Source organism: Haematobia irritans, chromosome 4 (assembly GCF_050003625.1).
Source record: "Haematobia irritans isolate KBUSLIRL chromosome 4, ASM5000362v1, whole genome shotgun sequence".
Classification (NCBI taxonomy): Eukaryota; Metazoa; Arthropoda; class Insecta; order Diptera; family Muscidae; genus Haematobia; species Haematobia irritans.
This window is the reverse complement of record NC_134400.1, coordinates 35,890,748-35,953,517: the sequence shown is the minus strand read 5'-3', so window position 1 is coordinate 35,953,517 and position 62,770 is coordinate 35,890,748. Positions and strand designations below refer to the sequence as shown.

The window sequence follows — 62,770 nt, the reverse complement described above, 5'->3', positions numbered from 1 at the left end:
ATATATATATATATATATATATATATATATATATATATATATATATATATATATATATATATATATATATATATATATATATATATATATATATATATACCTTATGGGATCTGAGATCAATATTTCGATGTGTTACAAACGGAATGACAAAGTAAGTAAACTTACGGAATGACAAAGTAAGTAAAACCAAATTTTCCAAATTTTTCCAAATGTATCAAAAACCAACCAATTGGCCTTTAAAGTTTTTCCGATTTGTTCCTTATTCGGCACCATAATTCCACTATGATATTTTTAACTTATGTTGAATAGATAAAGTGTTGCTCTAACGCCATCATAAGAAAAAATCATTAATGAAGCACTACACTTCCATTTTTTATGGGTCTCTTATACTTAAAAAGTAACATCAAGAAACCAAAATTTAATAACCCCACATCAACTAAGTACTTAAGATTATTGCATACTTGCAATCAAAATGACAATGACAATATGGTTGTTCTGAAAAGAATAAAAAAATGTTTAGTTATTAGTGTAACCATAAAAATTGTTAAATATTATGAGAATATGCAACAAAAGAAGGCAATTGAAGAGACACATTGTAGCTGAATACTCGTAATAGCAATTGCATACTGTAACTGGAAGATGATAATATTGAATTGAATTTTGGTAATACACTAATACAAACAAGTATATACGGGCGTAAGTTCGGCCAGGCCGAAGCTTATGTACCCTCCACCATGGATTGCGTAGAAATTTCTACTGAAGACTGTCATCCACAATCGAATTACTTGGGTTGCGGTAACTTTTGCCGATGACAAGGTATCTTAAAACTTCTTAATATTCTTAATACCGTAATATATACCACGTAGTCCATACGTGGTATATATTAAACTTAAAATGGACGATTAAATACGTATATAATTAAGTTTGACAAAATTTTCTATAGAAATAAAATTTCGACAAAATAACATTTTGACAACATTTTTTATAGAAGTAAAATTTGGACAAAATTTTCTATAGAAATAAAATTTTAACAACATTCTCTATAGAATTAAAATTTTGACAACATTTTCTACAGAAATAAAATTTTGCCAAAATTTTCTATAGAAATAAAATTTGACAAAATTTTCTATAGGAATAAAATTTTGACAAAATTTTCTATAGAAATAAAATTTTGCTAGATTATTTTTGCTCGAGTGGCAAGCATAATTATGAACCGATATGGACCAATTTTGGTGTGATTGGGGATCGGTTATATATAACTAAAGACCGATATGGACCAATTTTGGTATGGTTATTACCGACCATATATTAACACCACGTTGCAAATTTCAACCGGATCGGATGAATTTTGCTCGTCCAAGTGGCTCCGGAGTTCAAATCTGGGGATCGCTTTATATAGGGGCTATATATAATTATGGACTGATATGGACCAATTTTTGAATGGTTCTTAGAGACTATATACTAATACCATGTACCAAATTTCAGCCGGATCGGATGAAATTTGCTTCTCTTAGAGGATCCGCAAACCAAATCTGGGAATCGGTTTATATGGGGGCTATATATAGTTATGGACCGATATGGACCAATTTTTGCATGGTGATGTTAGAGACCATATACTAACACCACGTACCAAATTTCAACCGGATCGGATGAATTTTGCTCCTGTAAAAGGCTACGGAGTTCAAATCTGGGGATCGGTTTATATGGGGCCTATATATAATTATGGACCGATTTCGACCAATTTTTGCATGGGTGTTTCAGGCCATATATTAACACCACGTACCAAATTTCAACTGAATCAGATGAATTTTGGTTTTCCAAGAGGCTTCGGAGGTCAAATCTGGTGATCGGTTTATATGGGGGCTATATATAATTATGGACCGTTATGGGCCAATTTTTGCATGGTCATTAGAGATCATATACTAACACCATGTACCAAATTTCAAATGAAATTTGCTTCTCTTAGAGGCTCAGGAGGTCAAATCAGGGGATCGGTTTATATGGGGGCTATATATAATTATGGACCGATGTGGACCAATTTATGCATGGTTGTTAGAGACCATATACTAACACCATGTACCAAATTTCAGCCGGATATGATGAAATTTGCTTCTCTTAGAGCAATCGCAAGCCAAATTTGGGGGTCCGTTTATATGGGGGCTATACGTAAAAATGGACCGATATGGACCAATTTGCGCATGGTTGTTAGAGACCATATACTGACACCATGTACCAAATTTCAGCCTGATCGGATGAAATTTGCTTCTCTTAGAGCAATCGCAAGCCAAATTTGGGGGTCCGTTTATATGGGGGCTATACGTAAAAGTGGACCGATATGGCCCATTTACAATACCATCCGACCTACATTAATAACAACTACTTGTGCCAAGTTTCAAGTCGATAGCTTGTTTCGTTCGGAGAAGCCAAAAAACTACACCTCAGCCTTAATGGGACGCATGGTGTATTTCGTCTATGCGCCCCAATAAAATAAGCCCCAAAGAGAACAAGTATATACGGCCGTGAGTTCGGCCAGGCCGAATCGTATGAACCCTCCACCATGGATTGCGTAGAAACTTCTACAAACGACTGTCATCATTCTACTAATAATCAAATTACATGGGTTATGGTAATACTGATGGCAAGGTCTCTTAAAACTTCTTAACACACACACACATATATATATATATATATATATATATATATATATATATATATATATATATATATATATATATATAATATATATATATATATATATATATATATATATAATATATATATATATATATATATATATATATATATATATATATATATATATATATATATATATATATATATATATATATATATATATATATATATATATATATATATATATATATATATATATATATATATATATATATATATATATATATATATATATATATATATATATATATATATATATTATATATATATATATATATATATATATATATATATATAAATTTATTTCTATAGAAATTTTTGTCAAATTTTTATTTCTGTAAAAAATGTTGTCCAAATTTTATTTGTATAGATGTTATTTCAATAGAAAATTATGTCAACATTTTACATCTATAGCAAATGTTGTCAACATTTTATTTCTCTCGAAAAGTTTGTCAATTTTTTTTTCTATAGAAAATTTTAACAAAATTTTATTTCTATATATAAAATTTTTTAAAATTTTATTTCTAAAGAAAATTTTTACAAATACTATTGTATAGAAAATTTTGTCAAAATTTTATATCTATAGAAAATTTTGTCAAAATTTTATTTCTATTGAAAATTTTGCCAAAATTTTATTTCTATAGAAAATTTTGTCAAAATTTTATTTCTATATAAAATTTTTACAAGATTTTATTTCTAAAGAAAATTTTGACAAATATTATTCTATAGAAAATTTTGTCAATATTTTATATCTATAGAAAATTTTGTCAACATTTTATTTCTATGGAAAATTTTGCCAAACAACAAAACATTTTATTCCAATAGAAAATTTTGTCAAAATTTTATTTCTGTAGAAAATTTTGTCAAAATTTTGTTTCTAAAGAAATACATTTTTTTTTGCATTTTTTTACTTTGTAAAAAATTTATTTCTATAGAAAATTTTGTCAGAATTTTATTTGTATAGAAAATTTTGTTATATTTTTATTTCTGTAAAAAATGTTGTCAAAATTTTATTTGTATAGATGTCATTTCAATAGAAAATTATGTCAACATTTTATTTCAATAGAAAATTATGTCAACATTTTACGTGTATAGAAAATTTTGTCAACATTTTATTTCTCTCGGAAATTTTGTCAATTTTTTTTCTATAGAAAATTTTGTCAAAAATTTATTTCTATATAAAACTTTTACAAAATTTTATTTCTAAAGAAAATTTTTACAAATATTATTCTATAGAAAATTTTGTCAAAATTTTATATCTATAGAAAAATTTGTCAAAATTTTATTTCTATAGAAAATTTTGCCAAATTTTATTTCTATAGAAAATTTTGTCAAAATTTTATTTCTATATATAATATTTTTACAAAATTGTATTTCTAAAGAAAATTTCGACAAATATTATTTTATGGAAAATTTTGTCAATATTTTATATCTATAGAAAATTTTGTCAAAATTTTATTTCTATAGAAAATTTTGCCAAAGAACAAAACATTTTATTTCTAAAGAAAATTTTGTCAAAATTTTATTTCTATAGAAAAATTTGTCAAAATTTTATTTCTATAGAAAATTTTGCCAAAATTTTATTTCTATAGAAAATTTTGTCAAAATTTTATTTCTATAAAAAAATTTTGTCAAAATTTTATTTCTATAAAAAAATTTTGTCAAAATTTTATTTCTATAGAAAATTTTGTCAAAATTGTATTTCTGTAGGAAATTTTTTCAAAATTTTATTTCTATAGAAAATTATGTCAACATTTTATTTCAATAGAAAATTATGTCAACATTTTACTTCTATAGAAAATTTTGTCAAAAATTTATATCTATAGAAAATTTTGTCAAAATTTTATTTCTATAGAAAATTTTGCCAAAATTTTATTCCTATAGAAAATTTTGTCAAAATTTTATTTCTATAAAACATTTTGTCAAAATTTTATTTCTATAGAAAATTTTGCCAAAATTTTACTTGTATAAAAAATTTTGTCAAAATTTTATTTCTTTAGAAAATATTGTCAAATATTATTTATTGCTTTAGTAAATGTTGTCAAAATTTTTTTCTTTAGAAAATTTTGTAAATGAAAAATAGAAAATGTTGTCTGCTTATGAAGTACCTCTTAGTTGAAGAGGAATATATTGACAAAGAACATAAAAAATTCTAGCAATCTAAACCAAAAAAAAACTTCCATTTTTGGTAGAATTCCACCAACTGTGGCAACGGTGCTTGCAGTGCCCCTTGGATCCGGTTGAAATTTGGTACGTGACCTCAGATTGTGGCATCTAACCACAATGCAAAAATTGGTTTGAACCCACGACTCTATGTATGCAAGGCGGATATGATAACCATTGCACCACGGTGGCTACTGAGATAAAATATGACTCTCATGTATATTTCATGCCTGATTTCCAAAAGTTTTTTCAATTTTTTTTCCAAAATGTTACTGCTGTTTGCTGTATATTCCACCCAGTGTGTGATTGTGCAAAAAATTTTGTTTGGTAATCCCTGCCACACTTAGCATACAACATACAACACATTCATGCTTATACCATGGCCGGACATCTTGAAGTTTGTTAAAATTATAGTTTGTTACAAATCGTATATTTATAGGCGATTTGTTTTTGCCTAATGTTGGTGATGGCCATGGTGGTGTGTGATGATGATGATGCTGCTCGGTCTAGTTTGTTTGTTGGACTCTTGTTGCATGATTAGACTGTGAGAACTGGCTGGTGTTACACATAATTTTGCACCCGTACCACGTCGTAGTAATTTTGGTCCTCTGTTGGCAACTGGTGTTTTTTGGGATATGCTATAGCATTTTCCAGACACGGTAGTTATGTTGCATTTGTTTGTTCAATGTCTGCACTTAGTAGCGATTGTTGTTAAGTGAATGTGCAGCATCGATTTTTGTTTTTTGGTTATTTTTCACCGAGCATCGTCGTCTACAGAAGCAACATCTTGTTGTTTTATTATTTATTGAGTTGTTATTAGTTCAATTCTAGTTTTTTCCCCTTTTACCAAGGAAGACGGTATCATGGGTGCGTGTGAAAGCGTTTGGTTTTATTTTTCTCTCCAAACATCTTTGTGTAAATAATAAATTTCCATCTTTCCTTGACTGTGATCTTAATAAAATTTTATAATTGTAGGATTAATGGTTTTACCATAAGGGCGATACACCAAAACGATGGGAAAGTTTTACTTGTTTTTAGCTATGAAAAAAAGAAAATATTTAGTTTGAAGGAAAAAATTGGAGTTTAAAATTGCAAGAATGTCTTTAATGGCATACGAAGTTCAAGATGGGCGCATTTGTAGTAGAATTTACAAAATTTAAAGAAATAATGAACTATTTTGTAAGAAATACGAATTAAGTATATCTTTTTGCTTCATAGGTGTGTTTTAGTTCATTTAACTAACTTGCCGAAAAAAAATATTAAAGTAAAGGAAACTTTCTCCAAACATAATAATTCCATTAACTAAAATATAGTTAAATTGGCTTTAGTGAAATAGAGGGTTCACATTTTTTGAGTGTACTCTTAATCATGGATTGTGCACAAAGATCCCCAAAAGACTGTCAACCACAATTTACGTGTCTAATAAATAAATAACAAGTAAGGAAAGTCTAAAGTCGGGCGGGGCCGACTATATTATACCCTGCACCACTTCGTAGATCTAAATTTTCGATACCATATCACATCCGTCAAATGTGTTGGGGGCTATATATAAAGGTTTGTCCCAAATACATACATTTAAATATCACTCGATCTGGACAGAATTTGATAGACTTCTACAAATCTATAGACTCAAAATTTAAGTCGGCTAATGCACTAGGGTGGAACACAATATTAGTAAAAAACCAGTAAGGAAAGTCTAAAGTCGGGCGGGGCCGACTATATTATACCCTGCACCACTTTGTAGATCTAAATTTTCGATACCATATCACATCCGTCAAATGTGTTGGGGACTATATATAAATGTTTGTCCCAAATACATACATTTAAATATCACTCGATCTGGAAGAATTTGATAGACTTCTACAAAATCTATAGACTCAAAATTTAAGTCGGCTAATGCACTAGGGTGGAACACAATGTTAGTAAAAAATAAATATGGGAAACGTTTAAATCTGAAGCAATTTTAAGGAAACTTCGAAAAAGTTTATTTATGATTTATCGCTCGATATATATGTATTAGAAGTTTAGGAAAATTAGAGTCATTTTTACAACTTTTCGACTAAGCAGTGGCGATTTTACAAGGAAAATGTTGGTATTTTGACAATTTTTGTCGAAATCAGAAAAACATATATATAGGAGCTATATCTAAATCTGAACCGATTTCAACCAAATTTAGCACGCATAGTTACAATGCTAATTCTACTCCCTGTGCAAAATTTCAACTAAATCGGAGTTAAAAATTGGCCTCTGTGGTCATATGAGTGTAAATCGGGCGAAAGCTATATATGGGAGCTATATCTAAATCTGAACCGATTTCAACCAAATTTGGCACGCATAGCTATAATGCTAATTCTACTCCCTGTGTAAAATTTCAACTAAATCGGAGTTAAAAATTGGCCTCTACGGTCATATGAGTGTAAATCGGGCGAAAGCTATATATGGGAGATATATCTAAATCTGAACCGATTTCAACCAAATTTGGCACGCATAGCTATAATGCTAATTCCACTTCCTGTGCAAAATTCCAACTAAATCGGAGTTAAAAATTGGCCTCTGTGGTCATATGAGTGTAAATCGGGAGAAAGCTTTATATGGGAGATATATCCAAATCTGAACCGATTTCAAGCAAATTTGGCACGCATAGTTACAACGCTAATTCTACTCCCTATGCAAAATTTCAACTAAATCGAAGCAAAAAATTGGCCTCTGTGGGCAAATGAGTGTAAATCGGGCGAAAGCTATATATGGGAGCTATATCTAAATCTGAACCGATATCAACCAAATTTGGCAGGCATAGCTACAATGCTAATTATACTCCCTGTGCAAAATTTCAACTAAATCGGAGCAAAAAATTGGCCTCTGTGGGCAAATGAGTGTAAATCGGGCGAAAGCAATATATGGGAGCTATATCTAAATCTGAACCGATTTGGCTGATATTTTGCAAGTTTTTCGAGACTCATAAAATATTCGGATGTACGGAATTTGAGGAAGATCGGTTGATATACACGCCAATTATGATCAGATCGGTGAAAAATATATATGGCAGCTATATCTAAATCTGAACCGATTTTTTCCAAAATCAATAGGGATCGTCTTTGAGCCGAAACAGGACCCTATACCAAATTTTAGGACAATCGGACTAAAACTGCGAGCTGTACTTTGCACACAAAAATACATCAACAGACAGACAGACGGACAGACAGACAGACAGACAGACAGACAGACGGACATCGCTAAATCGACTCAGAATTTAATTCTAAGACGATCGGTATACTAAACGATGGGTCTCAGACTTTTCTTTCTTGGCGTTACATACAAATGCACAAACTTATTATACCCTGTACCACAGTAGTGGTGAAGGGTATAAATATGGGAAACATTTAAATCTGGAGCAATTTTACGAAAACTTCGCAAAAGTTTATTTATGATTTATCGCTCGATATATATGCATTAGAAGTTTAGGAAAATTAGAGTCATTTTTACAACTTTTCGACTAAGCAGTGGCGATTTTAGAAGGAAAATGTTGGTATTTTGACCATTTTTGTCGAAATCAGAAAAACATATATATGGGAGCTATATCTAAATCTGAACCGATTTCAACCAAATTTGGCACGCATAGCTACAATGCTAATTCTACTCCCTGTGCAAAATTTCAACTAAATCGGAGCAAAAAATTGGCCTCTGTGGTCATATGAGTGTAAATCGGGCGAAAGCTATATATGGGAGCTATATCTAAATCTGAACCGATTTCCACCAAATTTGACACGCATAGCTACAATGCTAATTCTACTCCCTGTGCAAAATTTCAACTAAATCGGAGCAAAAAATTGCCCTCTGTGGGCAAATGAGTGTAAATCGGGCGAAAGCTATATATGGGAGCTATATCTAAATCTGAACCGATTTGGCTGATATTTTGCAAGTTTTTCGAGACTCATAAAATATTCGGATGTACGGAATTTGAGGAAGATCGGTTGATATACACGCCAATTATGACCAGATCGGTGAAAAATATATATGGCAGCTATATCTAAATCTGAACCGATTTTTTCCAAAATCAATAGGGATCGTCTTTGAGCCGAAACAGGGCCCTATACCAAATTTTAGGACAATCGGACTAAAACTGCGAGCTGTACTTTGCACACAAAAATACATCAACAGACAGACAGACAGACGGACAGACAGACAGACAGACAGACGGACATCGCTAAATCGACTCAGAATTTAATTCTAAGACGATCGGTATACTAAACGATGGGTCTCAGACTTTTCCTTCTTGGCGTTACATACAAATGCACAAACTTATTATACCCTGTACCACAGTAGTGGTGAAGGGTATAAATATGTGAAACATTTAAATCTGAAGCAATTTTAAGGAAACTTCGCAAAAGTTTATTTATGATTTATCGCTCGATATATATGTATTAGAAGTTTAGGAAAATTAGAGTCATTTTTACAACTTTTGGACTAAGTAGTGGCGATTTTACAAGGAAAATGTTGGTATTTTGACCATTTTTGTCGAAATCAGAAAAACATATATATGGGAGATATATCTAAATCTGAACCGATTTCAACCAAATTTGGAACGCATAGCTACAATGCTAATTCTACTCCCTGTGCAAAATTGCAACAAAATCGGAGCAAAAAATTGGCCTCTGTGGTCATATGAGTGTAAATCGGGCGAAAGCTATATATGGGAGATATATCCAAATCTGAACCGATTTCACCCAAATTTGGCACGCATAGTTATAATGCTAATTCTACTCCCTGTGCAAAATTTCAACTAAATCGGAGTTAAAAATTGGCCTCTGTGGTCATATGAGTGTAAATCGGGCGAAAGCTATATATGGGAGATATATCCAAATCTGAACCGATTTCAACCAAATTTGGCACGCATTGTTACAATGCTAATTCTACTCCCTGTGCAAAATTTCAACTAAATCGGAGTTAAAAATTGGCCTCTGTGGGCAAATGAGTGTAAATCGGCCGAAAGCTATATATGGGAGCTATATCTAAATCTGAACCGATTTGGCTGATATTGCAAGTTTTTCGAGACCCATAAAATATTCGGATGTACGGAATTTGAGGAAGATCGGTTGATATACACGCCAATTATGACCAGATCGGTGAAAAATATATATGGCAGCTATATCTAAATCTGTACCGATTTTTTCCAAAATCAATAGGGATCATCTTTGAGCCGAAACAGGACCCTATACCAAATTTTAGGACAATCGGACTAAAACTGCGAGCTGTACTTTGCACACAAAAATACATCAACAGACAGACAGACAGACGGACAGACAGACAGACGGACATCGCTAAATCGACTCAGAATTTAATTCTAAGCCGATCCGTATACTAAAAGGTTGGTCTATGATTACTCCTTCTTGGCGTTACATACAAATGCACAAACTTATTATACCCTGTACCACAGTAGTGGTGAAGGGTATAATAAATCGGATAAAAATTTGGTTGATTATGTGGTGGATATTTCGAAACATGTACCCATATACACCATCTTCTGCACACTTATTTATGCACTCAAAATACTTTTAAAATTAGGATTTCAGGCAAATCGAATAAAAATTGTGGTGTCTAGAAGACCCCAAATAGGGGGATCGATTTGTATGGGGGCTATCTCAATCTGGACCGATATAGCCCATCTTCGAACTTGGCCTGCCTGCAGCCAAAAGACGAATTTGTGTAAAATGTCATCACGATAGCTTCGTTATTGAAGGTGCAAAAGGCAGACATATGGACATCGATTTATGTAGTCGGAAACCGATACTTCGATGTATTACAAACGGAATGATTAATTTAGTCACCTATGGTGGTGGCTATAAAAAAGAAGATTAAATTGGAACTTGTTCTACAAACATTTCTTTTAGAGTGCATCGCGGGATCCCCCATCGATTATTTGGTTACTTCCGATGCAGTCCTTTTGGACACGTATTAGAAAGTACGTAATTTGGCTAATTTATGTGAAAATTAAAGTTTTGGACAATAAAATTTCACAAAAAATAGAAAATAAATAAAAAAGCTAAAAAATAATAATAAATAAAATTTCATTCCAGCTGGGATTTTAACCTGTGCCATTTGACTTTTTCACTTCCATGAAAAAAAATATATATATTTATACAAAAATACATGCCGAAAATAACAAAATAAAAACGATATATAAGAAAAAAAATAATTTTTTAGAAAAATATTTGAAAAAAATGGCAGCTGGTGAGAATTGATCTGGCGTTCTTTAGTTTTTTCATTCATAATAATAAAGAACATCTCAGGAAGTAGTTGGAATGTCATGCCGTGGTGTCATATTAGGTTCATACCACAATCATTTGAATAGACGTTTTGATGCATCGTGTTGAATGGTGTTTGTGGTTGAGTGTGCTAAACCGTTCTGTTATGGTGCCAACAAACCCAGGTTCAATCCCCGGTGGGAGCGAAGAAGTTTTTCAATTTCTAAAAATTAGGTAATAAGAAAATAAAAGTGTAACAAAAAATACTGATAAAAATAAAAAATGATTTTGGAGAAAAAATTTTTTAACTTTGTCATTCCGTTTGTAACACATCGAAACTTTGCTGTAAGACTCCATAAAGTATATATATGTTCTGAGTCGATTTAAGCATGTCCGTCCGTCTGTCTGTTGAAATAACGCTAACTTCCGAACATAACAAGCTATCAATTTGAAACTTGACATAAGTAGTAGTTATTGATCTATATCGGACCACTTTTACGTATGGCCCCCATACAAACCGACCCTTAGATTTGGATCGCGGAGCCTCTTGGAGGAGCAAAATTCATCCGGTCCGCTTGAAATTTGGTACTTGGTGTTAGTATGTGGTCTCTAAGAATCATGCAAAAATAGGTCCATATCGGTCCATAATTACACAGAAAAAATATCATCAAAATATTTCCAATTAAACAGTTAATTGAAGTTGAATTTTTTTTCAATTAATAAATTAATTGATACAATTAACTTTTTAATCAAATTCGGAAGACTAATTCAGTTAAAAAAGTGCTGATTTTTTTTTTTAATTTTTAATTAAAAATGTATTTCACACAATCACATGTTAATCCAAATAAAAACTCTAAGCCAATTCAGAAAGTAATTCAAAATAGTTACCTTTTTTAATTAATAAATTAGTTGAGTTTTGCAATCAACATCAATAAAAATTTTAATTGAATCAATTAAAAAATTAATTGAAATTTGCTGAAAAAAAATCAATTAATTTTTTAATCAAGAATTTTTTCTATGCCCAATTAAAACTGTGATTGATACTATCATTTTCGTGATTGAAGACATTTCAATTAAAAAATTAATTGGATCAATTAATTTGGTGATTGAATCAGAAGAAAAATTGTTTGTGTGTATATATGGCCCCCATATAAACCGATCACCAGATTTGAACTTCGGGGCCTCTAAGACGAGCAAAACTGATCCGATCCCGTTGAAATTTGGTATGTGGTGTAAGTAAATGGTCTCTAACAACCATGCAAAAATTAGTCCATATCGGTCCATATATATATATATAGCCCCCATATAAACAGATCCCCACATTTGACCTCCGGAGCCTCTTGGAGGAGCAAAAATTATCAGATCCGAGTGAAATTTGATACGTGGTGTTAGTATATGGTCTCTTACAACCATGCAAAAATTAGTCCATATCGGTCCTTAATTATATATAGCCCCCATATAAACCGATCCCCAGATTTGACCTCCTAAGCTTCTTGGAGGAGCAAAATTCATCAGATTCGGTTGAAATTTGGTACATTGTGTTAGAGTGTGGCCGCTAACAACCATGCTTTACTTTGTCATTATCGGTTTATAGTTATATATAGCCCTCGGCTAATCCGATCCCCAATCACACAAAAATTGGTCCATGTCGGTTTATAATTGCATATAGGCCCAATATAAAGCGACCCCCACATTTCAATTCTGGCTCTCTAATTACATTGTGTTTGTGTGTGGCCGCTAACAACCATGCTTTACTTGGTCATTATCGGTTTATAGTTATATATAGCCTTCAGATAATCCGATCCCCAATCACACAAAAATTGGTCCATACCGGTTTATAATTGCATATAGGCCCTATATAAAGCGACCCCCACATTCCAATTCTGGCTCTCTAATTACTTAAATCTTGGTCGGTTTGCGTAGACGTGTCTAAAATTATGAAATTCTGTCTATAATTTCAACCTGGTCGAATGAAATTTACTCATTTAAGAGGCTCCGCAAATCAAAACAAGGGATCGAGATATAGGTCCCATTTATATAAATATTGACCGATTTGGACCAATTTGGTCACGATTGTTAAAGTGCAACGATTTGGATTAATTTTTGCAAGGCTTTTGGAAGGCATATACTTACACTACATACCATATTTCAGTCGGACTGGATGAAATTTGCTCTTCCTCTGGTAGTCGGTTTATATGGCGACTATATCAAAAAATGGTTCGATATGTCCCAAGTGCACAAACATCCGACCTGCATTAATAAATAAGAAGTAAGGAAAGTCTAAAGTCGAGCGGGGCCGACTATTTTATACCCTGCTCCACTTTGTAGATCTAAATTTTCGATACCATTTCACATCCGTCAACTGTGTTGGGGGCTATATATAAAGGTTTGTCCCAAATACATACATTTAAATATCACTCGATCTGGACAGAATTTGATAGACTTCTACAAAATCTATAGAATCAAAATTTAAGTCGTCTAATGCACTAGGGTGGAACACAATGTTAGTAAAATCCTTTAAATCTGAAGCAATTTTAAGGAAACTTCGCAAAAGTTTATTTATGATTTATCGCTCGATATATATGTATAAGAAGTCTAGGAAAATTAGAGTAATTTTTACAACTTTTCAACTAAGCAGTGGCGATTTTACAAGGAAAATGTTGGTATTTTGACCATTTTTGTCGAAATCAGAAAAACATATATATGGGAGCTATATCTAAATCTGAACCGATTTCAACCAAATTTGGCACGCATAGCTACAATGCTAATTCTACTCCCTGTGCAAAATTTCAACTAAATCGGAGTAAAAGATTGGCCACTGTGGTCATATGAGTGTAAATCGGGCGAACGATATATATGGGAGCTATATCTAAATCTGAACCGATTTCAATAAAATTTGGTACACTTGACTACACTACTAATTGTACTCCTAGTGCAAAATTCAACCAAATTGGGGTAAAACTCTGGCTTCTGGGACCGTATTAGTCCATATCGGGCGAAATCAACCCGATTTCAATAAAATTTGGCACACTTGACTAAAGTACTAATTGTTCTTCTTGTGCAACATTTTAAGCAAATTAGGTTAAAACTCTGGCTTCTGGGGCAATATAAGTCCATATCGGGCGAAATATATATATGTGGGAGCTATATCTAAATCTGAACCGATTTCTTCCAAAATCAATAGGGTTCTATTCAGAGCCAAAACACATACTTGTGCCAAATTTGAAGTCGATTGGACTAAAACTGCGACCTAGACTTTGATTACAAAAACGTGTTCACGGACAGACGGACATGGCTATATCGACTCAGGTGGGCTCCTGAGCATTTTTGTCAAAGACACCATGTGTCTATCTCGTCTCCTTCTGGGTGTTGCAAACTTATGCAATAACTTATAATACCCTGTTCCACAGTATGGCGCAGGTTAGGGATTGACATACTTGTATCTATGACATTGTAAAGTATGTTTGTTTGCCTACTTTTTTATATTTTTGCATAACATTTTAAAACTATATTCATATATAGCTTTTTAATAAACTCCAAAAGTAATACATATCTTATAAATTGTCCTACCAAGGCTTGGACTACTGCAAGTATATGAAGTATATGAAAGGCAAAACATGCTACATAGCATAAAAACTCCGGCAAGTGATCATGTCTAAATGGCAGATATGGATTGCATACAAATTCTATGTTGCTACCACTATAACACTGGCAAGAACAACCGCCAATACAATTCCATAAAGAGGCTGGAAAAAAAGGAGGCAACACCAAAAGTGTTGTAAATCAGAAGGTGTTATCATTTGAATAAATATTGATATTGTAGCAAGCAATTTACCAACGACAAGCTCAACAAGATGGCAGGAGTTTTTTGCTTTATTCCCATGTTATTGGGTATGGAGTAACATCAATGTTATTTGTTGCATTATTCAGGAAAAAAGGTGCTAAACACCTTTAGTCTGTTTCTACGGATAACACAACACTAGCCTACCATACATTATACTAGGAGACAAATTTGTATTTTTAGTTTTTTATACCCTCCACCATAGGATGGGGGTATAACATATTAATTTTGTCATTCCGTTTGTAACCCATCGAAATATTGCTCTAAGACCCCATAAAGTATATTCTGGGTCGTGGTGAAATTCTGAGTCGATCTGAGCATGTACGTCCGTCCGTCCGTCCGTCTGTTGAAATCACGCAAACTTCCGAACGAAACAATCTATCGATTTGAAACTTGGCACAAGTAGTTGTTATTGATGTAGGTCGGATGGGCAAATGCTATATCGGTCCACTTTTACGTATAGCCCCCATATAAACGAATCCCAAAATTTGGCTTGCGGGGACTCTAAGAGAAGCAAATTTCATCCGATCCAGCTGAAATTTGGTACATGGTGTCAGCATATGATCTCTAACAACAATGCAAAAATTGGTCCACATCGGTCCATAATTATATATAGTCCCCATATAAACAGACAGACGGACATCGCTAAATCGACTCAGAATTTAATTCTAAGCCGATCCGTATACTAAAAGGCTGGTCTATGATTACTCCTTCTTGGCGTTACATACAAATGCACAAACTTATTATACCCTGTACCACAGTAGTGGTGAAGGGTATAAAAACGTCCTAAAAATAACGTATTGAAAGTCATCTCCTATATTTGAACGCTTTTTAGCATTGTAAAGGGTGATACGGTCAATATAAACTTGACGTATTTCTTTCAATTTTGCATTTAAAAAACCTGAACACCCCTCATTTTGAAGGTGTGTGTGTTTAGAATGTTGCTCCTATTTTGATTTTGGAATTCACTCTTCAGTTGTCAAAATGCCGTCCAAGCAAGAAGAGCAGCGTATCAAAAGTTTGCTCGCGTATCGCGAAAATCCGAGCTACTCACACGCAAAGCTGGCAAAATCGCTAAAAGTTACCAACTCAACCGTTACAAATGTAATTAAAGTGTTTGGGGAACGTTTGTCGACAGCCAGGAAGTCTGGATCGGGGGGAAATCGAAAACCGAAAGCCGCTGAGACGACAAAGAGAGTTGCCGGTAGTTTCAAGCGAAACCCTAACCTCTCTCTCCGAGATGCCGCAAATAAGCTGGGTGTATCGTCTACAACCGTTCATCGAGCCAAAAAACGAGCCGGACTATCGACTTACAAGAAGGTAGTGACTCCAAATCGCGATGATAAACAAAATACGACGGCCAAAGCGCGATCCCGGAGGTTGTACACGACGATGCTGACGAAGTTTGACTGCGTGGTAATGGACGACGAAACCTACGTCAAAGCCGACTACAAGCAGCTTCCGGGACAGGAGTTTTATACGGCAAAAGGAAGGCGAAAGGTAGCAGATATTTTCAAGCACATAAAACTGTCTAAGTTCGCAAAGAAATATCTGGTTTGGCAAGCCATCTGTACCTGTGGCTTGAAAAGCAGCATTTTCATAGCTTCCGGGACTGTCAACCAAGAAATTTACGTGAAAGAGTGTTTGAATAAACGTCTGCTGCCTTTCCTGAAGAAACACGGTTGTTCCGTACTGTTTTGGCCGGTTTTGGCATCTTGCCATTACGGTAAAAGGCCATGGAGTGGTACGCCGCCAACAACGTGCAGGTGGTTCCCAAGGACAAGAACCCTCCCAACACGCCAGAGCTCCGCCCAATTGAGAAATACTGGGCTATTGTCAAGCGGAACCTAAAGAAGACCAAAAAAACTGCAAAGGACGAGCAGCAGTTCAAGGCAAACTAGCTTTCTGCGGCGAAGAAGGTGGACAAGGTGGCTGTACAAAATCTGATGGCAGGTGTCAAGCGTGAGGCACGGCAATTCGGATTTGGAAAAGCGGAAGCCTAACTGAATATTTTTCTTGAATTTTATACTAATTGAACTTGAATAAAAATAAATTTAATTTGATTTTTTAAATAAACGATTTCACCGATGTACACGCGTTTTCCCTTGACCAAATTTTGACCTTTTTAGTGTTGTATACCAATATGGGACATCTGCTTGGGGTCATTATATTGGACAAATACATCTTCCAGACTCATTTTTTAGGCAGATTAGGACAAATTATTCTTCAAAATGTGTAAATTATCTATTTTGTTTATATTTCCTTCAAGAAATATGAGGTTCCTCACGCCATTCGCATGTCGTCACATGCCCACCTACGTGGGTAACAGTATGCGTAATATTTCGTTTTCCCCCTTTATTTCCCTTGTTTCTCCACGCGTAGTTAATTTTTGCATGGTCATTAGAGACCATATTCTAACACCATGTACCAAATTTCAGCCGGATCGGATGAAATTTGCTTCTCTTAGAGGCTCCGCAAGCCAAATGGGAGGATCGGTTTATATGGGGGCTATATAATTATGGACCAATGTGGACCAATTTATGCATGGTCATTAGAGACCATATTCTAACACCATGTACCAAATTTCAGCCGGATCGGATGAAATTTGCTTCTCTTAGAGGCTCCGCAAGCCAAATGGGAGGATCAGTTTATATGGGGGCTATATATAATTATTGACCGATGTGAGCCAATTTTTGCATATTTGTTAGAGACCAAATACTTACACCATGTACCAAATTTCAGCCGGATCGGATGAAATTTGCTTCAATTAGAGGCTCCGCAAGACAAATCTGGGGATCGGTTTATATGGGGGCTATATATAACTATGGAACGATGTGGATCAATTTTTGCATGGCTGTTAGAGACCATATACTAACACCATGTATCAAATTTCAGCCGGATCGGATGAAATTTGCTTCTCTTGGAGGATCCGCAAGCAAAATTTGGCGGTCCGTTTATATGGGGGCTATACGCAAAAGTGGACCGATATGGCCCATTTGCAAAACCATACCACCTCAATAACAACAAGTTTTAAGTCGATAGCTTGTTTCGTTCGGACGTTAGCGTGATTTCAACAGACGGATGGACGGATGGACATGCTCAGATCGACTCAGAATTTCACCACGACCCAGAATATATATACTTTATCGGGTCTTAGAGCAATATTTCAATGTGTTACAAACGGAATGACAATGTTAATATACCCCCATCCTATGGTGGAGGGTATAATTTTGTCAAAATTTTATATCTATAGAAAATTTTGTCAAAAAATTATTTCGATAAAAATTTTGTCAAAATTTTATTTATATAGAAAATTTTGTCAAAGATTTATTTCAAAATTTATTTTTATAAAAATTTTGTCAAAATTTTATTTCTATAAAAAATTTTGTCAACATTTTATGTCTAGAGAAAATTTTGTCAAAATTTTATTTCTATAGAAAATGTTGTCAAAATTGTATTTCTATAGAAAATTTTGTGAAAATTTTATTTCTTTAGAACATTTTATCAAAATTTTATTTCTATAGAATATTTTGTCTAAATTTTATTACTATAGACAAATTTGTCAAAATTTTATTCCTATAGAACATGTTATCAACATTTTTTTCAGAGAAAATTTTATCAACATTTTATTTCTAGAGAAAATTTTGTCAAAATTTTATTTCTATAGAAAATTTTGACAAAAAATTATTTCGATAGAAAACTTTTCTACCAAATCATACAAATTCTACCAATTAGTACAAAATTTACCATTTTTGGTAGAATCCCATAAATTGTCAACAGTGTTTTAAACTCTCATTCAGTCGACTTCTACTTTTTCCAGTTCGTAAGCGTAAATCCACAATTCTTCAATTTTCACTATATCATAGACGTGTTTCAAAGCACCATGATGGTATTTTTGGAGCATTTCTTTCGAGTAATCGATATGACCCTTTTATAAAGCGATTGACAAATTGTGTGGGATCCAATGCTAACAAACTTGTTTTACGGTCAAATGTTCTTGAAATAATAGGCGCCTCGGTTGAATTCACCAATTCACCTTGTACTGACATCATATAGCAAGTTTAAAAGGGATCGGATGAACTTTGTCCTCTAGGAGGCTCCGGAAATCAATTTTTGCGGTCGGTTAATATAAGTATGAAAATTGGGGATAATTTAAGTACAATCACCAATAAATTAATAATGAAATAAAACAACGTTAATTTGGATTAAACAAATTGTTGGACTTTTTTCTGAGGGAATATTAATCTTTACTTAAGATTGTTTAGTTTCTCTTTTAGCACCTTTGGAGTCTCATTGGTTGTGGTGGCGGTAAACACGAATCTGGATAACCGAGGCAAATGAGTCATTCTAGATCTTGGAATAAATATCTCACCTTAATTAAGTGGTAACAAAAGAGTGGAGGAAAGAGAATTCTAATGTGTAGATGAAGAAGATATCATGATGATGGAGAAAATTATGTAAAAGTTATTTTCGAATTCAAATGACTATGAAAATACTAAATTTATGACCAAGTAAATGGGATCACCGAAAAAAATGTTGACCTTTGAACTGATGTTAAATTTAACTTAATTTTAAAGCAAAAAATATTTTTTTCTTGAGAATTTATTTTTTTATACATTTTCCACATGTGTCAAAAATTGTATAAAGGGTGATACGGTCAAAATTTGGTCAATATAAACTTGACGTATTTCTTTCAATTTTGCATTTAAAAAACCTGAACACCCCTCATTTTGAAGGTGTGTGTGTGTAGAATGTTGCTCCTATTTTGATTGTGCAATTCACTCTTCAGTTGTCAAAATGCCGTCCAAGCAAGAAGAGCAGAGTATCAAAATTTTGCTCGCGCATCGCGAAAATCCGAGCTACTCGCACGCAAAGCTGGCAAAATCGCTAAAAGTTGCCAAATCAACCGTTACAAATGTAATTAAAGTGTTTGGGGAACGTTTGTCGATAGCCAGGAAGTCTGGATCGGGGGGAAATGGAAAACCGGAAGCCGCTGAGACGACAAAGAGAGTTGCCGGTAGTTTCAAGCGAAACCCTAACCTCTCTCTCCGAGATGCCGCAAATAAGCTGGTTGTATCGTCTACAACCGTGCATCGAGCCAAAAAACGAGCCGGTCTATCGACTTACAAGAAGGTAGTGACTCCAAATCGCGATGATAAACAAAATACGACGGCCAAAGCGCGATCCCGGAGGCTGTACACGACAATGCTGACGAAGTTTGACTGCGTGGTAATGGACGACGAAACCTACGTCAAAGCCGACTACAAGCAGCTTCCGGGACAGGAGTTTTATGCGGCAAAAGGAAGGCGAAAGGTAGCAGATATTTTCAAGCACATAAAACTGTCTAAGTTCGCAAAGAAATATCTGGTTTGGCAAGCCATCTGTACCTGTGGCTTGAAAAGCAGCATTTTCATAGCTTCCGGGACTGTCAACCAAGAAATTTAGGTGAAAGAGTGTTTGAATAAACGTCTGCTGCCTTTCCTGAAGAAACACGGTTGTTCCGTACTGTTTTGGCCGGTTTTGGCATCTTGCCATTACGGCAAAAAGGCCATGGAGTGGTACGCCGCCAACAACGTGCAGGTGGTTCCCAAGGACAAGAACCCTCCCAACACGCCAGAGCTCCGCCCAATTGAGAAATACTGGGCTATTGTCAAGCGGAACCTAAAGAAGACCAAAAAAACTGCTAAGGACGAGCAGCAGTTCAAGGCAAACTGGCTTTCTGCGGCGAAGAAGGTGGACAAGGTGGCTGTACAAAATCTGATGGCAGGTGTCAAGCGTGAGGCCCGGCAATTCGGATTTGGAAAAGCGAAAGCCTAACTGAATATTTTTCCCGAATTTTATACTAATTGAACTTGAAAAGGAAATTTAATTTGATTTTTTAAATAAACGATTTCACCGATTTACACGCGTTTTCCCTTGACCAAATTTTGACCGTATCACCTTTTAGTAAAGATGCAAAAAGTCAGTAGATGCAAAAGACAATTTCAATAATTTGAAGAATTTTTCAGACTTATCAAAGCCAAGTTGGCCTTCACAGAAAAAACTGAAGCAAAATAAAAATCAATTATTGGCATAATTGAATGAAAAAAATATATCAAATACGATTTTTATTAAGTCAAACATGAAAATAATTGGTTGAATGAAAAACTGGCAAAAATATCAAAATTCACTGGTAATTGAATTCACAACACATCAATTACTATGTTCAATTGAACCAAGTATAAAAGTTATTGATTTAAGTATAATGCGTAATTGCCTGATAAAACTGTTTATGACGTTGCTACGTAACGAAAAATAAATTAATACAAACAATAAAATTTCATTTATTGTTATTATTAAGAATCTTCTTAAGAACATGGACGACTTTACCCGCAAATAAACCGTGGTATCGGTACCGCGATTCGAAATGTTAACATTTACAACATTTTTAGCGCACCATATTGTATTTTTATCGCAGGTAGGTACCTTTATCTAAATACCAGTTTTTTTTGGTCAAGCGCGTTTTTTGGAAACTACACTGAAAGAATTCTCTTCGTAAAAATGAACATTGTGAGTCTAACCTGTGACGTGTTGGTAGAATTCTTTCTCTCTCTCAAGCACATTCACGTAATACTCATGTACGTTCACGCAAACTTTTAAAAACGATTTAAAAACGATTAACGGTTCACAATTTTTAGACTCACGAGAATTCTCGTGACTTCGACTATTAGTCGGGATCACGACGAAAGTATCACAGCACAAACTTTTTACTATGGAAAGTTAATTTAATATATTTAGTACATATTTCTATGTTCGTAAAATTTTTAAAATTCGCTGAAAACTTTAATAAATAAGCTTTGGAATATATATACAATTACATTCTTTCTATTTTGTTTTTACAATTAGGTCGTGTACACGTCAAATTGCCCTATTAATGGATATAAGCCGACTGTCAAAAATATGTGGCCTAGAGGAAAATGTGTTTACTTCGAAAACGGGGATTTCTTCCCAGCAACAGAAGGTAAAATCATGTAAAACTTTGAAATATTTTCGAAACTTTGAAATGAATAGATGTTTGTATTACAGAAGAGCAGGATGCCTAAACAAATCGCATATAAATGAGGAAGATTTGGGAAATTCCAGCAGGTGATACAGATATTTCAAAAACTGTTTTTTCTTTGTGAGTTAGCCTTTTAAATACGTCGTTTATAATGAATATTCTGTATTTTTCTACCAAACATGTACTTCGCTGTATTTTCAATTATACATATTTTCAGAATTTCTTTTTTATAATAAAAAGCATTAAACCTTTTTTCAGAGTGTATTTGTATAATTTTCTTAAATTAATATAGATTATATAGTACAAAGATTGTATTGATTAACATCGTAATAAACACAATTACGATAGTAATTGTATAGGTTACAAAATTCTATAAACATTGTACTCAGTTCAATTACGACTGTAATTGAAAACACTTTATATACTTCAAATACTAATGTATTTGGATTGAGTACTATGTCATTTGAATATTTTGACAAATTCCAATTACATTTATACTCAACGCAAATATTACTTCATTTGAAAATAGTTTTATGACAACCTTACAATTTGGGTAATTGGATTTACAATTTTCGTCATAAGCTGAAAATCAAATACAAAAATAATTGAATTCACAATTTTTGTATTTGATTCAATTATTCACTTTTTTCTGTGTTAGTAAAGCAAACTTTTCTTTTATGTAATGATACCCGTTATGAATCGAATCACCTAACGAAAAGGACAAAATGGCTTCATTAAAAAGTTTATCAATTTTTCGACAAGCAAAAAACTTTATATCAGAGAAATTCGTCTTCTATGCCAAGCAAAATTCACATTCTTCTTTTAAGAACAAGAAATCTTCGGTCACACGACAATATTTCTTTTCAGTGTATATTAAAGTTATTTGATTGTATTGTATGCACACAGATCTAAACCTAGAATAAATTCATTTTCTTGTATGTCAGTGCTTTTGGCAAGGAGTTACATGTATCAGCAACTCTATGTGATCAAGTGGCAACTTGTAAAACTATGAAATCCATATGCGCCTGGTTTCCTCATTGAAGTTATACCTCTGCCACTAACTTGATCAATTTTTTTTTTTCGTTAAATTTCGAGGTGTGTCTTCATTATGTCTTATGTATGAATTTTTTTTTTTTTTGCAAACACCACATTTTCGTTGCATGTTAAGTAAAAAAGAAAAAGCAAAAACAAACAGCTAAGATATTGAAAATTGTTCTAGCAAAATGGAGGTGGTAATTTTAAAGTTAATTAATTTCTTCTAGAGAACGTATAAGAGGAGTTAAATTTTTTCTATACATCCAAATTTTAGAATGGGGGTTGTAACTAAACAAATCGTATTTTGTATAATTAAGATATATTTTGTTTTGCCCTTAAAACGGGAAGGTTATTGTTTACAAATAATTCGATAAGGATAAAATAAAATCTTGGACCGCATATAGGAAATTTCATTCATTCATTTATATGGAAACAAGTAAGGAAAGCCTATAGTCGGACGGGGCCGACTATATTATACCCTGCACCACTTTGTAAATCCACATTTTCGATACTATATCAAATCCGTCAAATGTGTTGGGTGCTATATATAAAGGTTTTTGTCCCAAATACATACATTTAAATCTGACTCCATCTGAACAAAATTTATAATCTATAGACTTAAAATTTAAGTCGGCTAATGCACTGGGATGGTACACTATGTTAGTAAAAAACAAGTAAGGAAAGTCTAAAGTCGGGCGGGGCCGACTATATTATACCCTGCACCACTTTGTAGATCTAAATTTTCGATACCATATCACATCCGTCAAATGTGTTGTGGGCTATATATAAAGGTTTGTCCCAAATACACACAATTAAATATCACTCGATCTGGACAGATTTTATAGACTTCTACAAAATCTTTAGACTCAAAATTTAAGTCGGCTATGGTGGAACACAATGTTAGTAAACAAATATGGGAAACATTTAAATCTGAAGCAATTTTAAGGAAACTTCGCAAAAGTTTATTTATGATTTATCGCTCGATATATATGTATTAGAAGTTTAGGAAAATTAGAGTAATTTTTACAACTTTTCGACAAAGCAGTGGCGATTTTACAACGAAAATGTTGGTATTTTGACCATTTTTGTCGAAATCAGAAAAACACATATATGGGAGCTATATCTAAATCTGAACCGATTTCAACCAAATTTGGCACGCATAGCTACAATGCTAATTCTACTCCCTGTGCAAAATTTCAACTAAATCGGAGTTAAAAATTGGCCTCTGTGGTCATATGAGTGTAAATCGGGCGAAAGCTATATATGGGAGCTATATCTAAATCTGAACCGATTTCAATCAAATTTGGCACGCATAGCTACAATGCTAAATCTACTTCCTGTGCAAAATTTCAAATAAATTGGGCCAAAACTCTGGCTATTAGAACCATATTAGCCCATATCGGGCAAAAGATATATATGGGAGCTATATCTAAATTTAAACCGATTTCAATCAAATTTTGCACACTTAACTGCACTACTAATTGTACTCCTAGTGCAAAATTTCAACCAAATTCGGCCAAAAATCTGGCTTCTTGGGCCAAATAAGTCCATATCAGGCAAAAGATATATATGGGAGCTATATCTAAATCTGAACCGATTTCTTCCAAAATCAATAGGGTTCTATTCTGACCCAAATTAGGAACATGTGCCAAATTTGAAGGCTATTGGACTTAAATTGCGACCTAGACTTTGATCACAAAAATGTGTTCACAGACAGACGGACGGACGGACAGACGGACAGACGGACATGGTTATATCGATTTAGGAACCCACCCTGAGCATTATTGCCAAAGGCACAATGTGTCTATCTCATCTCCTTCTGGGTGTTACAAACATATGCACTAGCTTATAATACCCTGTTCCACAGTGTGGCGCAGGGTATAAATATGGGAAACATTTTAATCTGAACCAATTTTGAGGCAACTTCGCAAAAGTGTATTTATCATTTATCGCTCGATAGATATGTATTAGAAATAAAGGAAAATTTGATTCTGGGTCCATATAAGTACATATCGGGCGAAAGATATATATGGGAGCTATATCTAAATCTGAACCAATTTCTTTCAAAATTAATAGGTTTCTATTGTGGCAAATTTGAAGGCGATTGGACTTAAACTGCGACCTAGACTTTGATCACAAAAATGTGTTCACAGACAGACGGACGGACGGACAGACGGACATGGCTAGATCGACTCAGGGATCCACCCTGAGCATTATTGCCAAAAACACCATGTGTCTATCTCGTCTCCTTCTGGCTGTTGCAAACATATGCACTAACTTATAATACCCTGTTCCATAGTGTGGCGCAGGGTATAAAAATCGGTTAGTTACACTGAAAAAAAAGCATGCCCGGTTCCAAAGATTTTGTCTTCACTTCAAAAATTTTGGCTTTGATTCCGAGCCAAAGAAGCAGAGAATACAAGTAAGGATACTGTTAAGACACAATTCTCTTTTAAATTTAGGTTTTGTGTACTTGCTTCTAGGAAACAAATTTAAATTTTCGTTTTTCAGCTTTTTTCTTCATATGCTATCAAAGTCCTTTAAAAATGAGTTAACGACAACTTTATTTTCCAAATTCAGGCTCGACTTCCAGTAGAAACTATGCTATGTTCCAAGTAAAAAACGCTTTTAAAATAAAGTGTGGAAAAACATGTCCTATACAAGCATTTGATTGATTTTTTGCTTTCTAGTCAAGATGCAAAAAGACAAAAAATTTAAAGACAATATTATTAATTTTAAAGAATTTTTCTGAATAATTAAAGTCAAGTTGACCTTAGCCCAAACATTTTTTCTTTCAGGTTATGACACCCATTTTTAAGTCAAATCTCTTAATTACAAGGACAATACGACTTCATTGAAAGTTTTATCGACTTATAGACAAGGAAAAAAGTTTATATTGAAGAAATGCGTATTCTATGCTAAGCAAAATTTGCAATCTTTGACCTCACGACAATATTTTTGTCAGTGTAGTCAGGCTTTTAGAAAATAATGAATATCTATGGTCCATTTTATCAGTTAGAGACATGTCACTAATATTAGGTTTATTTATTTATATAAAGCATATCTACATACATATGTGCACCGAAAAAATATTTATATGGTATGAAAGATTACACAACCTAACTTTCAGGATTTGCAATTTACACAGTATTAATGAGAAATTTCTTTAAGATATTGACATTTTAACTAAAAGAAAGTCTATACTCTTGCTTCAAAACTGGTTTTATTATATTTAAAACACAAATTTTTGAAATTTGCATCGCTACATTAAAGTCCTATGTCTTTGAATTAAGCAAATTTCCTTTCAATTAAAGAAAATATTTTTGATTTAAAGAAATAGTTCATAACTAAAATATTGAATCTTTAGATTTAAGATAAAACCGCTTCAAATATATGCTAAGACTTATTTTGAGGATTCCGTATCCTTCGTTTAATTTTTATACCCTCCACCATTGGATGGGGTGGGTATATTAACTTTGTCATTCCGTTTGTAACAAATCGAAATATTACTGTAAGACCCCATAAAGTATATATATTTTGGGTCGTGGTGAAATTCTGGGTCGATCTAAGCATGTCCCTCCGTCCGAGCGTCTGTTGAAATCACGCTAACTTCCGAACGAAACAAGCACAAGTAGTTTTTATTGATGTAGGTCGGATGGTATTGCAAATGGCCATACCGGTTAACTTTAACGTATAACGCTATATAAACGGACCCCCGCACTGAAAAAAATATTGTCGTGAGGTCAAAGATTTCTTGTCTTTAAAATACGAATGCAAATTTTGCTTAGCATTGAAGACGCATTTCTCTAGTATATTTTTTTTTTCCTTGACCAAAGGTCGATAAACTTTTCAATGAAGTCGTATTGTCCTTATAATTAAGTGATTTGATTTAAAAACGGATATCATAACATGAAAGAAAAAATGTTTGGGCTAAGGTCAACTTGACTTTAATAATTTAGAAAAAATCTTTAAATTTAATGAAATTGTCTTTAAATTTGTTGTCTTTTTGCATCTTGACTACAAAGCAAAAAATCGTTCAAATATAGGACACGTTTTTCAACACTTTATTTTAAAGACGTTTTTTACTTGAAACACAGCATAATTTCTACTAGAAGTCGAGTCTTAATTTGGAAAATAAAGTCGTCGATAGGTTGTTTTTAAACGACTTTGATAGCATATAAAGAAAAAAAGCTGAAAAAGCGAAAAATTAAAATTTGCTTCCTAGAAGCAAGTACACAAAACTCGATTTTAAAAGAGAATTGTGTCTTAAAAGTATCCTTACTTGTATTGGCTCGGAATCAATACCAAATTTTTTAAAGTAAAGACAAAATCTTTGGAACCGGGTATGCTTTTTTTTCAGTGCGGATTTGGCTTGCGGAGCCTCAAAGAGCAGCAAATTTCATCCGATCCGGCTGAAATTTGGTACATGATGTTGATATATGGTCTCTGACAACCATGCCAGAATTGGTCCATATCGGTCCATAATTATATATAGCCCTCATATAAACCGATTCCCAGATTTGACCTCCAAAGCCTCTTGGAAGGGTAAAATCATGCGATCCGGTTGAGACTTAGCACGTGGTGTTAGTATATGATCTCTAATAACCATGCAAAAATTGGACCGTATCGGTTCATAATTATATAAAGCCCCATAAAAACCAATCTCCAGATTTGGCTTGCGGAGCCTCTAATAGAAGCAAATTTCATCCGATCCGGTTGAAATTTGGTACGTGGTGTTAATATATGGTCTCGAAGAACCATGCCAGAATTGGTCCATATCGGTCCATAATTATATATAGCCCTTTTAGAATCCCATCCCCAGATTTGGCCTCCGGAGCCTCTTGGAGGGGCAAAAATCATCCGATCCGGTTGAGACTTAGTACGTGGTGTTAGTATATGGTCTCTAACAACCATGCAAAAATTGGTCCATATCGGTTCATAATTATATAAAGCCCCATAAAAACCAATCTCCTGATTTGACCTCCGGTGCCTCTCGCATGTCCGTCCGTCTGTTGAAATCACGCGAACTTCCGAACGAAACAAGCTATCGACGTGAAACTTGGCGCAAGTAGTTTTTATTGATGTAGGTCGGATGGTATGCAAATAGGCCATATCGGTTCACTTTTACGTATAACCCCCGTATAAACGGTCCCCCAGATTTGGCTTGCAGATCCTCTAAAAGAAGCATATTTCATCCGATCTGGCTGAAATTTGGTACGTGGTGTTAGTATATGGTCTCTGGGAGCCATCGTGGTGCAATGGTTAGCATGCCCGCCTTGCATACACAAGGTCGTCGATTCCTGCTTCGACCGAACACCAAAAAGTTTTTCAGCGGTGGATTATCCCACCTCAGTAATGCTGGTGACATTTCTGAGGGTTTCAAGGCTTCTCTAAGTGATTTCACTGCAATGTGGAACGCCATTCGGACTCGGCTATAAAAAGGAGGTCCCTTTTCATTGAGCTTAACATGGAATCGGGCAGCACTCAGTGATAAGAGAGAAGTTCACCAATGTGGTATCACAATGGACTGAATAGTCTAAGTGAGCCTGATACATCGGGCTGCCACCTAATCTAACCTAACCTAGTATATGGTCTCTAACAAACATGCAAAAATCGGTCCACATCGGTTCATAATTATATTTAGCCCCAATTTAAACCGATCCCCAGATTTAGCTTGCAGATCCTCTAAGAGAAACAAATTTCATCCCATCCGGTTGAAATTTGGAACGTGGTGTTAATATACGATCGCTAACAACCTTACCAGAATTGGTCCATATCGGTCCATGATTATATATAGCCCTTATATGAACCGATCCCCAGATTTGACCTCCGGAGACTCTTGGAGGAGCAAAATTCATCCGATCCGGTTGAAACTTAGTACGTGGTGTTAGTATATGGTCTCTAACAACCATGAAAAAATTCGTCCATATAGGTTCATAATTATATATAGCCCCATATAAACCAATCTCCAGATTTGACCTCCGGAGCCTCTTGAATGAGAAAAATTTATCCGATCCGGTTGAAATTTGGTACATTTACCTAGAGTATGGCCGATAACAACCATGCCAAAATTGGTCCGTATCCTATATTATATATAGCCCCCAAATAAACCGATCCCCAATCACAGAAAATTTTGTCAAATTTAATGTCACAATTTTATTTCTATAGAAAAATTTTGTCAACATTTTATGCCTTTAGGAAATTTTATCAAAATATAACTTCTATACAAAATTTTGTGAAAAATTTATTTCTATAAAAAATGTGGTCAACATTTTATTTCTATAGAACATTTTGTCAGAATTTTATTTCTGTACAAAATTTTGTCAAAATGTTATTTTTATAGAAAATTTATGAAGCACTTTATAGTTGGAGAGGAATATTTTGCAAAATCTTCCAAAACAATTTCATTAATTTTAAAGAATTTTCCTGAATTATTAAAGTCATGTTGAACTTAGCGCCATACATGTTTTCCTTCATGTTATGATACCCATTTTTAAGTGAAATCACTCAATTCTAAGGATAATACGACTTCATTGAAAAGTTTATCGACTTTTGGACAAGGAAAAAAGCTTTATATTAGAGAAATTCGTCTTCTATGCTAAGCAAAATTCTCATTCGTGTTTTAAAGATATGAAATCTTTGACCTCACAACAATATTTTTTTCAGTGTACTATATATCCCGCATGGACTAACTTACAATTTAGAAGATGATGTTAAGAAGTTTTAAGATGCCTTGCCATCGGCAAGGGTTGCCATCGCAACCCTAGTAATTTAATTGTGGATGACCGTCTTTAGTAGAAGTTTCTACGCAATCCATGGTGGAGGGTACATAAGATTCGGCTTGGCCGAACTTACGACCGTATTTACTTGGTTAAATTTTTTTTTTTTTTTTTTTGGAATTAAGAAAACATTGTACACGCATTTGTTTGTAAGTGAATAGCTTTATTAATAAATCACAAAAAGAAAATGAAAATTCCATAAATCCTAATTTTAATTTTATTTATCCTATATTTAAAACTACATAGGTCCCTACATATGTCTTTATTTTGAAGAAGCTGCATCTATGGTTCGGCATCAATACTAAAATCCTTAAGGGAAGATGAATTGCTCTGATATAAATTCGAACAAGTATATACGGCCGAAGCTTATGTACCCTCCATCATGGATTGCGTAGAAACTTCTTCTAAACACTGCCATCCAGAATCGAATTACTTAAGTTGCGGTAACGCTTGCCGATGGCAAGGTATCTTAAAACCTCGTAACACCATCTTCTAAATTGTATGTAAGTCCATACGTGGTATATATTAAATCAAAAAAGATCGATCCAATACGTATATAATTCAGTTTGACAAAGTAGACATAAAATTTTGACAAAATTTTGTACAGAAATAAAATTTTAACAAAATTTTCTATAAAATTAATTTTCTATAAAATAAAATGAAAATTTTATTATGAACCGATATGGACCAATTTTTGTGTGATTGGACCAATTTTGGTATGGTTGTTAGCGACCATACACTAACACCACGTTCCTAATTTGAACCGGATCGGATGAATTTTGCTCCTCCAAGAGGCTCCGTAGGTCAAATCTGGAGAATGTTTTATATGGGGGCTATATATAATTATGGACCGATATGGACCAATTCTGGCACGTTTGTTAAAGATCATATACTAACACCATGTTCCAAATTACAATCGGATTGGATGAAATTTGCTTCTCTTGGAGACTTCGCAAGCCAAATCTGGGGATCGGTTTATATGGGGGCTATATATAATTATGAACCGATGTAGACCAATTTTTGCATGGTTGTTACACACAAAAAATTATCACCAAATTTTTTTCAATTAAACACTTAATTGAATTTGGAAACGGATTCAATTAATATGTTAATTGATTCAATTAATTATTTAATCAAATCCGAATAAAAACCAATTAAAAAAATGATTGATATTTGTTACGTTTCCAATGTAAATATTAATTGATTCAATCAATTTGTTAATCAATTCGGAAATAATTTTCAATTACAAACGTGATTGAACATTTTTCCGTTTCCAATTACACATGTGATTGATCCAATCACCTTTGTGATTGAAACTGAATAATTTTGAGCAATGGGAAGAGCGAAAAGAGAACAAGAGAATGGGTATTTATTCAACAAAGTATGATGGAGAGATCAGTCTGTGGAAGTAACTCGTAACGAACGGTTGGGTTTTTGTTTTTCGCGTAAATTGAATAACATGATTGGCGACATTCTGTCTGCTGCATTCAAAATGTGTGCATAAGTATTTTGAACGCACCAACAAATCATAGCAAAGGGTTGAAATAAATAAAGTGGGCAACAACAAACGGCCACGTGGTAAGGGTTTGACAAAAATATATGAGAGAACGCATTTGAAATTACCTGTGTTTGTGTTTTGTGGTATTGTAAAAATGGAAAACAATCTACGTTTATTGAAGGTAAGAAATTGTGAAATGTGAATACCGTTTTCCATTGAAGCCTGTTTACATTAAACGGACTAAAATAATATATTTTTTATTTATTTCTTTTAGTGACCAATTTTATTTCGTGAAATTGACCAATCAATCCCATCAACTCCATCATTTTATCAAATATTTAAGAATATGTTTGCAATAAAAAAGTGGGTACTGTATTGATCTTTTAAAATTATACATTTTTTTCACTCCTAGTTTTCTTAAAACCAAGAGCGGTATGGGTTTGTTGGAAGATTCTCCTTGAAGTTGCGAAGTGGCGTTGGCATTAAATTGTATTTTTGTTTCCTGCCTTTTTCAGTTTGAACCCAAGTAGAGAGCAATATATCTGGTATATAAACTAATGAGCTGAATTATGTAATGGTAAAAAGTTCTTTCTTTTGGATTTAAAAATATGAAAAATATCCGAAAATAATGAAAAAATTTGTATTTTCCATTTATATTTGTACCTATTTCCAGAATTTGCAAGGTATCATCAATATAATACCAAATATTACATTGCTTTCCCATTATTTTTGTCTTTGATTGGTTCAAATTTTAATAGACGATTGTAATGTATGGAAATTTTGGAAAGGAATTGTTACTAAAATTAAATTACCGAGCTCCTTAATACACCTTTTTATGCTAAAAGACTACAACTGCAAAAGAAGATTATAGATCTGCAACCTGGAACTAAGAATTGAACTTGATATTCTATGCAGGTAATGTTTAACAAAATTAACTTTTAATTGAACAAAATTAAATTCGAATTATTCTGTTTACTTTCAGAAAAACTAATCTAGCTTACAGGCTGCTGATTTATTGGAAATCTAGGCGCATCTACATATTAGAAGGAACATGCTAACATGGTTATTATTATAAGGAAGATAATGATTTATATAATTTATTTGTTCACCCTATAGTAATTGTATTTGTAAGTTATGTTAGAACAAAACACAAATGACAAGAACCAAATTTATTTGTCTATTGCATAATTCAAAAAATAATAAAATGTTAAATATGTTTTATAAGAAACACATATTTTCTTTTATTTCAAATAAAACTAAATACGATTTTGGGGTCGCAATATATAATTTTTTTGATCGAAATTTATAGCCAATTTCAATTAATTATTTAATTGAATGAATCAAATAGTTGATTGATTTTTGTCGCGAAATTAATTAAAATTTTAATTGATTCAATTAAAACTGTGATTGAATTTTATGTTAAAAATCAATCACGTTTTTAATTGATTCAATCACACAATTAATTGATTCCGTGACAAAAGTCAATCAAATTTTTAATTAAAAATCGTGTTGGTTTTCAATCAAAATGGGTGATTGATACTATCATTTTCGTGATTGAAGACATTTCAATTAAAAAAATGATTGATTCCGCGATTTTCGTGATTGAATTCAAAAAATTATTTTTTGTGTGTAGAGACCATATACCAACATCATGTACCAAATTTCAGGTGGATCGGATGAAATTTGCTTCTCTTTGAGGCTCCGCAACCCAAATCTGGGGATCGGTTTATATGGGCGCTATATATAATTATAGACCGATGTGGACCAATTTTTGCATGGTTGTTAAAGACCATATACCAACATCATGTACAAAATTTCAGCCGGATCGGATGAAATTTGCTTCTCTTTGAGGCTCCGCAAGTCAAATCTGGGGATCGGTTTATATGGGGGCTATATATAATTATGGACCGATGTGGATCAATTTTTGCATGATTGTTAGAGACCATATACCAACATCATGTACCAAATTTCAGCCGGATCGGATGAAATATGCTTCTCTTAGAGGCTCCACAAACCAAATCTGGGGATCGGTTTATATGGGGGCTATATATAATTATGGATCGATATGGACCAATATTTGCATGGTTGTTAGAGACCATATACCAACATCATGTACCAAATTTCAGCCGGATCGGATGAAATATGCTTCTGTTAGAGGCTCCACAAGCCAAATCTGAGGGTCCCTTTATATGGGGGCTATACGTAAAAGTGCACCGATGTGGTCCGTTTTCAATACCATCCGACCTACATCGATAACAACTACTTGTGCCAAGTTTCAAGTCGATAGCTTGTTTCGTTCGGAAGTTAGCGTGATTTCAACAGACGGTTCAAAAAAAAATTGGTTCACATCGGTCCATAATTATATATAGCCCCCATATAAACCGATCCCCAGATTTGGCTTGCCGAGCCTCAAAGAGAAGAAAATTTCATCCGATCCGGCTGAAATTTGGTACATGATGTTGGTATGTGGTCTCTAACAACCCTGCAAAAATTGGTCCATATCGGTCCTTAATTCTATATAGCCCCCATATAAACCGATCCCCAGATTTGGCTTGTGGAGCCTCTAAGAGAAGCATATTTAATCCGATCCGGCTGAAATTTGGTACATGGTGTTGGTATATGGTCTCTAACAACTATGTAAAAATTGGTCCAAATCGGTCCATAATTATATATAGCGCCCATATAAACCGATCCCCAGATTTGGGTTGCGGAGCCTCAAAGAGAAGCAAATTTCATCCGATCCGCCTGAAATTTGGTACATGATATTGTTATATGCTCTCTAACAACCATGCAAAAATTGGTCCACATCGGTTCATAATTATATATAGCCCCCATATAAACCGATCCCCAGATTTGCCTTGTGAAGTCTCCAAGAGAAGCAAATTTCATCCAATCCGGTTGTAATTTGGAACATGGTGTTAGTATATGATCTTTAACAACCGTGGTAGAATTGGTCCATATCGGTCCATAATTATATATAGCCCCCATATAAAACTTTCTCCAGATTTGACCTCCGGAGCCTCTTGGAGGAGCAAAATTCATCCGATCCGGTTCAAATTAGGAAAGTGGTGTTAGTATATGGTCGCTAACAACCATACCAAAATTGGTCCAATCACACAAAAATTGGTCCATATCGGTTCATAATCATGGTTGCCACTATAGCCAAAAATAATCTACCAAAATTTTATTTCTATAGAAAATTTTGTCAAAATTTTATTTCTATAGAAAATTTTGTCAAAATTTTATTTCTATAGAAAATTTTGTTAAAATTTTATTTCTGTAGAAAATTTTATCAAAATTTTATGTCTACTTTGTCAAACTGAATTATATACGTATTGGATCGATCTTTTTTGATTTAATATATACCACGTATGGACTTACATACAATTTAGAAGATGGTGTTAGGAGGTTTTAAAATACCTTGCCATCGGCAAGCGTTACCGCAACTTAAGTAATTCGATTGTGGATGGCAGTGTTTAGAAGAAGTTTCTACGCAATCCATGATGGAGGGTACATAAGCTTCGGCCTGGCCGAACTTACGGCCTTATATACTTGTTTTTTTTCTTCTTCATCTGCAATTAAAGTCATTTCATGTGCAATTAAAGTCATTTATGCTATGTCTCAAGTAAAAATCGTCTTTAAAATAAAGTGTTGAAAAACGTCTCCTATTTTTAAACGCTTTTTTTGCTTTGTTGTCAAGATGCATAAAGACAATAAATTTAAAAACAGTTTCTTTAATTTTGAAGAACTTTTCACAATTATTAAATACAAGTTGACCTTAGTCAAACAAAATTTTCTTTCATTTTAAGATATCCATTTTTAATTTGAATCACTTAATTATAATGAAAAAACGACTTTATAGAAAAATTCATCGTCTTTCGGAGAAGGAAAAAAACTTTATATTAGAGAAATGCGTCTTTTATTCTAAGCAAAAACGCATTCATAGTTTAAGGACATGAAATCTTTTGTCTCACGATAATATTTTTTTCAGTGCTGACGATTTATCATTGGCTAACTTCCATCATTGGCTATCTGAATTAAACCTAGCACAAGTATTTGCCATTGATTCAGGTCGGATGGTATTGCCATATCGAACCACTTTAACGAATAGCTCACATATAAAGCGATCCGCAGATTTGACTAACGAAGTGGCAAAATTTATGAGATCCTGTTAAAATTTGATACGTGTTATTATATTATGCCACAAGAAAACCAAACAAAAATTGGTCCATATCGGTTAATATTTATATAGAGCCCTTATAAAGGGTGATTCTTTTGAGGTTAGGATTTTCATGCATTAGTATTTGACAGATCACGTGGGATTTCAGACATGGTGTCAAAGAGAAAGATGCTCAGTATGCTTTGACATTTCATCATGAATAGACTTACTAACGAGCAACGCTTGCAAATCATTGAATTTTATTACCAAAATCAGTGTTCGGTTCGAAATGTGTTTATCGACAAATTTTGTTCAGCGATGAGGCTCATTTCTGGTTGAATGGCTACGTAAATAAGCAAAATTGCCGCATTTGGAGTGAAGAGCAACCAGAAGCCGTTCAAGAACTGCCCATGCATCCCGAAAAATGCACTGTTTGGTGTGGTTTGTACGCTGGTGGAATCATTGGACCGTATTTTTTCAAAGATGCTGTTGGACGCAACGTTACGGTGAATGGCGATCGCTATCGTTCGATGCTAACAAACTTTTTGTTGCCAAAAATGGAAGAACTGAACTTGGTTGACATGTGGTTTCAACAAGATGGCGCTACATGCCACACAGCTCGCGATTCTATGGCCATTTTGAGGGAAAACTTCGGAGAACAATTCATCTCAAGAAATGGACCACCAAGATCATGCGATTTGACGCCTTTAGACTATTTTTTGTGGGGCTACGTCAAGTCTAAAGTCTACAGAAATAAGCCAGCAACTATTCCAGCTTTGGAAGACAACATTTCCGAAGAAATTCGGGCTATTCCGGCCGAAATGCTCGAAAAAGTTGCCCAAAATTGGACTTTCCGAATGGACCACCTAAGACGCAGCCGCGGTCAACATTTAAATGAAATTATCTTCAAAAAGTAAATGTCATGGACCAATCTAACGTTTCAAATAAAGAACCGATGAGATTTTGCAAATTTTATGCATTTTTTTTTAAAAAAAAGTTATCAAGCTCTTAACAAATCACCCTTTATAAATGGATCCCCAGATTTGAACTCCGAAGCTTCCTGGAGGAGTAAATTTCATTCGATCCGGTTTCAATTTGGTACGTCATATTAGAGCACGCCCTCTAACAACCTACGCCCTTGGAAAACCAAGAAGAATTTGTCTATATCGGTTAAATTACATACAGCCCCCATATAAATCGATCCCAAGATTTGACTTCCAGATCCTCTAACAGAAGTAAATTTAATCCGATCCACTTCTAACTACCATGCGAAAATTAGTTAATATCGATCCATATTATATACAGCCTATTGAAGAATCAAATTGCATGCGACGGGGTTTAAATTTGGTACCCGATGCTAGTATATGCCCTCTAACAACAATGCAATAATTGCTCGAAACTTTGTGCGCAATCTATGATAGAGGGTACAAAAGATTCGCCCTGGCCTAACATTCGACCATATTTACTTGTTTTTATCTGGCATAGTAACAATATATACTAACATAGTATTCAAAAGACAGTGCTAAGAAGTGTGACGATCCACCACAAGGGTTATTTTTCCCCTGAACCCCGCTACCTTTAAAAAATTCAAACTACCTTGCTAGAGGTAACTGTTACGACAACTCAATTTGTTTGAATGTGGATGTCAGTCATTGGTAGAACTTTGTATGCAAAGGGTACATAAAATTCGTCCGTGATTTCAGTCGTATATACTTTTTTCATTTCAATTAAAAAAATGTTTCATGAAAGTTTTGAGATTTAAAACATAGGAACCACATGAAAGACTGAAGCTTAAATTGTTTATATCAAATTTAGAAACAAATTACACGTCAGAATCGGATCAGGCGAAATTTACTGGCCCATTGAAATGGAATGAAAAAACAATGACAATATAGAAATCAGTGAAATGTCTGACACCCCATAAAAGTACAAAGATATTAACAAACAATACACCAGAGCATTACACCGCCACCAGTAACATTATGAAAACAACACCCAACCCAAAATGCTTTAAATAAATCCCCAGACTAAATTACACTCTGGCTCTTAGAGTATACGCATGTGCAATACATGGCATTTGCTGCCATATCCATTTGGTAAAACCTAAAAAAACTGCAAATATCGAGCAAGAAAACTAAAAATGGTAACAAACGATTACATAAATTTATGCAGACGGCAACACTTTAAAGTGTTGGTTTTGTTTTTTCATTGGTCAATTCCAGCCTCAATTGCCACAATGGTGGAACAGTAGGTGATATAAAGGTAAATATTAGTTTCTTATATCCATAACTGTAAGATTGACTTATTTGTTTAAGATACCATAATGGAAATAGATCCTTGATGATGATCCAATCTACTCATTCCCTTGTACCTCGGTTACACACTCAGAAAATTTAACGTCGTAACTACAAGTAAATTCCATAATATTGAGTAGTTCAAAATTTTACTCACAGTTAGTTAAATTTAACTATTGATGAACTAAATTAACTCAGTGGAAGTAAATTGAACTTACGGCCATTACCAGCAAAATGGTTAAGAACTCCCAATGAGTTCGTAAATGGACTGAAGCAAATATAATAATAGGGAATACATATTTTATCGAACGTACGAAGAAGTTTCTCAGCGCTACTGAACTTTTACTGTGCAATATTACGAAGTCTATTTGGACACGAAATTTCCGTTTTTAGTATAAATACACTAACGATGAATGTCAATTCTAACTACCGTTGAGTGAATCTATTTCTAGACAATAGTTCGTCTCCGAAACATGTGCTCGTGTGGTGTTTCTAAAAATAGACACCCTTGACAGTGTGTGTTAATGAATAGATGCAACCAAAGCAAGAAAAGAATAAACAAAGTCACATTTGGTTGTTGATGAGTATATGAGCTAAGTGGCCCAGTGGATATTGTGTTTAGTTAGAAAACTGATGGTACGCGGTTCGATCCTCCGTCCGGTCAAAAGGTAAAATTTTAAAAAAAGATAAAAAATAGAATCTAATAAATGATTCTAAAGGATTTGTACTACAGAAGAGTAAGTGGTTTGTACTAAATATAATATGACATGTAGAAATGGGGATCCTCCCCCTTGATGTATCCTTGCTCCAAGTCACCAGGTGGTCTAGAAAATCCGGAACATTAATTTTTTCGTTTTTACAAAATTTATTATTTAGTTAATTTTTTACTTCTGAACAGTTAAATTTGAACTTGACAAAAGTTAAAACAAATTACTAACGTATAGGAAAATGTTGAACTTACTATGGGTACATGCTTCTTTAGCGACATACGAAGTTCAATATTAACACTGGTTAGTTAAAAATAACTCGCTAATGGGTTCACACTTCTCTGAGTGCACGGTTGCCACTCGAGACAAAAATTTGTAGAAAATTTTACTAAAAAATTTTGTAAAAATTTTATTTCTATAGAAAATTTTCTCAAGTTTTATTTCTATAGAAAATTTTGTCAACTTATATGCCTGTAGAAACTTTTGTCAAAATTTTATGTCTATAAAAAATTTTTTCCAAATGTTGTTTCTATAGAAAATATTGTCAAAATATTATTTCTATAGAAAATTTTGTCAAAATATTATTTCTATAGAAAATTTTGTAGAAATTTTATTTGTATAAAAAATTTAGTCAAACTTTTATTTGTATAGAAACTTTAGTCAAAATTTTATGTTTATAGAAAATTTAGTCAAAATTTTATATCTATAGAAAACTTTGTCAAAATTTTATGTCTATAGAAAATTTTGTCAAAATTTTATTTGTATAGAAAATTTTGTCAAAATTTTATTTGATACCAAATTTTGTCAAAATTTTATTTGTATAGAAAATTTTGTCAAAATTTTATTTGTATAGAAAATGTTGCCAAAACTTTATGTCTATAGAATATTTTGTTAAAATTTTATGTCTATAGAATATTTTGTCAAAATTTTATTTGTATAGAAAATTTTGTAAAAATTGTATTTCTATCGAAAATTGTCTCAAGTTTTATTTCTATAGAATATTGTGTAAACATTTTATGTCTATCGAAAATTTTGTTAACATTTTATTTGTATAGAAAATTTTGTCAAAATTTTATTTCTATAGAAAATTGTCTCAAGTTTTATTTCTATAGAATATTTTGTAAAAATTTTATGTCTGTAGAAAATGTTGTCAAAATTTTATTTCTATAGAAAATTTTATCAAACTTGTATGTCTGTAGAAAATTTTGTCAAGATTTTGTTTCTATAGAAAATATTGTCAAAATATTATCTCTATAACAATTATTGTCAAAATATTATTACTTTACACTGAAAAAAATATTGTCGTGAGGTCAAAGATTTCATGTCTTTAAAATACGAATGCAAATTTTGCTTAGTATAGAAGACGCATTTCTCTAATATAAAGTTTTTTTCCTTGTCCAAAAGTCGATAAACTTTTCAATGAAGTCGTATTGTCCTTATAATTAAGTGATTTCACTTAAAAATGGGTATCATAACATGAAAGAAAAAATGTTTGGTCTAAGGTCAACTTGACTTTAATAATTCAGAAAAATTATTTAAATTTAATGAAATTGTCTTTAAATTTGTTGTCTTTTTGCTTCTTGACTACAAAGCAAAAAATCGTTCAAATATAAGACATGTTTTTTAACACTTTATTTTAAAGACGTTTTTTACTTGAAACATAGCATAATTTCTACTAGAAGTCGAGTCTCAATTTGGAAAATAAAGTTGTCGTTAACTCGTTTTTAAAGGACTTTGATAGCATATGAAGATAAAAAGCTGAAAAAACGAAAACTTAAAATTTGCTTCCTAGAAGCAAGTACACAAAACCTAAATTTAAAAGAGAATTGTGTCTTAAAAGTATCCTAACTTGTATTCTCCGCTTCTTTGGCTCGGAATCAATACCAAAATTTTTAAAGTAAAGTCAAAATCTTTGGAACCGGGCATGCTTTTTTTTCAGTGTAGAAAATTTTGTCAAAATTGTATGTCTATAAAAAATTGCCTCAAAGTTTTATTTCTATAGAAAATTTTGTCAAAATTTTATGTTTATAGAAAATTTTGTCAAAATTTTATGTCGATAGAAAATTTTATCAAAACTTTATTTCTATAGAACATTTTGTCAAAATATTATTTCTTAAGAAAATTTTGTTAAAATATTATTTCTTTAGAAAATCTTGTCAAAATTTTATTTCTATAGAAAATTTTGTCAAAATATTATTTCCATAGAAAATTTTGTTAAAATTTTATTTGTATAGAAAATTTAGTCAAAATTTTATTTCTATAGAACATTTTGTCAAAATATTATTTCTTTAGAAAATCTTGTCAAAATTTTATTTCTATAGAAAATTTTGTCAAAATATTATTTCTTTAGAAAATCTTGTCAAAATTTTATTTCTAGAGAAAATTTTGGCAAAATATTATTTCCATAGAAAATTTGTCAAAATTTTATTTCTATAGAAAATTGTCTCAAGTTTTATTTCTATAGACTATTTTGTAAAAATTGTATGTCTGCAGAAAACATTGTCAAGATTTTTTTTCTATAGAAAATTTTATCAAAATTGTATGGCTATAGAAAATTTTGTCAAGATTTTATTTCTATAGAAAATATTGTCAAAATATTATCTCTATAAAAAATATTGTCAAAATATTATTTTTTTTAGAAAATTTTGTCAAAATTGTAGTCTATAAAAAATTTTCTCGAAGTTTTATTTCGATAAAAAATTGTCTTAAAGTTTTATTTCTATAAAAAATTGTCTCAAAGTTTTATTTCTATAGAAAATTTTGTCAAAATTTTATGTTTATAGAAAATGTTGTCAAAATTTTATGTCTATAGAAAATTTTGTCAAAATTTCATTTCTATAGAACATTTTGTCAAAATTTTTTTTCTATAGAAATTTTTGTCAATTTTTTTTCAGAAATTTTTGTCAAAATTTTATTGCTATATAAAATTTTGTCAAAATTTTATTTCTATAGAAAATTTTATCAAAATTGTATGTCTATAGAAAATTTTGTCAAGATTTTGTTTCTATAGGAAATATTGTCAAAATATTATTTCTTTAGAAAATTTTGTCAAAATTGTATGTCTATAAAAAATTGTCTCAAAATTTTATTTCTATAGAAAATTTTGTGCAAAATTTTATGTTTATAGAAAATTTTGTAAAAATTTTATGTCTATAGAAAATTCTATCAAAATTTTATTTCTATAGAAAATTTTGTCAAAATATTATATCTTTAGAAAATTTTGTCACAATTTTGTTGCTATAGAAAATTTTGTCAAAATATTATTTCCATAGAAATTTTGTTAAAATTTTATTTGTATAGAAAATTTAGTAAAAATTTTATATCTATAGAAAATGTTGGCAAAATATTATTTCTATAGAAAATTTTGTCAAAATTTTATTTCTCTGGAAAATTGTGTCAAAATTTTATTTCTCTAGAAAATTTTGTCAAAATTGTATATTGTCCCAACCATGCTCCGTTATGCATAGCAAAACCATACCGAATTCGATTCGCAAGCATTTCCCATCCCACTGTGCTATCACAGCAACATTGTCTTTGACATAATCTGGAAAAGTTGTTAGAAAAGCACGAACCAATTTTACACAATTGTTGCGAAGAACATGCGACAAATAACATTGAACTGACCACAAGCGTCCAGACGGCCTGACATACAGTCCTTAAAAAACTCAATTGCCATTCGTAGCCACGTTGGAGTGTGGATACCACTTTGGTTTTATTTTCCAGAAACAAAGAAAAATATCAGAAATACTATTTTCACAGCTTGGTTTTTTCCCTTTCCTGCCAGATATTGTTCCCCTATTGTTCATGCTGATGATGACAACGTTGATGATCGGTCAGTTACCATAGACGCTGGCGATTTTAGGTTTGTAACGATTCTCCATTTGGCCATTTTAGATAATTTTATTGATTGATATGCCGCGATACAAGGCAAATGGCAGATAGCTAGAAACTATGGTCACTTCACAATGCCACAGTAGAGAGATGTATTAATTAACTCCTCTGGTACATCTACTACTTTCGGCATAGTTCGATGAAGGAGAAGCAGTGCGTAAATCAGAGATAATAACGAAAGCATAAAGATTGCTATCTTACCAAGGCACCTTTATTGGTTGGTCGCTTCTTCTTTGACACAGCTACATTTGTGATACGACTTCCTTTGCCCCCCACCTCACAAACACCTCTAGCACTATCACCACTTCTATATGGTTATGATCGATTGCCGTAGTATTTGCTCATATGGGCCTACTAAAAATTACTAAAATGGCCTCACATTATTTCCCTCCAAGGTGTTTGGTCACCTCGCACATATATGGCTGAGCATAAATTATAATAGCGGTACTATTTTTGTTTTCTTCAACAGTTTGGGGAATTTGTGGATTTCATTTTTCTTTTGAATGGTCTCCACAATTAAATGGACAAAGTTTCTCCTATAGTGGGTTATTAACGCAAAACGAGAAATAACCATAAAACGTAAATTAATCTGGAGCGTGAAATCCTTTGAGAGATGCAAGTATGTACATCATAGAGTCGCTTATTATCAATACATCAAAATATGATGAAAAAAAGCTAGTAACGATGAAGAAATGAATCAAAAAGGGTCGAAATTTGATTTCGCTGAGAAAAATTGCTGTAAGGAAATTTAAAATTTTGTAGGCTGAAGGAGATATGGCCAAACGAATTGTTTCATAAAAAAATTTAATTTGTTGTTTTGGTTTTGGATTTGGATGGAATTTTCAAATTTTTGGGTGTGATCATGAATTAACGTCTTTTTGGCTTTAGGACGCATATTTAAGGACCCAGCAAAAAAAGTGTCACCAAAAAAGTAATGAAAATGTTCTTTTTGGATCCGGAAGTGGTGCAAAATTGACGCAGAAGCGATGAATTTAAAATGGGCTTGTCATAGGACGTAAGTCCTCCATTTCAACAGACGTTGCACTGAATTTGCATCACTTCTTTAGGTGTGATCCGAATTCAATGTTTTGGATGTTAATTAAAAAATTCTGTGATATTTTGTCAAATAAATAATTTTTATATTTTTTAATGGATTCCAATGCTTGTCGGAAACGTTTAACGTCAACTATTTTCAAAAATTCACAATTTTTTCAGATTGCATTTAACATTTTTTTCGACAAAATTTAAATGATTTGTACCATTTTATGTATTCTTACTCTGTTTTTAACCAATTTGAAACAAAACAAGTATATACAGCAGTAAGTTCGGCCGGGCCGAACCTTAAATACCCACCACCATGAACCAAATATTAGTGTTTCCTTTGAAATTTCAGGAGGGCTTGAGGACTTGGGGACACTTCCTGAATATAAATTTAAAGATTTCACCTATGAGGACTATATCAGATTCTAGATTTATAAGAACCATTTTTGTTTGAGTTTTAGAGGAATCATTAACATCTCTTGTAAGTGTGCAAGAAAATTATAAAATAACGTCTTGATTTGAAATCTTAAATCTGTAGATTTTCACCCGAGAAATAAAATCTGGAAATTTTACATTGAGTTTCAAGCAATTTTCATGATCAGTGCGCCTTCTATGCCCTCAAGAAGTGAAGTCGGTCTATATGGAGGCATTACCAAATGGACCGATAAAAACTTAATCCGATACACGTTTTTGTGAGTCTAAAATACCAGAATATTTACAATTTCAGGCAAATCGGATAAAAACTACGGTTTCTAGAAACCCATGGAGTTAAATCGGGATATCGGTCTATATGGGGGTTATACCAAAACATGGACCGATACTCACCATTTGTGGCACACCTCTTTATGGTCCTAAAATACCTATAAATTTCCAATTTCAGGCAAATTGTATATAAAGTACGGATTCTAGAAGCCCAAGTAGTAAAATCGGGAAATCGGTCTATATGGGGGCTATACCAAAATATGGACCGATACTCACCATTTTCGGCACACCTCTTTATGGTGCTAAAATACCTCTAGATTTCCAATTTCAGACAAATTGGATAAAAACTACGGTTTCTATAAGCCCAAGACCCCAAATTGGGAGATCGTTTTATATGGGGACCATACCAAAACATGGGCCGATACTCACAATTTTTGGCACACGTATTTTTGGTCCTACAATACCTCTAGATTTTCCACTTTCAGACAAATTGGATAAAAACTACCGTTTCTATAAGCCCAAAACCCCAAATCGGGAGATCGTTTTATATGGGGACCATACCAAAACATGGGCCGATACTCACAATTTTTGGCACACCTCTTTATGGTGCTAAAATACCTCTAGATTTCCAATTTCAGACAAATTGGATAAAAACTACGGTTTCTATAAGCCCAAGACCCCAAATTGGGAGATCGTTTTATATGGGGACCATACCAAAACATGGGCCGATACTCACAATTTTTGGCACACGTATTTGTGGTCCTACAATACCTCTAGATTTCCAATTTCAGGTAAATTGAATAAAAACTGCGGTTTCTATAAGCCCAAGAAGTAAAAACGGGAGATCGGTCTATATGGGGGCTATACCAAAACATGGACCGATACTCACCATTTTTGGCACACCTCTTTATGGTCATAAAATACCTCTAGATTTCAAATTTCAGGCAAATTGGATAAAAACTACGATTTCTAAAAGCCCAAGACCCCAAATCTGGTGGTCGGTTTATATGGGGACTATATCAAAACCTGGATCGATATATCCCATCTTCGAACTTGACATGCCTGCAGACAAAAGACGAGTTTGTGCAAAATTTCAGCACGATTGCTTCATTGTTGAAGACTGTAGCGTGATTACAACAGACAGACAGACAGACAGACAGACAGACAGACAGACAGACGGACAGACGGACGTTATATCGTCTTAGAATTTCTCCCTGATCAAGAATATATATACTTTATATAGTCGGAAATCGATATTTCGATGTGTTACAAACGGAATGACAAACTTATTATACCCCCGTCACCATTCTATGGTGGTGGGTATAAAAAGTTAAAATTACCCATTAAAAATAAGAAAACGCAAGTTATACAAAATTGAATTAAAAGAACTTCCTCGGTAGTTGAAATAAAGAACATCATTGGGAGTGCATCTTCTGGAAGTGCTTTTGAAGTTGTGCCTTTGGAAGAACTTCCATTTTTTTTTTGCCAACATATGTTTCCCATATAAAAATTTGATATTTATTTGTGATTTGGATGGAATTGTCAAATTTGTGGGTGTGATCACGATTTAACATCCTTTTGGCTTTAAGATCCATATTTAAGGAGGTGTGGCCATAAGAAGTTTTTCATAGTGTTGAACGCTTTTTCGCTTTGTAGTTATTTTTGAACGATTTTTCGCTTTGCAGTCAAGTCAACAAATTTAAAGACGATTTAATTAATTATGAAGAATTTTTCAGACGAGTTGACCTTAGTAAAACGAAATTTTCTTTCACGTTAAAATACCCATTTTTAAGTCGAATCACTTAATTATAATTAATATATGACTTTTGGACAAAAAAAAAAATCTTTATATGAGTCTTACATGCTAAGCAAAGAACGCATTCGTATTCAAAGAACAAAAAATCTTTGGCCTCACGACAATATTTGTTGCAGGCTGGAATCACGTTATATGGGGGCTAGATATGGGTAAATATGGACCAGTTTTTGCATAGTTGTTAGGAGGCCTATACTTACATCTCGTATGATGAAATTTGTACTTCGGATATGATGAAATTTGTACTTCCCAGAGGCCCCAAGGTAAAATCTGGGTATAGGGTGATATGGGGGCTATATATAATTATGGACCATACACTCAAAAAAAAAGTGAACTCTCTATTTCACTAAAGCCAATTTAACTTTATTTTAGTTCATGGAATTATTATGTTTGGAGAAAGTTTCCTTTACTGTAATAATTTTTTGTGTACGTTAGCTAAATTAACTAAAACCGAGGAAAAAAATATACTCAAATGAAGCATAAAGATTAACTAAATTCGTGTCTTCCACAAAATAGTTCAGAATTTCTTTAAATTGGTAAATTTTACCAAAAATGCGTCCATCATGAACTTCGTATGTCACTAAAGACATTCTTGCAATTTTGAACTCCAAGTTTTTCCTTCAAACTACAAAATTTTCTTTAACAAGTGAAAAAACTTAGTTATGTCTAATAAATTTTCTTGAATTTGTCGAAAAATATTTACTTATTTTCATGACATCAGCGTGATGCCAACGTTTGTAATACTGTTTAGTTAAAATTTTCTACAAATATTAAAATTTTTCTAAAATTAACCGAAAATTTTCTCCCTGGTGGGTTCACTGTTTTTTCAGTGTATGGACTGATAATGCCGATCTGACACACAACAAAATTGTTATGTCATATATGATTTTCTTTAATAATTGTTAAGTAATTCATCTCATGTAACTGAATTTTCAATAAAATCTTTTCTAATCTAAAAAATCTAAATCTAATTATGGACCATTTTTTCACGGGTGTTTCAACCGACGGATGAAATTTCTGCGTGGTTGATAGATGGCACATACTAACATGATGTACCAAATTTCAAAAGGATTGGATGAAATTTACTTTTCAAGAAGCCCCGGAGGTCAAATTTGGAGATCGGTTTATATAGGGGCTATATATATATAATTATGGGTCGATATGGACCAGTTTTCGCATGGTTGTTAGATTGCCTATATTAACATCGTTTACCAAATTTTAATCGGATCGGAATAAATTCGATCTTCCAACAGGATCCGCAATTCAAATCTATTGGTCGCTTTATATGAGAGCTATACCTATAAGGGGTCCGATATAGTCTATTTGTAATACCATACGATCTACATCAATAGCAACTACTGGTACAAAGTTTCAAGTCGATTGTTTTTCTCAATCGAGATTTAGCATGATTTCGACAGACGGATGGACGGACATTGTTAGATCGACCCAGAATTTCACTACGTCGCAGCATAAAGAAAGAAAAACAAGTATATACGGTCAGACCCTCCACCATGCGTAGAAACTTCTACTGAAGACTGTCATCCACAATCGAATTACTTGGGTTGCGGTAACACTTGCCGATGGCAAGGTATCTTGAAACTTCCAACACCGCCTTCTAAATTGCAAGGTAGTCCATACGTGGTATATATTAAACTAAAATAGGCCGATTAAATACGTGTATAATTAAGTTTGACAAAATTTTCTGTAGAAATAAAATTTTCACAAAATAAAATTTTGACAACACTTCCTATAGAAGTGAAATTTGGACAAAATTTTCAATAGAATTAAAATTTTGGACAACATTCTCTATAGAAATAAAATTTTGACAAAATTATCTATTTTGCCAAAATTTTCTATAGAAATAAAATTTGACAAAATTTTCTATAGGAATAAAATTTTGACAAAATTTTCTATAGAAATAAAATTTTGACAAAATTTTCTATAGTAATAAAATTTTGACAAAAGTTTCTGTAGAAATAAAATTTTCAAAAAATAAAATTTTGAAAACATTTTCTATAGAAATAAAATTTAGACAAAATTTTCAATAGAATTAAAATTTTGACAACATTCTCTATAGAAGTAAAATTTTGACAAAATTTTCTATAGGAATAAAATTTTGACAAAATTTACTATAGAAATAAAATGTTGACAAAAATTTCTATAGAAATAAAATACTGGTAGATTATTTTTGGCTCGAGTGGCAACCATGATTGTGATCCGATATGGACCAATTTTTGTGCGAGTGGCGATCGTCTATATATAAATATTTGGATCAATTTTAGCATGTTTATTAGCGGCCATATACTAACACCACGTTCCAAATTTCAACCGAATCGGATGAATTGTTTGCTCCTCCATGAGGTTCCGGAGGTCAAATCTGGGGATCGATTTATATGGGGGTCAAAATATATAATTATGGACCGATATGGACCAATTCTTGCGTGTTTATTAGAGACCACATACTAATACCATGTACCAAATTTCAGCCGGATCGGATGAAATGTGCTTCTCTTAGAGCATCCGCAAACCAAATCTGGGAATCGGTTTATATGGGGGCTATATATAATTATGGACCGATATGGACCAATTTTTGCATGGTTGCTAGAGACCATATACATACATCATGTACCAAATTTCAGCCAGATCGGATAAAATATGCTACTCTCCCAGATTTGGCTCCGCAAGCCAAATCTGGGGGTACGTTTATATGGGGCTATACGTGAAAGTGGACCGATATGGTCCATTTGAAATACCATTAGACTACATCAATAACAACTATGTTACTTCAAGTTGATAGCTTTGTCGTTCGGAAGTTAGCGTGATTTCAACAGACGGACGGACATGCTTAGATCGACTCAGAATTTCACCACGATCCAGAATATATATACTTTATGCGGTCTTAGAGCAATATTTCGATGTGTTACAAACGGAATGACAAAGTAAATATACCCCCCATCCTATGGTGGAGGGTATAAAAAGTGCTAGGTAACGGTTGGCTGATAAGTCCCCGGTCTGACACATAGATGGCGTCGCTAGTATTAAATGCATATTATTTTTATATAGTACCAGCGTTCAAATGATGCGTGTCAAAATGTGACGTCTGTAAGTCAATTAGTTTGTGAGACAGCGCGTCTTTTGTGAAGCAACTTTTGTTATTGTGGAAAAAAAGGAAGTTCGTGTTTTGATAAAATACTGTTTTCTGAAAGGAAACAAGTATATACGGCCGTAAGTTCGGCCAGGCTGAATCTTATGTACCCTCCACCATGGATTGCGTAGAAACTTCTACGAAAGACTGTCATCCACAAATTTCAACTCACATGGTTGTTAAATATCATATGCTACCACCACGTACAAAATTTCAACCAGATCGGATTAATTTTGCTTCTCCAAAAGGCACCGGAAGTCAAATCTGGGGATCGGTTTATATTGGAGCTACATATTATTATGGACTGATAGGAACTAATTCCTGCATGGTTGTTGGATACCCTATACTAACATCACGTACCATTTTGCTCTTCAAAGGTGCTCCGGAGGTCAAATCTGGGGATCGGTTTATATGGGGCCTATATATAATTATGGACCGATATCGACCAATTTTTGCATGGGTGTTTGAGGCCATATATTAACATCACGTACCAAATTTCAACTGAATCAGATGAATTTTGGTCTTCTAAGAGGCTCCGGAAGTCAAATCTGGTGATCGGTTTATATGGGGGCTATATATAATTATGGAGTGATATGGACCAATTTTTGCATGGTTTTTAGAGACCATATACTAACACCATGTACCAAATTTCAGACGGATCGGATGAGATTTGCTTCTCTTAGAGGCTCCGCAAGCCAAATCGGGGGATCGGTTTATATGGAGGCTATATATAATTATGGACCGATGTGAACCAATTTTTGCATGGGTGTTAGAGACCATATACTAACACCATGTACCTAATTTCAGCCGGATCGGATGAAATTTGCTTTTCTTAGAGGCCTCGCAAGCCAAATTTGGGGGTCCGTTTATATGGGGGCTATACGAAAAAGTGGACCGATATGGCCCATTTGCAATACCATCCGACCTACATCAATAACAACTACTTGTGCCAAGTTTCAAGTCGATAGCTTGTTTCGTTCGGAAGTTAGCGTGATTTCAACAGACGGACGGACGGACGGACATGCTCAGATCGACTCAGAATTGCACCACGACCCAGAATATATATACTTTATGGGGTCTTAGAGCAATATTTCGATGTGTTACAAACGGAATGACAAAGTTAATATACCCCCCATCCTATGGTGGAGGGTATAAAAATACGGTGGAAGCAAAAACTTGGCTTTATCATGAGTTTCCGGACCCTGCCCAAGGGAAATCAACAATAATTGATTGGTATGCACAATTCAAACGTGGTGAAATGAGCACGGAGGACGGTGAACGCAGTGGACGCCCGAAAGAGGTGCTTACCGCGAAAACATCAAAAAAATACACAAAAAATGATTTTGAGTGACCGTAAAATGTAGTTGATCGAGATAGCAGAGACCTTAAAGATATCAAAGGAACGTAATGGTCATATCATTCATCAATATTTGGATATGCGGAAGCTCTGTGCAAAATGGGTGCCGCGCGAGCTCACATTTGACCAAAAACAACTACGTGTTGATGATTCTGAGCGGTGTTTGCAGCTGTTAACTCGTAATACACCCGAGTTTTTCCGTCGATATGTGACAATAGATGAAACCATCACCAGTGACTATTATATGGCGTTACTGGAGCGTTTGAAGGTCGAAATCGAGGCAAAACGGCCCCATATGAAGAAGAACAAGTATATACGGCCGTAAGTTCGGCCAGACCGAATCTTATGTACCCTCCATCATGGATTGCGTAGAAACTTCTACGAAAGACTGTCATCCACAATCGAATTAATTGGGATGTGGTATCTTAAAACTTCTTAACATCGTTTTCTAAATTGTGAGTTAGTCCATACGTGGTATATATTAGACAAAAAAGGGCATGCATAGGTAAGTCTACAAATAATTACGAATCGATATGGATTTTTGCACGGTACGTAGAGAGCCAGAATTGAAATATGGGGGTCGCTTATATGTGGGCTATATACAATTATGAACTTGATATTGACCAATCTTTGTGTGATTGGGGATCTATTTATCTGAGGGCTATATATAACTATAGACCGATATGGACCTAGTTAGGCATGGTTATTAACTGCCATATACTAGCACAATGTACCAAATTTTAACTGACTCGAATGAAATTTGCTCCTCCAAGAGGCTACAAAACCAAATCTCTCGATCGGTTTATATGGGGGCTATATATGATTATGGACTGATATGAACCACTTCCTGCATGGTTGTTGGATACCATATACTAACATCACGTACCAAATTTCAACCGAATCGGATGAATTTTGCTCTTCCAAGGGGCTCCGGAGGTCAAATCGGGATCGGTTTATATGGGAGCTATATATACTTATGGACTGATATGAACCAATTCCTGCATGGTTGTTGGATACCACATACTAACATCACGTACCAAATTTCAACCGAATCGGATGAATTTTGCTCTTCCAAGGGGCTCCGGAAGTCAAATCTGGGGATCGGTTTATATGGGGCCTACATAAATATAATTATGGACCGATTTTGATCAATTTTTGCATGGGTATTTGAGGCCATATATTAAAACCACGTACCAAATTTAACTGAATCAGATGAATTTTCGTCTTCCAAGAGGGTCCGGAGGTCAAATATGGTGATCGGTTTATATGGGGACTATATATAATTGTGGACCGATGTGGACCAATTTTTGCACAGTTGTTAGAGACCATATACCAACACCGTGTACCAAATTTCAGCCGGATCGCATGAAATTTGCTTCTCTTAGAGGTTCGGCAAGCCAAATCGGGGGATCGGTTTATATGGGGGCTATATATAATTATGGACCGATGTGGACCAATTTGTTGTTAGAGACCATATGCCAACACCATGTACCAAATTTCAGCCGGATCGGATGAAATTTGCTTCTCTTAGAGGCTCGGCAAGCCAAATCGTGGGATCGGTTTATATGGGGGCTATATATAATTATGGACCGATGTGGACCAATTTTTGCATGAATGTTAGAGACCATATACTAACACCATGTACCAAATTTCAGCCGGATCGGATGAAATTTGCTTCTCTTAGAGGATCGGCAAGCCAAATTACGGGGTCCGTTTATATGGGCGCTATACGTAAAAGTTGACCGATATGGCCCATTTGCAATACCATCCGACCTACATCAATAACAACTACTTGTGCCAATTTCAGCCGGATCGGATGAAATTTGCTTCTCTTAGAGGATCGGCAAGCCAAATTTGGGGGTCCGTTTATATGGGCGCTATACGTAAAAGTTGACCGATATTGCCCATTTGCAATACCATCCGACCTACATCAATAGCAACTACTTGTGCCAAGTTTCAAGTCGATAGCTTGTTTCGTTCGGAAGTTAGAGTTATTTCACCAGACGGACGGACGGACGGACATGCTCAGATCGACTCAGAATTTCACCACGACCCAGAATATATATACTTTATGGGGTCTTAGAGCAATATTACAAACGGAATGACAAAGTTAATATATCCCCATCCTATGGTGAAGTATATAAAAAAGTGTTGTTCCACCAAGACAACGCACCGTGCCACAAGTCATTGAGAACGATGGCAAAAATTCATGAATTGGGCTTCGAATTGCTTGCCCACCCACCGTATTCTTCAAATCTAGCCCCCAGCGACTTTTTCTTGTTCTCAGACCTCAAAGACAAGCTCGCAGGGAAAAAATTGGCTGTAATGAAAAGTTGATCGCCGAAACTGAGGCCTATTTTGAGGCAAATCCGAAGGAGTACTACCAAAATGGTAAAAATTGGAAGGTCGTTATAATCGTTGTATCGCTCTTGAAGGGAACTATGTTGAATAATAAAAACGAATTTTGACAAAAAATGTGTTTTTCTTTGTTAGACCAGGGACTTATCAGCCAACCTGTTACTAGCCACTTAGCCAAAAAAATAATTTTTTTGAATTAGTCTTTGTGAAATTGTTTTACCAAAAAGGAATCCACATTTATCACAAGCAGTATATATGTTACTTTGCTTCTAAACGAACTTCCTTACAGCGAAAAGCAAATGGGAAAACGATATTTGTTTGTCTTAAATTTAGTTCGGGAGGAAAGAATTATTTTTTTTGTTTTTTGCGTGTATTTGATGGGATCTAGCATCAATATTTCAATGTGTTACAAACGACATGGCAAAATGTGTATACCCCCTATCCTTTCGTGGAGGATATAAAGATCTCTCATCTATGGCAGAAGTTTTTTTTTTTTTTTTTTTTTTTTTGTTTTTTCACCTCCATAGAAAATATTCAAACATGAACATTTTCATATTCCATAACATAACATATTTAGTCTAATAGATCAACTTTTTTCCATTTACTTATAAATGTCTCTTATATTTTCGTATTCTGTGTTTTACGTCACTTTAATACATGACTTAAGACAAATCCATTTCATGTCAAATGTTAATCAAATAATGACCACAAAAAAAAAACGATCTGTATTAATTCTGTGCACAAAGTTGGTGATAAAACAGAAGAAATACTTGTCCATATACAAGGAAAATGAGCGAGTTGAGCGATGTTAAGAAAGGCAGCTGCACTAATTACACGTCTGTCAAAATGCCAATTTTAATCGCCACATTCAAGAGTACCAGTTGAAGAAACGAAAAAAAGAAAAAACAATCCTATCCAAGATGAACCAAAACCACCATTCGTGGTGATGTGAACATGGAGTGTATATAACAAATAAAAGAATCAAATGGACGGACACGTAAAAAAAAACGAGACATCACCTAACAAGTGCATCAAACTGAACTGAAGCTTAAACAGTACGATTCAATGATGATGATCTAATAACGCAGTTTTACACGATAATAAAGAGTAAAAACTCCATATCGTCACTATGTAGAAAGGAGGAGATTTCAATTCAATATTAAGCAAATGCCAGAGCAGAATTGGCAGAAACGAATTTTGAGATACCCTGCATCAGACAAAAATAATAATTAAAAGAGGTAAAAGCGACAATTAGGAATATTTCATGTTCGCATAAATACACAATTTGAACTAAATAAAATGCAACTGAATTGAAATGAATTTAGTTCAATTGAATTAATTTGAAGATGATTTGAGTTATTTTATCTACTTTCTAGATTTACTAATCTTTTATTAAGTCTCCAATATACGACAAGATTTATACAATCCCTCGCTATAATCAACACTTTGAATGAATCTTAGGTAAATACTCGTACAGTGATTATCACTATAAAGTCCTTCTATGATCAATACCTGATAGTTTCACGGAGCATCATATCAGAGCGTAAAAAAAAAATTACAATTTATTTCTTTACTTCACCACTCCATAAAGAACCTTTATAAAACTATGAAATATATACCAGCTCATATCACAAGCAATAACCAACAATACTATCTCATATGCACATGAAACTAGGGAACCATATCAAATGTTAGCTATTCTAGCCAAATCTTTTGAAAAATCAAACGCGCTTTTAATCCTTCTTTATACTGACGTTTTAGTTGACGTCTGTTACTAATTTTTGTTTATTTCTCTTTTTGGCATGTAAGCGTGTAGTTTTTGTTTTATTTCTTAGCTTTGCTTTTCTGTTCACATTTTTGTCATATTTTTTTCTGCTTCAGATTTAGAGCATTTGTCTGAGGATTTGCCATCTGACAATCTTCCTGGTAACTGGGCATTAGTTGCTCTAGGCTTTTTAGTTTTCTATGCTTAGCTACTGATTTCATTTTAATTAAGGCTCTGATGTCACAGGGTGTCCCAAAAAGAAGAAGGCAAAATTTATATAGAAGTAATTAAAGATGAATTCTCTTCAAAATTGTTATACCCTCCACCATAGGATGTAACACATCGAAATATTGCTCTCAGACCCCATAAAGTATATATTCTGGGTCGTAGTGAAATTCTGAGTCGATCTAAGCACGTCCGTCCGACCGTCTGTTGCAATCACGCTAACTTCCGAACGAAACAAGCTAACTTCCGAACGAAACTGGCTTGCGGAGCCTCTACGAGGAGCAAATGTCATTCGATCCGGCTGAAATTTGGAACATGGTGTTGGTATATGGTCTCTAACAACCGTGCAAAAATTGGTCCATAATTATATACATCGATCTATAATTATATATAGCCCCTATATAAACCGATCCCAAGATTTGGCTTGCGGAGCCTCTAAGAGAAGTAAATTTCATCCGATCCGGCTGAAATTTCGAACATGGTGTTGGTATAACAGGTTGGCTTATAAGTCCCCGGTCTGACACGTAGATGGCGTCGCTAGTATTAAATGCATATTATTTTTATATAGTACCAACCCTCAAATGATTCCTGTCAAAATTTGACGTCTGTAAGTCAATTAGTTTGTGAGATAGAGCGACTTTTGTGAAGCAACTTTTGTTATTGTGAAAAAAATGGAAAAAAGGAATTTCGTGTTTTGATAAAATACTGTGTTCTTAAGGGAAAAAATACGGTGGAAGCAAAAACTTGGGCAGCGACAAGTGAACCGTCTCCGAAGCGTGGAAAGACTGAAAAGTCCGCTGGCAAAGTAATGGCCTCTGTTTTTTAGGATGCGCATGGAATAATTTTTATCGATTATCTTGAGAAGGGAAAAACCATCAACAGTGACTATTATATGGCGTTATTGGAGCGTTTGAAGGTCGCAATCGCGGCAAAACGGCCGCATATAAAGAAGAAAAAAGTGTTGTCCACAAGTCATTGAGAACGATGGCAAAAATTCATGAACTGAGATTCGAATTGCTTCCCCACCCACCGTATTCTCCAGATGTGGCCCCCAGCGACTTGTTCTCAGACCTCAAAAGGATGCTCGCAGGGAAAAAAATTTGTCTGCAATGAAGAGGTGATCGCCGAAACTGAGGCCTATTTTGAGGCAAAACCGAAGGAGTAGTACCAAAATGGTATCAAAAAATTGGAAGGTCGTTATAATCGTTGTATCGCTCTTGAAGGGAACTATGTTGAATAATAAAAACGAATTTTGACAAAAAAAATGTGTTTTTCTTTGTTAGACCGGAGACTTATCAGCCAACCATAGTCTCTAACAACCGTGCAAAAATTGGCCCACATCGGTCCGTAATTATATATAGCCTCTATATAAACCTATCGTCAGATTTGGCTTGCGGAGCCTCTAAGAGAAGCAAACTTCATCCGATTCGGTTGAAATTTGGTACGTGGTCTTAGTAACAACCATACCAGAATTGGTCCATATCGGTCCATAATTATATATAGCCCTTATATAAACCGATCCCTATATTTGAGCTTCGGAGCCACTTGAAAGTGCAACATTCATCCGATCCGATTGAAATTGGGTAAATTTCGCTAGTGTATGGCCGATAACAACCATGCCAAAATTGGTCCGTAACGATCTATATTATATATCTCCCCAAATAAACAGATCCCCAATCACAAAAAAATCACGATTGTCACTCGAGCCAAAAATAATCCACCATTTTATTGCCATAGAAAATTTTGTCAAAATTTTATATTTCTATAGAAAATTTAGTCAACATTTTACTTCTATAGACAATTTTGTCAACATTTTATGTCTTTAGGAAATTTTGTCAAAATATAATTTCTATACAAAATTTTGTCAAAAATTGATTTCTATAGAAAATTTTGTCAATATTTTATTTTTATAGAAAATTTTGTCAGTATTTTATTTCTGTAGAAAATTTTGTCAAAATATTATTTTTATAGAAAATTTATGAAGCATTTCATAGTTGGAGAGGAATATATTGCAAAATCTTCCAAAACATCAAGAATTCTACCAATCTACCAAACAGTAAAAAATCTATCATATTTGGTAGACTCGTGTTCATAATGGTATATAGCCTCCATATAAAGCTAGGTTAAAAATGAGTATGAATTTATAAAATGGTACATATTTTTCAAATTTTGCCGCAAAACTGCGAAATCCATTCTGAAAAGTTGTAATATTTTAATAATTTTTGAAAATATTCGAGGTCAAATGTTTCCGACAAGCGTTATAATGCATTAAAAACATAAAAATTAAAAAAAAAATATTCGGGAAAATATCACAAAATTTTTGAATGCACCTTATAATAAAGAAACTAACTTACGATATGAAGACAATGTTAAGAAATAAAATTATATATTGCCATCGGTAACTGCTACCACAATGCAAAGTTGTAAATAAGTCTTAAAATTCTGGGGGGGGGGCTAAAATTATTCTTGTGGGGGTCTAGGCCCCCTCCACAGAGGCCTTCCTACGCTTATGAATATAGGCTATGTCTTATTTTGAGTATTTTGCATCGTGGGTTTAAAGTTTTATTGGAATTAAGAAAACGGTTTTGGTTTGAAGCGTCTGCTATAATTTGGATTTTTACTTGATTAGCTTTATTAATATATCGCAAAAAGAGAATGAAAATGCCATAAATGAGATCTGTGTCCTAATTTTAATTTTATTGATCCTAGATTTAAAGCTAGATAGGTCCCTCAAAATGTCTTTAGTTGAAAGAAATCTCATCTTTGGCTCGAAATCAATACCAAAATCCTGAAGGCAAGGTCAAAATCTTTGGATTCAAGTAAACATTTTTTTTTGTGCACGAGCGAAAACATGGTTTGGAACTGTAATGCAACTTGCTCCTCCAGGAGGATCTGGAAGTTAAATATGAGCAGCCATCAACATGGAGGCTATATAATTATGAATCGATATCGAACAATGTTATCGTGGTTTGTAGAGGGCATATACTAACATTATTTACCTAATTTTAAGCGGATCTTTCAATTCAAGTCTGGGAGTCGGTTTGTTTGGGCCTATACCTGTGCTCTAATATAATCCATTTACAATGCCATATGACCCACATCACTTACAACTACTTATGCCAAGTTCCAAGTCGATAATTTGTTTCGTTCGGACCGGGTGAACATCTCTGGATCGACTCAGAATTCCACCACGGGCCAGAATATATACTATCTGAGACCAATATTGCGTTGTGTTACAAACGTAATGACAAATTTTTTATACCCCTGTGGTGCATGTTCTAACAATATAATAATTAATAATAAGACAACGCAGTCGAAACTGTATCCTCATAGTTAAGAATGGAAAGGCTTCTTAATAATAATTTTGGAGTTTCCTAGGCAATTTTACTTGTTGATGCAACAATCGTGGTGGAAGTAAGCTAATGGGAATTTTTAATAATTTGTTTGAATATAAATTTGTTCGTTCCAAACACAAAGAATCAATAATACTCGGAGAACACCTTACTTACTAAAAAAACGAAAGACTTAAGACACAAACTGAATTTCAAATAGCTTTTCCCTTAACCTCTTTCGTTATTCACCACATCTTAGCTATATTGTTAATGCAACTGCATTAATATTCTACATTTTGAGTTATTTCATGACTTTTAAAGTCTGAGTTTTTCTTATATCTGTTAACTGAGGTGAAATAAATTAATTATTTTGAATCATAGATTCAAAGATCATAGTCTTCGCTTAAGTATCAAGTTTATTTCTTAAAAACATTGGTTTTGTTGAACGTTTGCTTTACTTTCCAACCATGCTATTTTAAAGATACAATTATTATTTGGTTAATGAACTTAACATTTTTATACAAATAAACAAGTATATACGGCCGTAAGTTCGGCCAGTCCGAAGCTTATGTACCCTCCATCATGGATTGCGTAGAAACTTCTTCTAAACACTGCCATCCACAATCGAATTACTTAAGCTGCGGTAACGTTTGGCGATGGCAAGGTATCTTAAAACCTCCTAACACCATCTTCAAAATTGTTTGTAAGTCCATACGTGGTATATATTAAATCAAAAAAGATCGATCCAATACGTATATAATTTAGTTTGACAAAGTAGACATAAAATTTTGACAAAATTTTCTACAGAAATAAAATTTTAACAAAATTTTCTATAGAAACAAAATGTTCACAAAATTTTCTATAGAAATAAACTTTTGACAAAATTTTCTATAGAAATAAAATCTTGGTAGATTATTTTTGGCTCGAGTGGCAACCATGATTATGAACCGAATAAAATTTGAACAAAATTTTCTATAGATATAAAATTTTGACAATGATGAAAATTTTATTATGAACCGAATAAAATTTTAACAAAATTTTCTCTAGAAATAAAATTTTGGCAAAATTTTCTATAGAAATAAAATTTTGACAAAATTTTCTATAGAAATAAAATTTTGGTAGACTATTTTTGGCTCTAGTGGCAACCATGATTATGAACCGATATGGACCAATTTTTGTGTGATTGGACCAATTTTGGTATGGTTGTTAGCGACCATATACTAACACCACGTTCCTAATTTGAACCAGATCGGATGAATTTTGCTCCTCCAAGAGGCTCCGGAGGCCAAATCTGGAGAACGTTTTATATGGGGGCTATATATATGGACCGATATGGACCAATTCTGGCACGCTTGTTGAAGATCATATACTAACACCATGTTCCAAATTACAACCGGATTGGATGAAATTTGCTTCTCTTGGAGACTTCGCAAGCCAAATCTGGGGATCGGTTTATATGGGGGCTATATATAATTATGAACCAATGTGGACCAATTCTTGCATGGTTGTTAGGCACCATATACCAATATCATGTACCAAATTTCAGGCGGATCGGATGAAATTTGATTCTCTTTGAGGCTCCGGAACCCAAATCTGGGGATCGGTTTATATGGGCGCTATATATAATTATGGACCGATGTGGACCTATTGTTGCACGGTTGTTAGAGACCATATACCAACACCTTTTACCAAATTTCAGCCGGATCGGATGAAATTTGCTTCTCTTTGAGGCTCCGCAAGCCAAATCTGGGGATCGGTTTATATGGGGACTATATATAATTAATGACCGATGTGGACCAATTTTTGCATGATTGTTAGATACCATATACCAACACCATGTACCAAATTTCAGCCGGATCGGATGAAATATGCTTCTCTTAGAGACTCCACAAGCCATATCTGGGGATCGGTTTATATGGGGGCTATATATAATTAAGGTTCGATATGGACCAATTTTTGCATGGTTATTAGATACCATATACCAACATCATGTACCAAATTTCAGCCGGATCGGATGAAATTTTCTTCTCTTTGAGGCTCCGCAAGCCAAATCTGGGGATCGGTTTATATGGGGGCTATATATAATTATGGACCGATGTGGACCAATTTTTGCGTGGTTGTTAGAGACCACATTGGGGGTCCGTTTATATGGGGCTATACGTAAAAGTGGACCGATATGGCCCATTTGCAATACCGTCCGACCTACATCAATAACAACTACTTGTGCCAAGTTTCAAGTCGATAGCTTGTTTCTTTCGGAAGTTAGTGTGATTTCAACAGACGGACGTACGGACGGACATGCTCAGATCGACTCAGAATTTCACCACGACCCAGAATATATATACTTTATGGGGTCTTAGAGCAATATTTCGATGTGTTGCAAACGGAATTACAAAGTTATGGTGGAGGGTATAAAAACCAGAAAAAAACTAAATGCATTTTTCCCCGCTAAACGACTTCAAAAAAAGCCAAATCTAGCGGGAAAATAGCTAAATTGGCAACGCTGAGAGCCTACATACTTTTAGGACCACCTATAACTAAGTAAGTTTATGATACGAGTATCAAATAATCGATGACATTCAAGTGTATAACATTCTTCTTTGTTAGACAGTTATTTTCGTTTTCGGCAGTGCATTCTAAATGTTCGCTTTGAGTTTTTGAAGATCACACAATTTAACCTTTTGTTTTGAAAACGAAAGACTTAGCACACAAACTTTAATTTCTACAGATTTCTCAGGAAGATGCTTCTTTTTGTTTCACCCTTTCTTTTTACCTACATCGTTAATGTAACTGCACTAATTTTCTTGGCATTACCAAGGATGGCCAAGCACAGATCATCTCAGAAGAAGAAACGTAGTGAGTTAAAAATGAAACTCAACTTGACAGCCTGCAGTTGGATTAAGTTTTAAGAAATTTCATTGGGGATTTTTTAGTTGCCAGCTTTTCCAGAAATAGTTAAACTTAATGAAATTTTCTTTTTAGACAAAAATAGAAAATACATAAATAAGTCAATGGGGTTTTGTTAATATCAGGAATTTTTTCATAGCAGAAGTTGTGCTACTCCATTTTAAGACTTTAGAAAATAATAGCAAAATTTTGCCAATATTATTGTGAACATAAAATCCTTTTAATTCGATACGTTTAGCCTAATGGTCGCCGAACTGCACTGAAAAAACAGTCAACCCTTTTCCATTGCAAAATGAACTAAACTGTAGTAATATTGACCATGATTTAGCCCTCAAGATTCTTTTCTGCTTGTCTAGTTTAAAAGTCTCTTAAATTTTAATTCATCTATGGCATTGTATTTTAGTTCAATTTTACACTACCATAAGATATATCTACCCCTCCCAAGTTAGAAAAACCTGTATTAATTTAGTTAACTTGACTATTTTTTGGGAAACCCGATAATAAAATTTCGTTAACATCCCAGCAAAAAATACTTCAGCAGTAAGAATTAAGTTGCGCTTTTTGGTATACAATAAAGTAGGCAGTGCATGCACACTGCATGAATCGGTAGCAATAACGTAAACGAGTAACCAAACTAGCTTATGATCATTCGTTTACGTTATTGCAACCAATTCATGCAGTATAGATATATTAAAGGTAGTGCTGTTTTCCTTCACGCCAACATGCTATACTCAAGATTATATCATTTGTGAGTAATATTTCTATTAAAATGAGCAATTATATCAGCGCTATGTAGAAGCTGCTCTAAATCGGGACATCACCCACAAAAACCAGCGCTGATTCGGTTGTTTTGTAAGCAGTTGGTACTGCCTCTCTCCCTTACAAACCTGCTGAAATAGTGTTCCATTTTTTGCTGGGATTCTCTTTAAAATGTCGACGAATGAACTATTTTTAAATACATCTTTCCAAAATACAGAGAAATTAAATAATTAAAGGAAAAACAAACCGATATACTATTATGAACATTTTCATACATTAAAAGAAAACTTTCTTTAAGCAAACGTACTTTAAAATAAAAACTTATGAAGAAAGTTCTTAATACAATGACTTTTGTGAATAAAAATTATGGCCACGTGGAACAAGACAGTAGTTTGTTTTAGCTCGCCGTTTGAACATTTTGACTTTAGTTCTTTATTGTTCTTTATTGACCTTAGTTCTTTATTGTAAGTATATTTTTCAAACATCTTGGAAGAAGTAATGAAAATTTTAAAAATTTACATCATGTAATAAAAAATATTAATCATATTAGCTTTTAACTTACCATATTTGGGAACATTCTATAAAATGGTGTAGGGAATTCAACTTTTCTTCGGTAAACGTATCTCATAAAATTTGTACCTGAAATAATTAAAGAAATAATGAAGTAAGCTCTTTTAACCCAAAAAAACTGTGTTATTGATGTGAAAGACATAGAAACACTAAATATTCTAGTTAAAAGAAAGCCAAAAATTTAAAAGGAAACTTACCAACTCTCTATTTAATTTACTCTGAAATTAAATATTTTTTTACATTAAATAAAAACATTAAATTGGTTTCCAACAAAATTTTTATTAAATATATAATAACATTAAAAACTAAATATTCTGGTTAAAAGAAAGTTAAAGAAACCTTACCAATCCACTATTAAATTATAAGCAGAGGAGTAATAACAAGTATATACGGCCGTAAGTTCGGTCAGGCCGAATCTTATGTACCCTCCACCATGGATTGCATAGAAACTTGT

The 62,770-nt window shown here is 33.6% G+C and overlaps 2 long non-coding RNA genes across 2 annotated transcripts; both read left to right on the top strand.

Moving 5' to 3' along the window:
* Nucleotides 1-21,817: 21,817 nt before the first annotated feature.
* On the top strand, nt 21,818-22,236 carry LOC142232870 (uncharacterized). Its single transcript, XR_012721231.1, has 2 exons — nt 21,818-21,940; nt 22,006-22,236. It is a non-coding gene; the product is annotated as an uncharacterized LOC142232870 (long non-coding RNA).
* Nucleotides 22,237-31,355: 9,119 nt separating this feature from the next.
* LOC142237189 (uncharacterized) lies at nt 31,356-32,198 on the top strand. Its single transcript, XR_012722381.1, has 4 exons — nt 31,356-31,472; nt 31,566-31,654; nt 31,807-31,868; nt 31,965-32,198. It is a non-coding gene; the product is annotated as an uncharacterized LOC142237189 (long non-coding RNA).
* The last annotated feature ends 30,572 nt before the right edge of the window (nt 32,199-62,770 follow it).